At 36.3% G+C, this 72,089-nt stretch overlaps 1 protein-coding gene across 2 annotated transcripts; it reads left to right on the plus strand.

Annotated features, from left to right (window-relative positions):
- Positions 1-9,599: 9,599 nt before the first annotated feature.
- Stx7 (syntaxin 7) lies at positions 9,600-51,655 on the plus strand. 2 transcript variants are annotated; one of them, XM_020164456.2, is made up of 10 exons: positions 9,600-9,736; positions 15,654-15,804; positions 39,692-39,761; positions 41,986-42,079; positions 42,761-42,898; positions 43,816-43,868; positions 44,414-44,510; positions 45,722-45,794; positions 48,981-49,063; positions 50,355-51,655. In XM_020164456.2, the coding sequence occupies exons 2-10, from the start codon at positions 15,720-15,722 to the stop codon at positions 50,445-50,447; spliced, it is 786 nt and encodes a 261-aa protein (XP_020020045.2). In that variant the 5' UTR covers positions 9,600-9,736; positions 15,654-15,719; the 3' UTR covers positions 50,448-51,655. The 2 variants fall into 2 exon arrangements, with proteins under 2 accessions (XP_020020045.2, XP_073930559.1); XM_074074458.1 differs by lacking the exon at positions 9,600-9,736 and adding an exon at positions 9,969-10,189.
- Positions 51,656-72,089: the final 20,434 nt, after the last annotated feature.

Consider the following 72,089-nt stretch of genomic DNA (forward strand, 5'->3'; position numbering starts at 1 on the left):
CCACCCACTTCACCCCCTCCCTCTCCTCCCCCCTCAATACCCAGCAGAATCTATTTTGCCCTTATTTCTAATTTTGTTGTAGAGAGAGTATAAGCTATAATAGGAAGGAACAAGGGTTTTTGCTGGTTGAGATAAGGATAGCTATATAGGGAGTTGATTCACATTGATTTCCTGTGCGTGTGTGTTACCTTCTAGGTTAATTCTTTTTGATCTACCCTTTTCTCTAGTTCCTGGTCCCATTTTCCTATTGGCCTCAGTTGCTTTTAAGGTATCTGCTTTAGTTTCTCTGTGTTAAGGGCAACAAATACTAGCTAGTTTTTTAGGTGTCTTACCTATCCTCACCCCTCCCTTGTGTGCTAAAGCTTTTATCATGTGCTCAAAGTCCAATCCCATTGTTGTGTTTGCCCTTGATCTAATGTCCACATATGAGGGAGAACATATGATTTTTGGTCTTTTGGGCCAGGCTAACCTCACTCAGAATGATGTTCTCCAATTCCATCCATTTACCAGCGAATGATAACATTTCATTCTTCTTCATGGCTGCATAAAATTCCATTGTGTATAAATACCACATTTTCTTAATCCATTCGTCAGTGGTGGGGCATCTTGGCTGTTTCCATAACTTGGCTATTGTGAATAGTGCCGCAATAAACATGGGTGTGCAGGTGCCTCTGGAGTAACAGTCTTTTGGGTATATCCCCAAGAGTGGTATTGCTGGATCAAATGGTAGATCGATGTCCAGCTTTTTAAGTAGCCTCCAAATTTTTTTCCAGAGTGGTTGTACTAGTCTACATTCCCACCAACAGTGTAAGAGGGTTCCTTTTTCCCCCCGCATCCTTGCCAACACCTATTGTTGGTGGTGTTGCTGATGATGGCTATTCTAACAGAGGTGACCAACCTGTTCTTGAATTCACCATCCTCCTGTATTAGCCCCAGGAGTGCTGGGATTGTGGGCATGAAGCAGCACTCCTGGCTGGTGATGAGTACTAAGTTCAATACCAAAAAGTTATTCTTTTTCTTGAAAAGAGAAATGAAATGTCTTGAGAATGAAAAGACAAGCAACAAATTGGGAGAAAATGTTTGCAAATGACATATTTGATAAAACACCAAAAATATGTAAGAAATTGTTAAAACTCAACAAGAGAAAGACAAGTTAAAAAAAATGGGCAAAGGATCTTAATAGATACTTCACTAAAGAAGACATATGGGTTCCAATAAGCACACATAAAGAAAAGTTCAACATCATCATAGAAATGCAATTAAAATACATGTTACTACACACGGATGAGAATAGGTATTTTTTTAAATTCAATAATATTAAAAGCTTATAAAGATATAGAGCAACAGAGATCCTCATTCATTGCTGGCAGGATGAGAAAATGATATAGTCACTTTGGGAAACAATTTGGCAGTTCTTTGTAAAATAAATATACATTTATTTATGCAACTAAACATCCCTATTTATAGATATTTACCAAAGTCAATCGAAACATTACATTTTTACCAAATCTTTATACAGGTATTTATAGAAGTCTTATTCATAGTTGCCCCAAATTGGAAATAACCAACTGGTGAATGGACAAATAAGTCATATTATATCCAAACAATGATATCCAAACTATGCAGCCATTAGAAAGGAACAAACTATTATTCATAAAACAATGTGAATGCAACTTAAATTCATTCTGCTAAATGAATGAAGACTGACTCAAAAGGATACATATTGGATAATTCAATTTATGTACAGGAACAGAAAGAGTAATCTTTACTCAAATTAACAAAGTAAAAGAAAAAGTCCAGTATGTTTGAGGAACTCAGGATGGACTACAGATCCACAGCAAATGAATCTAACTGCAAAACAAACCTGTCGTACATCTTCACTGAAGGAGGTGGGGAAGAAAACTGACCTTGGTAATTCTGGAAAACACTTTTGACTTAATACTGTAAGGGTAAAGACAACAAGAATTATCCATAAGTACTCAAGGTTTTTCCCACAGGGCTATATATTAGTAGTTTTGAAGCTACTTTACACTAGGCAAATGAGTAAATAAATCGTAGGTAAAGGAGTCTAGGTCCCTCCCTGCTGAAAATGAAGTTTAAAATGATGGAGAATGCAGGCTAGAATGAAAGCTGTAATGCTGGATTAGAGTGAGAAAGAACGGTATAAACTCATGTTTGTATATACAAAGAAATCAGGCATGATTACATATGAGTGCATATAGATATAGAGAATACATTTATTCCCTACTTCTGTCTACTGGAAGAGAATAGAGAATACATTTATTCCCTACTTCTGTCTACTGGAAGAGAATAGGAGCCATGATGATCCAGAAATAGAAGTGTAGCACCCAGATCTTCACTTCTGCATACTATTTTCCAATAAAAGGAACATGTCACCATAGTACAACGACCAATTCTAGAGTTGGAGAAAGAAAATAAGATCAGAAAATCATCTTAGAGAATCTTTTTTTAAATTGAACAGATGATTCTTTTTTTAACTGCAGAATGTTAGCAGGCTATATTTTTAAATGATGGAACACTGACATTTTTATCTTATATGCCTTTTAGGTTTTATTCCTTTTTTATAAGCCTTGTTTTACTTTTTTTTACTATTCTTGTACTGAGGGCACATTGTGACATTTACAAAAGATCTTATAATATATCATAGTGAATTCACCCCCTCCATCATTCTCCTTTATTCCCCTTCCCTCCCATTCCTGAAATAGTTTCAACATGTCCCATTTTTCCATTTTCATCCATGTGTACATATTGTTTCTACCATGTTATTTCCTCCTACACCCTTTCCATAATATTTCCTTCTACACCCTTTCCTCATATCCTCCTCTCTCCCACTCATACCACCCCCCCAAACAGGACCTATTTTGTCTTCCTGTTCTCTGTTTTTGAAAAATGACATCTTTGTTTTAAATAGCTATAGAGAATCTTTTTTTTGTATCAACAAAGAGTTATAAGAAACCTGGCAGAAGGACACAGGAACCAACTTGAAAAATTTTTCTAATGATGGAAGAACTGAGACATAAATTAGTAATAACCTAGAGAATAAAGATTCATAAGTCTAAACTAATATAAACAAATGATTGAAAGGTAAAATTGGGAGAAGTGATAAATACTCTTCACAGAGCATTGAAAGAAATAAAAAAATCATGCTTAGAAAAAAACACAACAGTTCTGATGAATACTGTTTAAAATATATTGATGAATGTTAAAATTGGTGGGCAAATACTTAAGGAAAAATAGAATATGTGCATAGTCTCAAAACATCTTTCCCCAAATATTAACTACTATTGTGGTGTTACCAGATCCAGATCACTGAATAGCGCCAGAAGCTTCTTGGTCTCTTCAATGAATTCAAGGACAGACACATAGGAGACTTGGTGGGAGCAGGTTTATTAATGTGAATATAGCAAAGTGAAATACAGTCTCAAGACAGGAGAATGGGCTGAGCAGTGTGGCTCACCCCTATAATTCTAACTACTCAGGTAGAGATAGGGAGGATCATACTTTGAGGCCAAACCAGGCAACAAGCTAGTAAGACCCCATCCCAACAAAACAAGCAGGGTATGGTGGCATATGTCTGTGGTTCCAGCTACATGGGAGGTGTAGGTAGGAGGATCCGGTCTGAAAAATAACTAAAAGTAGGAAAGGACTGGGAATGTGGTTCAAATGTTAGAATGCCTGCCTAGCAAGCACCAGGCCCAGGATTCAAACCCCAGTACCACAAAATAAATAAATAAATAAATAAATAAAGAGGGGGAATTTGGCAGGCTCGAGACATATCCACTACCCCGAGGGTCCCAAGATCTGGAAATTCTATTGGAGGTAGTCACTGCTATCAAACTATTATCTATCACTAACTTCTGAAGAATCAGTTGTGAGTCATTTACTCCAGGGATCACTGGGAACGTTTTTTGGCCTTGGATGTTCCCACCAGGACTGTCATTTTCCACAGGCTTCAGGAACTTCGTATCAGCAAGACCCTGTTGTATATCATGAGTCATCCTGTTAACATCAGCAGCCAGGATGTGATTTTATTTAACTTTTTAAAAAATCAGTATCAAGCCATCCTTTTCAGCCATTTTGTTTCCTAACTCTCTGCCTAACCTCCATGTCAGTGGTTTCAACCTATGCGAATAAATTTTTCATATCCTTCCCTTTCACAGGTGCAGCTTGATTCTCCTCCCTTTGATCACAGATTGGACTTGGTCATGGGAATGGAAAAGCAGTAGGCTTTCTTTGGAGGAAACTCAGAGACACTACTTTAACCAAGTGGATGGGGTTAACACTTGATACTCTTTCAAAAAAGTAAAACCCAGTCTAATCATGAGAACATAGCAGTCAAACTAACTGGAAGGATGTTCTACAAAATGCCTGACTAGTACTTTTAAAAAGTGCAGTCATGATAAGTAAGGAGAGAAGGAAAATTATCCCTAGTGGGAAGAGACAAAGGAAACAGGCCACCAGAGCAGAAAATAGACATTAGCAGAACACTGATGAGGTTTGAATAAAGTTAATTGTTTAAATGATACCACTGTACCTTTGATTGACAAATGGGCCATGATTATATAAGATGTTTACCTTCAGTGAAACTGAAGGAAGTATATATCGGGACTGCACAATTTTTGCAACTCCTCTATAAGTCTAACATTGTTTTGAAATGAAATGCTTGCTTAACAAAGGGGAAGAAATGAGAATATATAATAATGAAAGGAACTACATAAGCAAAGTGCAGAAATAAGAAAAACCCTGGTGTGTGGTTAGGTTGCTGCTGGGAGGGGGGATGGGAGCTAACAGAGATGGAGAAATTCATTAAGCTGGCAAATTCCAAGTCAGATATTTTAATACATGGAAATTCAGGATCCTGACATATGGTCCTTACATATAAGGTGGCCTATATCGTATCATCTGAACCCAGCTACTTTTGAGAATGAATAGGATGCTGGTAGACAAATGCTGAGACAATAAGCATAACCTTAGACTGTCCTAGGCAAACTGATCATGCTCATCCTATTTTACCATGGCAAGGGACTTGGACTTGATTTTGAGGCGGTATTCTCCCATAATCCATACTGCACTTAATATACAAATATTAAGTGTAAAAAGTTCCACAGTCAAATACATTGAATAATAATGGGTCAAAGAAAGTAATGCTGTTTCCTTACTGAACCACTTCTCAGAGCCTTTATTTGTAAATGTGTTCCATGAATCTTCACAAATGTAACACATTTCTGAAACATTTCTTTGTAGACCAATTTCCAGATTGCTTACCCCAACTCACACATATCCCATTCTTTCCTCAACCAAACACTTTTTTTAAGCAGTATATTTTGGGGCATTCTGCAAAAATGGGGATGGTATGAAACCTAGAATCCTGGATTCAGATTCCTGCTTCTGAGCTTAGTAGCAGTTCCCAGGGTGATAAAGTTGAGTAGAATTGGACATACCAGTTTCAGGGCTATTGCAGAGGGTAAGAACAAGGATGAGGAACAAAATGAAGAGGGTTCATGTAAACAAAAATTAGGAGGTCAAATTAGAAACAAATTTCTATGGTTTGAACACATCCCTCAAAATTCATGTGCTAAAACTTAATTCTCCAATTCTCATGTTACTGGTATTTGAAGGTGAGGTCTTTGGGAAGTAATTAGGAGGAGGTCATGATGACACTAGTGACTTTCTAGGAAGCCCTAGCATAGCACAACATGTTTGCTCTGTCTTGCCCTGAGGTACTTTCTGCCACGTGAATGATGCGGTACAAGGTTCTCACCAGATGCTAAGCAAAGCTAGCACAATCCTATTGATTTCCAGTCTTTAGAATCACAGCCATAAGAAACCTCTATTTTCATCAATTTACCAATCTCATATTTTGTTAGAGCAACAGAAAATGGACTAAGACAAACTACTCCAATCACCATGCTGTCTTTGTCCATTTTAAAACTTCTATGGAATGCTTATTACCCTCATGTGTAAAAGTTAGAGCAAAATCTGCTCTGCGCTTAGCATTTGTCTAGGCCCTTGTGTGGCCTAGAAAATGAGCAGACTGTAGAGAGACATGCAAGCTGCTTAAAAACAAGACATAACAAAACCAATTCCTGCCTATTAAATATTCATTTAAGCTGCCTTTTAAGCTAGTACAGATTTCTTACACCAGCTTTTGTTTTCCCATTATATTATCAATCAAAAGCAAGCATTCTAAGGTTCACCTATACCTCTTATTTATCAATAAATTCCTTGTCTTGCTATATTGCTTCTTTGTGTCTTTTACTTCTATGGATTTCTCACAAAACCATACAATAGTCTTTGCAAAAACATTTGTGACTATCAAATGAATAGGCAAGTATTTCCTTCCATCCACTAGAATTTCTATTCTAGACACTGGGACTGTCTTCCATCCTGCAGAGCAGAGGTTATGTAGGAGAGGTTTATAACACCGAGACATCAGCTATGTTGATAACAATTCCCACTCCAGAACTCACTTATGATTGACCCTCAAAATCTTTCCAAGAAGGCCTAACCCCAAAATTACTAGCTCTGAGAAATGCAAGTTATATTCTTTTAGCTATAGGGAACTGAGTTTTGAAAGTGTAAAAGAACTAGTTTTGTTGACTTACTCACTTGCTGATAATTATTGAACCTCACTGGGTTTAAGGTACTTGTCTGGATTTCAATAACTAGCAGGCAAATAATAAAATGGAATATTAGAAATGTCAGCAACTCTCTGGGAACTCATTTATCCTCCGTGTCTCTAAATTTGCAGGATTTCTTAAACTATACTTCTTTTATTTCCATTTGAGTACAAAGGGATGAAATCATACTTAGAGTTTTTCAAAAGGTTAGAAAAAATCTATTTATAATATTTTTAAATAATACAATTTGGAACAAGCCCAGGATCAAGATTAGAACAGAGAGCTTTGGTCCCAGTACATTTGGTAAGCAGTAAGACAGCCTGAAGAGGCCAGCTACCCTCAGGGTCTTTAGGACATTGTATCGTCCCTTTCACAGCTCAGAGTTCTAGCCAAAGAAATGTGAAACAATGTTTGAAAAATGTATTAGACATCACACAGATGTTAGTTCTGTTGCATAATTATGCTTTGGATGGTTGAAATGCCTCTTTCTGAGTTCATCAACCACTTCCTGATTCTCATATCCAATGAATAACTCTCAGTTCTTAAATTACTCGAATCTTCTGTGACAAGCGACATCATAGACCCTTCGTTTCCTAGTTCACCTTTTCCTGGTTTATTTCTTCTTTCTCTGATTACACCCTTTCAGGGTCTTTCCCTGCCCATTTTTTAAACATAGGTAGTCTACAACATTGCACACTTAAGAGTTAGTGGGCTTATCTCTTCCCATAGCTCCAACCAGACTTTATTCTGAGCTTCAGCTCACATTTTCAAGTACCTGGACATTTCAAACATGGATATTTAATATCCCCTAGTGTATCAAAAACAGAACATCCAATGCTAAATTTATTGTCACTTTGTTCCCTCACTTTCCCACCACCCTCAAACTGCAATTGCTTTATTAGTTATCTTAGGTCTAAGAGAGCTATATGATGTTCAGCTCAGTTTTATGAGTCATAACCTTGAAACTTCACCAGAGTATTTGCCTCCGTGTAGTCCTTCAATATCTATGATATGGAGGAGATTCTTTATTGAGGGGTGTTATTACTACAATGGTTTCCTAAGTGGTACATCTGTTTTCATTCTCAGTGTTATTTCCCTTAATTTTTCCTGCTTCTCCAGAGTTTTCTTCATGGCATGGAATTAGGAGAACCTTGTATTCTTGTTTAAAATCCTGTAGGAATTTAATTCCTGTTAGTCACTTAACATGACATAGAGGCTTTTTACTTGCCTTTCGAGTGTCATATCTCATCCATTCATACACCATGATTTTATCTAAATAAACTCATCTAGAGATTCTTAAAAGTTCACATTTGCAGATAGTATAGAATTTCACAGGCTCTTCCTTTAACTGGAATGTCCTTTCCTATCTTGTTGTCCACTGAATACTTGTACATCTTTCAAAAATTCTGTTCATATTTCCTCTTTGCAAGTATTTCTGATTCCAAGGAAGGTACCCCTCTCTGGGCTTCCCCTTTATATGTGCTTTATATGAATCTCTATCATAGCACCCTTTACAGTGCCTGGGAATGATACCACTCTTTGATGGACAATACTATATCCCTGTTCATCTTGTTCTCTATCATGTGAGGTACAGTATGTGGTATGTGGCAGGCACCAAACAATTGTTGAATGAATGATGTGACAAAGAAGTACTCTAGATTCTAAATTAGGGCAGTTGGACCTGTTCTGCTCATAATTATCTGTGTGACTTTGAAGTTTTGGGGTTTCAGATTTTTTAAGCTGTAGAATGAAGAAGTAGAATTAGATTTTCCATAAGGGACTCTCCAGCTTTAATGGCTAACACTACTAATACAAATGCCTATTATAGAGTTTTAAACATATTTTGTCTCTGGTCACAGAATATTTGTTCAAATTAAGAATATTTTTAATGGAGAGATTTCAGATAAAAATCTGAGTTTCTTTACATCTTGGAAAAGATAATTTGACTATAATGGACAACTGTTAATAAAAGTCCACAATGGGGGCTGGGGATGTAGCTCAGTGGTATAGAGTGCTTGCTTAGCAAGCCTGAGGCCTTGCATTTGATCCCCAGCACCTTGAAACAAGAACAAAAGTCCACAATAGCTCTAACTGCCTCTAGATGGATGTGTGTCCTCTAGACAGCATGCCAGTGTTTCTCTATTGTTCCCACTTGGAAAAGGCAGATTGTGACCCTAATCTTAGTCATTTATGTATGTATGTACATAATATGTACATACGAACATAAATGTATATATATAATACCAAACAACCTACAATTTGCTCATGTAATACAATTCCAACGTATTTTTTTTTTTTTGCCTAAGTGCATGTGGGCTTTTGACCCATGTCTTGATGTTCCTTTCAGAAAAGAATTTTGGCTTAATATATGAAAAGGTAAAGCCAATCTACCTTCTAGTTAATTTACTGAGGTATTTCTTTCACCTAAAGCAATTGATGCTTTTCATCTAACAGTTACATTATGTTTGAAGAGTTATCTGCACATTTTCAAGCCCTGTGAAAACTGCACTCCGTCTTTCAAGGATGCTTAGCATGACTGGCATATACTAGGAAATCTTGTTTACCAAGTGAGCACCCGGAGGTGACCCTTCACTTATTCCTTCATGGTTGGTTCTAGGATTGCGTATTTATATTCGCATTTGTAAGTGGAGCTGTATAATTGTACAGTTAAAGACTAAGAAACAAGGAAGGCATGAACAGATGGGTGGTAAAGACAGGAGTCCAGAGAGGGTTGCTTCACCGAATAAAGAAAACAAATACCTTCCATTCCCTCCTCTTCCCTTTAGCATGTAGGCGTTCACCATCTGCAAGTCAAGCTTCAAAGCACAGCTCCCTTCCTTGCATTTTGCTTACACTTCCATTCCCTAGCTTAGAAACACAGGGGGCGGGAAAGGACCGCTGTCACTCAGCGCCACGGGCCAATAAAAGAGGAGTGCGCCCCGCCTCCTCCGCTGAGCTGTGCTGCGAGCATGCGCACCCGGGCTTCCTCGCGCCGCCGCCCATCAGCTGAGAATTGCTGCGGGTTCCGAGGCCCTGTGAGTGACCGTGGCCGGAGGAGGAGGAGCAGGAGGAGAAAGCCAACCGAGGCGGTCGGGGTAAGAGGAGCCTGGACGGCGGGGGTTGGGGGAGGAGGGTGTTCCCTGGCTGGGCGCCCCTGCGCCTGCCGCCCCTCATTTGTGCGCGTCGCCGGCGGCCGCCGCAGCTCCTGAGAGGCCGCGGGCCGGCGCTGCCGGGCTCTGGGCCCCGCACTGCCCACGCCCCGCGGGCGCTGCGTGCGGCGGATTCCGCGATCCCGGCGCGCGCGGCCGAGCCCCGCGGGCGGATCCCACCCGCAAGCGCGCCCACCTCCCGGGCCCCGCGCCCAGCCAGACCCCACCCGTGGACCTGTTCCTCATTTTAACTCGGGATCGAAAAACACGTTAAAGTTCTCCTACAGCGGAACCGAAAAACCTGTGGACACGCACGGTTGCGCATAGGCTCGTGGCATGGTTTTCTCTTGGCCCATTGGTGACTTTGACACACTCGCTTAACTTTCTTTGACCTTCTCGGTACGTGTCTTTAATTGCTTTACCCAAATACACCAAATATTTCTGAATTTCCATCTCCCTCTTGTTTTCTTTAATTTTAGACAAAAGGGGGGTGCCCTTCTGGCTTGATTCCCCCCTCAAATTTCTTACATTTGTATCATGTACATGCATTTATTTTTGATCACTTGTAGTCTGACTATAATTGCATATAATTTAGAAGTTGCCCAGAATCTGGAAGAAAAGGAAGTGATTATGCAAAGCTGTGCTGTTTGCTAATTGTTGCAGGTGGACATTTCTTCTACTCTGGGTGTTCTCTGAGCCGCACCCAGGCAGAAAGCGATAAAAATGTTAAATTGTGTCTTGTGATATGGTTGAGCCTTTGCTTTGCAGGCCGCATTGAGAAACTGGCGTCAGATTTGTTACCAGTTAAGAAATAGGCTGCTATTTCAAAGTGTCTATAGAAGTGAATGGGGTACCATATTTAACTCGCTGGAGTCTACATCATTTTTCTTAAGATATTTTATGCTTCTTCCGATGAACAGAAATCCATCCTAATTTTGGTTGTAATCCCGAATTTTATCCAAGTGTTGGTAGTTGAAGAATAAATTATATAAAATACCTGCTGTAAGTCTGAGTAAAGTTTGCTGTGGTTCCATGTAATTTGAAAGTTAGTATGTGAACGGGTGGTGGAGAAAATCCTTGGTGCTTGAACTAAAACTAAGTGTAGTATACTAGTTCAGGTAATAGAGGGACTGAACTAAAGAATGCACTTTTCCTAGTTTGTGTGGAGAAGTCTCATATTGTAGGCTGAGCACCCTCACATCCACTGAGCATCTGCTGTACTCTGGACTCTTGGTCATTTCCTGCTTGTATTCTGGAAGTAGGGCAGTGTAGTAAGTGGATCATCTTTGAGTGTTGGGAAGCAGTTAAATTAGATTGACAGAGTGGCAACAGTGGTGACTTCTTACAGACCAGGCGTCTCTCTAGCATGTGATAACATCTTGGCGGGAGGAGCCAGTCCCATGGAGATCATGGGATGAGCCTTCTAGACATAGGAAACGGCAATAAGAAAGGCCCAAGGCCACAATAGCTTGGATCATTCAGACCTAAAGAAGGCACTAAAATTCAGTGTCTTAGCAATGGTAATATTTACCTTCAGACCAGGTGTGTGTTCTTAGGAAGTAGTTACACTTATTTATTCATTCTGCAAATATTTATTTGGTGCCTATTATGTAGCCAAGTACTGAGACTAGAACAGGTTCATTATATAGAAAATATCCCCCACCTGTATTTAGGGGACTGGGTAAAGGGAAGCCCAGCATTTTATGCTGGTGTTCATAATGAATAAAGTAAAACTGACCACCTCTTTTGCCCAGACTAGATTCAGAAAACATAAAGTATATGCCTAATGGAAAACTTAAGGATGCATTCAGTAGAAACTGAGGGGTAGTGTTTGAGATTCAAGATTTGGTATTAAAGTTCTCTTCGTTCATTCTTTATTGTTCTTTAGAAGCAGTCTTAAGAAAAGTGTGCTTTGATCCTCCTTTCCCCTTCTTTTCATAGTTCTTATATATCTTCATAGAAAGAATTACTGAGATGTTGAGTTGAACACTTTCCAAAAGAACTTTTTTGCCATGATTGATATGGATTATATGTGAGCTGTCTGGGCTACTGGCTACCAGCCATATAAAATGTCTGAACACTTGGAAGGTGGCCAGTGTGACTTTCATTTAGCTTAATTTTTACTTAAATACTCCATATAAGCAGTGGCAGACAAATTAATATAATTATTATCCTGATCAACAGAAGTACCTGAGTGTATAGCAACTCAGCCTAGGTACTGGAGAGAAATATGGAATTCAGCCTTCCTCCAAAAATCTTAAGCTTTTAAGTCAATTTATAGCTAGTTATTTACATATTCATTCATGTGTATATTTTTTAACAGTAAAGTCAGACATTTGGCTCACCTGTTTCTCATGTCTCATCAGAAAAGCCAACCATTGTTGCCTTTTAGATGTCATTTGTTAGTAGGATAACATAGAAAAGGAGTATGCTATTCAACTGTGTTACCTTGATCAACTCATATAGTTATCTTAAATCTGTTCCCTCATTTTAGGAGTGAGGATAGCAAAACTTCATACAGGCCTGCAGAAATGTGGTAAATTTGATGTTTTTTTTAGTAGAATGGGGTCACCTGTCCTTAGTTTTGCTGTACAGAAAGCAATATGATTTAGTGTTTAAGAAAATATGAGCACTAAGATTTAGTTTCAAATTTTAGTTCTTTTGCTTATCTTAAATAAATTATTCTTATTAAGCATCAGTTTCTTATGTGAAAAATCACAGTCATAGTTATATATGCGTATTGTAAGAATTCACTGAGAAAATAAGTTTTAAAGAGCGCAACACACAGGAAATAGTAAGTCCTTTCTCAAATTGCTTTTTATCTTTCATTCACTGCTGAAGTGGTCACCTCTGTACCCTTTCTGTAAGGAATTTCAGATATTTGAAGAGTAGTAGCTCTTTGGATGTTTAGCCTAATTATCTCACCAGCAGGTACTTTTTCAAATTTGTTTATGAGTGAACATAAGGACTACAGTTTGTGTTTGTGACTGGTTATTTGGAAAGGAAGAGTGGTGCCCTTAAAGAAAATATTGAGAAGATCTGGGCTAGATGACTGAGTTCTGACTGAAGGAATATGCTAAGCATGACTTAACAGGACAGGTGTGCTCTCTGTGGGAGAGTGAGCGGTGTGCTGGTGTAGCTCCAATGCAGACCACGTAAATGTGGGAGCACATCAGACTTTTCCTCTCTCTAGGGTAGAAAAGCATTTGGTCCCTGGCTGTGCATTATGTTATTTTGATCCTGGCAGGAGGCCCAGATGGTGTGTTTTACCCAAGGTAGATATTTCCTGTTGCCAGTTGCACTGGCAGCTGACCAGGCAATTGGTGACTTCTAGTAGCTTCAACATGTAGACATTATAGAGCGAATAGAGTATGACTTTGGAGATGTGGAAGAGAGACTATTTGTGTCAGCAGTTAAAGTGAGGTCAGAAGAGGTTATTTGCAAGTACAACAAAGTATTTTCTCATTCGCAGTGTGTTTGCGTTTGCTATAAACCAGTTTTTCTAGAGATACAGTAAATAAAGGGAAAGGAGGGGAGATTTCATTGAGCCAAAAGAAAATCTTTTAAGGAATGCAGAATTGAGAGATCCAGTTGGTGGTTTATACAATGCTCAAAATGGTGTCAGGGTGATTGAACCTCCAGGTGTGGTCTGTCCTCAGCTGGAGGCCCAAGTCCATCACTGGAAGGAAGTTTATTCCTGCCACCCTGGTGCAGTGGTTTAGCTATCTCAGTTGAGATTTGAATTTGCCCTTTACTGAAATTGTTTTTGAGTTTTTATCTAGGAATTGATTCAGGAACGATAAAGTGGACCTGTGGGACAAAAAGGGAGAATGGAGAGCATCTAAAAGCTCCCAGGACTCTCAGCTGGCCATAAGCATTGTATACACCAGAGTTCCAGGCATGGACCCAATACTGTTATATGAGACTCAACAGTTCAGATGTTACAGTGCTGTCCCTTAGTACAGAGACACAGTCAGTTCTCCATATCCTCAGGTTCTGCACCTGTAAATTCAGTCAACTGTGTATCAAATATTTTTAATTGAACCCATACAGAACACTTACAGAGTTGTTTTTCCTTATCATTATTCCCTGAACAGTAAAATAAAGCAGTTATTTACATAGAATTACATTGCATTAGGCATTAGTAATTTAGAGTTGATTTAAAGTATACAGGAAGGTTCTTGTAGGTTGGTGCAAGTACTACTCCATTTTACAGAAGAGACTTGACCATCTCTGGATTTTGACATGTTTGTGGGCCTCTTTTCCCCTATTGGAAATCACCAGTGGTTCCCTACTGCAATATATTTAAACTAAACCTGGGAACAGGCTCTTTCTCTTCTGTGGCACTTACACTGTATGTTAGCAAGCATGTGTAGTTTTGGAATCTGAGCTGTGGGGTTACATCCACCTCCACCAGTGGGTAGCTTGTGTTACATCACACGGTTACTTCATTTTTATAAGACACAGTTTGCTCATCATTAAAAGAATAATGCTACTACTTTAAGGAGTAAGTTGTAAAAACTAAATTAGATTCATCTATGAAAAATAATTCTCATTTTACAGAGATGTAGTAATTGTTACATCATTTCTTTCCCATTCTATGCTGCCTTCCCCTTATCTCAGCCATGAATCATCTATCTGACCCAGGGCTGACCAGAAACCTTCCCTTCCTTTGGTAATTATGTGTGTCCTTTCCACATATTCTAGGTTTATCTGCCCTGGTCTTCAGGTCCTTGCCTTTTTTTCTCCATATTAGCCATACCCAGTTATCCCTCTGTTTCACAAATACTTTCTACACAAGAACAATAGTGATTTTTTGCTTTCCATCGTCACTGTCACTTTTGCCTAGCACATGACCTTTTATTGTTCTGTATTGGTTTTTCTTGGTTTATAGTATTCTCCTAAATGGTAAGTTTGACTTGAGCAGATAATTTGTTTTTGAGACACGGTCTTGCTTTGTCACCTGGCTTCAGACCCTATATCTTCATGGTTTGTATCTCCTAAGTGCTTCCTTTAAAAGTGGACTTGTAGCATGCTCTTAGTAGAGAGTTGACTTATATATCCATCCCTGAGAACTTTGCAGTATTGCAATACACACTCAGGGGAGACATGGGTATGGAAGTAATTGAAATTTTTTTTGCTGTGAGTAGCCCTACATGCCACAACACCACCCCTTTACAACCTTCTTTCCAAACCCTGAGTGGTGTGATGTAGATTGAAGAATAAAAGCACTTTATCTTCCCTCCCTCCATAAGCAGGACTCCAGCTTTTCCCTTTTGAGGTGCTGGCTGCTGGAGCGGAGTTATTCATTCTCCTTGCTCTATCTTGAAGGTGTGGTGAGCATTTTATAGGACATTCTTTCTTGTCAGTTGTTGGCTCTGTTATTTCAGATTTCACCTTTCCTATGAAAATTGAAGTCTCATTAATCATATGTTCCTGTGTGCTGAATATAATGAAATTTCTTGGGATAGCCAAAGTCTGTGTTCCATTTAATATTTAAGTGTTTTACCTTAAGAGTTGTTTGTAATATGTGAAAAAGATAAATAGTTTGTAGATCCTGTATTTATTTGCTCTCAGTTTAAGGAGAAGAATCTATAAACAATTAGAGTTACACTTAGAAAAGGAACTTAATAAACATCCTTAGATCAAGCAAGTTTGCCAAGGGAATGTACAGTTTGAGTCTTTCTTTATTTGTGAAGCATATTTAACATGGCTCTGTCCATAAGAGTCCCGTTGTTTTGATAGATATGAGAGTGTTGTTACTGGATATGTCACATGGTCAGATTTTAATCATGTAATCTCCAGATTGACAATTTGGAAAATGTAAACTGGTAACTTTAAAAATTGACTTTTATGTTTTTAGGTGACTGCTTAGAAAACCACACAGCCCACCAACATCTGATGAAATTAGTGAATCAGCGAATCAGCCATGTCTTACACTCCCGGGATTGGTGGGGACCCTGCCCAGTTGGCCCAACGCATCTCTTCCAACATCCAGAAGATCACACAGTGTTGTGAGTTGGGTTTCTAATTGATTTCACTATTTGCTTTCAATTCTTAAACTAAACTTGGCAGAGATTCATAGAACTCTAGCAACTGATGGATGGAGGAACATTCCTCTAAGAACAGATTTTACAAGGCTAGAACTCTCCAGAATGAATACAAGAGATGATTATAATAGATAAAAAGACACTTTTCTGTCTTTTTCTGTAGAATGCCAGAGCAGGAGCATAATACAGCATTTCATTTATGAAATAAATATTTAAAAGAATAATAGATACTCATATTTACTCCAAAACCATCTGCTTTGTGAGATTATGATATTTGTTGACTGCCCAATACATTAGGAACTGGTGAGCATGAGCAAGAGCTTAAGGGACATATGTTTATTAAGAATAAAATCTGACTTCATATTGGTTAGGTTAATTTTGTAAAGACACATACAGAAATGGGGAAGAACTAAGTGGGTATCTTAGTCCTTTTTTGTTGCTGTAGCAAAATGTTTTGAGAATGGGCAGGTTATAAAGAAAATATATTACTTAGCTCACGGTTTTGGAAGCCTAGTTACATAGCATGGGCATCTTTTCAGCTTCTGGAGAGGATCTCATGTAGAAGAGCCAATATGGCAAGATAAGCAAGAGTAAACAGAGGAAGCCAAACTCACTTTATAAACCTGCTCTCACAATGACCAATATAGTCCCAGGAGAGCGAGAAAAGCATTAATCCCCCACCCCTACCAATGACCTAGTCACCTCTCAGAGGCTCCTCCAACACTGCCACTTAGAAGATCTAACCTTATCATGAGTTTTGGTGGGGAGAAACCATGTTCAAACTGCAGCAGAAGGAGATGTTATAGAAGATAGTAGCCTGGATTTCCCACAAATTATTCCTTGCTACACTTTTCATAGACAGCATACTAATATACTAATCTAATGTGACATTTTCTTAAATATATATAAACAGGTAAAGGGAATTGTTGCAGTAGATTTGAGCCTACAGATTTTTTTTTTTTAATTCCTAAGTCACAACCATTCCATCACATCCATGCTGTGGATTATCCTAGTCATCTTACTATCAGTGTTTAGCCATTAGGGCATTGCCAGAACTCATTGAGAGAATGTTAACAGTTTTATTTATTTATTTGCAGTACTGAGGTTTGAACTCAGATCCTACACCTTGAGCCACTCTACTAACCCTTTTTTTGTGATGGGTTTTTTTCGAGATAGGGACTTACAAACTGTTTGCCTAGGCTGTCCTTGAACCATGATCCTCCTAATTGCTGCCTCCTGAATAGTTCAGTTAGGGGCGTGAGCCACCCATGCCAGACATATTCTTCAGCCTTCTCAGAATATTAACACACTGCTGAAATATAAAATATTTTTAAATGACCATACTGTATTTATCTAATCATAAACCTTCCAGCAGTTATTATACCTAAATGGTTTAAATGGGATGACAAGTATTTTGGAGCAAAGGGTATGAAGTTAGAATATGAATGGTTCTGGAAAGGTACCTGTGTGTAAAACCATGTGATTTGTTGGAGTAATTCATATTTTCCTTGGCTATTAAAGGAGTAAGCAAATGATTAGCACCAAGTATCATGTTGTTACAGCAAGTGGCATAGGAGTGCTTCATTAAGACAGTTTCAGTTTGTCCCAGGGCACCAGCCTGGGCTCTGCCTTGCTCTTTCAGCTTCAGATCTGTTCTGAAGGTGACCCCAAAGGTGCTTCTCCTTTTTGTGACTCCCTTGCTTCTGGTTAGAAATACTCCTGGTCTGCCTCAGGTGAATCTAGCTTTAAAAAAAAAAGTAAGGGATCTGATAATTTTAACTTATAACTGTGGAAAATAAAGATTTTTGTTCAAGAAAGAAGGCTAAAGGCCCTCCTCCAAAGAATAGGGTAGATCTCCTGCGGTAGCAGTGCTAAATGTTGTCAGAAATTAAAGTAAGAGGATGAGGAATGACTGTACTGTACTGAGATTATAGAAGTAGTGAGCACTAGATAATATGAAAGGTACATGAATTGGAGATTGTGTGTAGACTTGAAGTGGAAGGAAATAATTTGTATCAGGCCATAATTGCTAAGAAAGAAATCAGTTTATCCAGATCGATGAGAAGTGATAGATTGGGCCAGACTTCAACATGCATGGCATAGTTGATAGCTAAGTATACAACCACTTGTGATTCAGGGCAATATTGGTTTGCACAGGAGAATCTCCCAACTATCCTGTCTTTACACATATTAAGCCTGAGACCATTAAGCCTAGAGAAGGCAAGATCACCATCTTCAGATAATTCTGTGAAACATTGTCTTTTTTTTTTTGGTGGGACTGGGGTTTAAACTCAAGGTTTCACACTTGTAAGGCATGCACTTTGTGGCTTGAGCCACTCCCCCAGTCATGTGTGAAACAGAAGCCACGTGTTCTGTAAGAACATAGGGGCTTCCGCACATGTTCAGAAGCCATAGGAAGTCACACTTCAACTTGAGAAGGAGAAAGGCTTTTGAGAATCCAAATTGTTAAGGAATAGCATTGCCTTACACAGGAGGAGTGAGAGCATTGTTACTAAGTGGCCAGAAACATTGGTCAGATACTTATCAGAGTTTCAAACATTGAAATAATGATTCAGTCTAAATGACTTTTAATTTTGATATTTTATCTTGATCCATTCAACAAATGGTTTTTTGAGCAGCTGTTACATGCTAGGTATTATTTTAGACAAGAGGAATCAAGCAGTAAACAAAATCTATATTATCCAGCTCTTAGGTAGTTTACAGTGGAGACAGGAGCAACATATAGTTAAAGAAAATTAATAAGCAACACTATTTCTTATGAAGAAAATACAGTGAGGGTGAGGGTGCTGTGAGAACAAGTAATTGGGCTCAGCTGCCTTTGCTAGATATCCATGAATGAGGGTGAGGAGGGGTTGGCAGTGAGAAGATACAGAGAAAGAGCATTTCAGGTGGAGGGAATGGCTAATGATAAAATCTTACAGCAGCCCAGAGCTTCAACTCTTTAGAAAATGGGGTCAGGGGGACCCACAAAAAACAATGCAGTGAGTATGTTCAGAGTACAGCACTTCAGGCAAGAGTGGCTGGGTGAGCACTTCAGAGAGGAGGCTGGGTGAGTCACCTCAGGCTTTGTATTGTGGGGAGTTCAGATTTCATTCTAAGAGACAGTGGAAGACACTGGAAGCTTTTAAACAGGGAGGAGACACAATCGAATGTGTGCTTTGAAAAGAATACTTTGGCTGCCACTTAAAAAAAATAGACTTTAGGGGAATAATATAGTGGTGGTTGCAGAAGTCTGTTGAGAAAGATGTTGCCTTGTACCAGGGTGATAGCAGTGGGGGCACGGAGAGAAGTGAAGGGTGTGTTTTGGAAACAGAGCCAGCAGGATTTGCCGATGAGTGTGGGTGGAGCTGGGAGAGAAAGTGGGGAGTTTAAGAATGCCCCCATGATTTTTGCATTGAGCAAACGAGTAGATGGTGGCAAATATGTATGAAATGGAAAGGTTGACAATTCAGGACTAGTATGGGAGAGTTGTTTTGGCCAGGTATCTTTTGAACATCTATGTGGAGATACCAAACAAATAATTTAGATATGTGAATTTGGAAAACAGAATGTTGTCAGAGCATAAATGGTATTTAAAAGCATAGATCTGAAATAATCCCAAAAGAGTTCAGAGACAAAGATTGGAGTGTTAAACTGTTGATATCAGGAAGGCAGGGAGAAAGCAGCATAAGGAATCTGATATGGAATGACCAAGGAGGTAAGAACCAAACCAAGATAGGGTAGATAACTAGAACTCAAAGAAAGACTGAAGGATGCATGAGGCATCCTCTGTGTCTAATGATGTTCAGAGACTAAGATGAAAATGGAGAATTGGATTCAGCAAACTGCTAACAATGAAATAATGGTCTTATGTCCATATTCCAAGTGTGGAGGGAGGAGGAGCTGCTTTGTCTATTGAAAAAGATTTCCCAGAATTCTTCTCCTCTTGGCTTATATTACAGACTTCATGGCTAGAGAAAGCTGGAAACCTCCTTTAACTGGATTTCAATGTGTTTCTCTAAATTGAGGATAGCTCCATTTTAAAAAGGATAGGTGAATCAGTATTTAGTAGGCTACTACTAGACTGCCATGGAAGTAGAATGAGAGACAGAGTAGGAGTTTTGTTTTTCTACCAGAAAAGGGAGATTCTAAGGAGAGTATAATGTAAAGGACAGAAGGAAGTAGGAATAAACCCTGAGAGAGAGGCTTGCCTCTCATCCACTGTAGGTGGTGAGGCTGAGTGTGGTATGGAAGGAAACATGGTGGGCAATGATGAGAGACTTCCTGTTTGAATGTCTGTTTTTAAGGAAAACGAGAGGCAAAAGCATCAGATAGAGAATGGGATGGAAAAGTAGTGGAAGTTTATGAAAAGAAGAGAAAGGGAACAGTTCGGACAGTTGAGAGAATGAACATCCCAGGTAAAGTAGAGGAGGGTTTGGCAGGTTGAGTACACATTTGAAATTTGGGGTCTTTAATTTACTGCAACCAGTCACTCTTGTGTATTTTTTTCTAATTCTGAGACTTAACGCCTAAATGAAAGGAAGTTTAGATTTAGATAGAATAAGTTATTATTAAAAATCTAGCCTACCATCCTGATAGGGCTGTGCAGAAATTACATGGAAGTGAAAGCAGAAGTGTGAAATTCAAGTTCGTTTTTGTCCCCATTTGGTAATGCTTTTAATACAAGATGTATTGATAGAATAAAAGGTACTTCGTACCACACTTAGATTCTTTTCTTCACTTTAACCTTTGCATGTTCTGAATTTGTGTCAGTGCAAGTTATCTGATTTTGCAAAAGAATCTAAAGAGAAGATATTGTGTTGTATAAGGTAGTTAGGATGTGGGCATCTGTTCAACCAAGGCTAAGTGCTTCCTGAGTTTATTTTCATATTAGTCTTGATCAGATAAATGAGAGCTTGTAAAATATTGAGTCGTATGGCATAGTTTATACCAAAGAAGAAAATGTCAATCAAAAAGGTTTTTGATTCTTAGAGAAACCCAAAAATAATAATAATAGTAAGGCTGGACTTTTGTTTTATTTTAACAGTATTATATTCTAACAGTTCTGTTTTTTTAAACATTTTTATTAGCATATGATAGTTATACAGGGGATTTCATCGTGACATTTCCATTTGTACATGTATTGTACCCCGATTTGGTTCATCCCCTCTATTACAAAATATTTAAATATTATAAATGTTTATATATGTGATATATATAATGTTTATATATTATAGATGTATACTTTATAAAATAGTATGTCTTTTAATGAAAATTAAATTGGTCTAATAAGCTAGAACTTTATTACTAATTTCTTTATGACTTTCAGTATGGAACATTAAAATGATTAAGCAGATTTTTTTTTATGGGACTGTGGCTCTATAATACAGAGTCAGTAAAATATTTGTGCCACCAGTGCTCCATGCTGTGCTTGTGGTTGGCCTAGCATAGCATCTAGTCATTCATAACCTGGTGTTCAGGAAACCATTCCCAGCAGACCAGAGTTGGCATGCAAACAAAACTGTTTGTTATCCCAGATCTAGAAGATCATCATGCATCTAAGAAATGCTTAGAGTCAGTTCTCAAAATTTGGATGTATGTTTGCAAGTAATATTTTTATAAGCAGTAACTGGAAATGAGATATACACTCATTGGCCTCCTTTATCATCCCTCTGTATATTACTTGAGATGAACAGCTGCATGTGATGTATAGTATAAGGATAAATAAACCTTTGTGGGTGAAAATGTCTGAGCCTGTCTGTCATCTGAGTAAACCAGAGACAGGTATTTTCACAGGGACCGTTCATCCTTGCCCAAACACACACCACCATAGAGAAAAATGTCTTTAGAACACACAGAGAGAACCCGTGTTAAGCAGAAGAAATATTCTAATATCTAAAATACAAGTAAAATCAGATGCTTTATGACTTTTTAAAAATAGAAGTATACATACATACATATATGTATATATTATTAAGTAGTACAGAAATTATTAGTGACTAGTTCAATGAATTATCTATCACAACACCACTCATACCAAGAAATTGAACATTGTGAGCCCCCTGAACACCTCACGCTTTGTACCCACTCCATGTCCTTTAAAGTATTCTGTTAGCATGATTAATTTCCTGGATTTTAAAACTTCATCTAATAGATCAAGTCGTGTTTTATTTTGTGTTGGACTTTGTTCTCTTTATTGTGTTGGTGGGATTCATCCATCTAGCTATATGCCATATTCAAACATACCCAGTTTGTTCTTTCTAATATTAGTGGGCATTTGTAGTATTTCCATTGTTTGTTTTGTTTTTGCATTTTGCTATGATAAATAATGCTTCTAAGAACATTCGTGTATGTTCTTTTATATGTATGTACCTCACAATTGCTGGGTCTAAGTATATGTGTATGGTCATCTTTAATAAATGCAGCAAAACAGTTTCCTAAAGTGGTTTGTTGTACCAAATTATACTTCTCCAGCCAGTTTGTCAGAGTTCATATTGCTCCCAATCCTTGCCAACATTTATAGTCTTTAAAATTTTACCCACTTGTGTTGTGGTTTTATCTCACCGTGGCTTATTTGCAATTCCCTGACTTGAGTAAGATTTTTGAGAATGTAGCTGAGTTACAAAATTCATTGGACAGTAGGAAAATTTCTACTCATGCAAGGTATATGTGCATACATGTGTATTTCCAAAAATCAAATACAAATGGGATGAGCTTCAGTAAGCTGTTTAACTTTCTAGGATATGATTTTCTTAAATATGTTTTCTGTGGGCTAAATTATGCTCTTCTTCAACTTTAACAGGTTAAAATTCTAACCAAAATTTTAGAGTCCTGAAAGCTTTCCTAACATACATGCAGGATTATTCTGGATCCATAATGAATGTTTATAAAATTCCATCATGGAAGTAGACATTCACAAGACAGCTAGAGTTGTACCAGGTTTATTTAATATTTTCTGAGTATTAGGAGATGGGAGTTTGTGGGCACAAAAGTTTCTATTGCAAATCTTGTCAGAATTAACAAACTTACAAGTCAAAGGAAATTGATAAACAGAAATGAGAACAAAGTACTCAAAATAAAACTTTCTCATACATAGTATTATAAGTCTTACCAGTGGTGCTAATGAGAATTCTGGCATTTCATTGAATAAGTATTCTTCTTAAAGAATAATCTAAGGAGGGAAAATGTAAAGTGGTTAGCTATTGGAAAATAAACTAAACAGACTCACTAGTAACATAAAATCTATACATCAGAATTTATGCCTGCAGAAGTTTCTGCTAAAGTAATGCACAATAGATCACATGTGCTTCTCTATATGTGTGTGTTTTCCAGAACATTTAGGAAGGCAGAATTTTCTAGGGAAGCATAAATTATAAAAGTAAGCCCATGTTATAAATGTTAAGAGAAGGCAAGAGGAAAATATTTTTGTTGAATCATTTGCTTCCTTATTTAGCATTTGTCTCCTATGGATTAAAACTATTAATTTTACACAGACTTGTGCAGAATTAAAAAAAAAAGAAAGAAAAAAACTTCTATTAATGTATATGTACTTCTCTTATTTATTAAGAAGAATCAGCGTACAACTCTTGTCTCCATACGGTTCTTAGGACTTTGAGATGAAGTAAAAAGTATATAGAAAATGTGGGTTTTTAAGAATGCACCCTGTTCTAATTATGATCTGGTAAAAGCAACACTTGTTTTTACATCTTAACACATGACTGCACAAAAGGGAAGCTAATATTTTAACTTCTCTTTTTGTGCCAAGGCAAGCTTTTCTTTTAAAAAAGAACTCCAGCTCTGAGAAGTTAGTGAACTGTGTATTTACTCAAGAATGGGGGATGTATGTCCTGCCTGTACCCAGGGTGATATGGTGTGGAATGAGATGGAAGTTTATAGAGGAGAAGGAGTTGAAAACTTGCCCCTTCCCTCTCCTAAAATACTATCTGATGTATGTGTTTTAATGTCACACATCTGAAAATACTTGGTTGAGATTTTTCCCCTTGAGAAAAAAACCAGTAGCTTTGATTTCATTATTGTAATTTTCTGTATTGTTGACATAATACAGAGATAGACATGAAAACTGATTTCTTATCCAAGAAAATTTTAAGAGAGTGACATCTTTTCTTCTCGCCAGTGACTTTTTCTTCATGAGTGCAGCTAATATTGAATATAAGTGAACACTTATTGATTGTTCTATGAACTGAATCTTTAACCCATAGCTCCAGGGTGCTTTAGGGAGCTTTATCTATTGCTGTTTATGTCTGTGAACCATCTACACACTGATAATGGGTGATGACCCACCTCTGCCAATCTAAGTGCCAATCCTCTTGGTTCTGTATGCCAAAGTTAATTCATTTTTCTTAATGTCAACTGTCACTACTCCAGTACAACCTGCTCCTGTTTTGTAGGATACCTACAGCTTCCAAATTGTTCTCCCTGCTTCCATTGCTGCCTGTCTATTGTTCTCCACATAGTAGCCCAGGTGAACTTCCAAGTCTGCAAATCAGACCATATCATCCAACAGCTTACATCTCAACGATGTGTACTTGTAATCAAGTGTGAATCCCCACCATGTCCCCATGACATCCTCCAAGACCTGATCCCTGCCCCACCTGTCGTCTCCTACTACTGCCCACCCCCTTGCCAATGCCATTCTCCAGCAGTGATTCATGCTCACCTCAGGGCCTTTGCACTTGTTTTTTCTCTGTTTCAAACATTTTCCCAGATGGTCATATAACTGACTCCTTCTTGGCATTCAGGTCGCTGCACAAAAGCCACTTCCTTAAAGATGTGTTTCCTGTCCTCTCATTTTGTTTCTTCCAGTTAGTTTCTCATCAGCATGCAGTGTTTATATAATGCCTTTTGTCAGTAAATCAAAGTACTATTACTATTTACTTATTTCCAGTGTTCCCTACTAAAAAATTAGTCATTGAGAGAAATATTTTTGATATGTCTTAATTTTAAATGAAAATAAGGTGATGCTGTATATATTTTTTTGCTGCTTGCTTTTTCCCTCCATATTGACTATATATTTTTCATTGTATGGATATACCGTACATCACTTAACCAATCCTTCGTTAATGGACGTTTTATCCTAAGTTGATACATTTGAAAGTTGAGGAGCTTGCTTTCTATACTTTCTTCACGAAGGAATCCTCTGAGTTCTATATTGATCTAATAAAGAGTGATGCTGATCATATAAGTTCTCATATGTGTATTTCTATACTTTGTTTTTAAAAATTACTATACTTATTACTAGTTTTTTTCACCATAAACATAATCTATTCTCCACAATTGAGTTAGAGGGTAGCTTCTCTTTAAAGAGAAACTTTAAAATATAGTGTGTGGTTAGTTGTGTTATGGCTTCTGCACTGCTCCTAGGTACATTTTGTTGGCTTAGTGTGGAGTCAGACAGCAGAGGTTAGGCTTGACTTAGCTTTGGGTGCCTGAAATGATTTTTGACAGTTCTTGCCTTCATCTCTTTGATTTCTTTTGTTTTTTCCCACCAATTCCTGAGTGGTGTCTTTCATTAGAGTAATTGCCTTTTTGTGCTTATCAACAATTGGTTTATCTATTAATGGCTTTGGAGGAATCCATACCTCATACAGAGTAGTGTTCTGTAAGTCATGGTGCCTTCTTGCTCTAGTGTCATCATCATGATCATTGTTTGAAGAAACCATTAACGCAGTAGTGTACTGTGTGTAGCCACCTATTTCTCTGGCATGGTTCCATTTCCATCCCATATGAAGTCAAAGAGAATGTCCATAGACATCACCAGGGTCTTCTTTAGCCTGTGGAGCGTTACTGTCCTGCTCAGGAGTATGGAACCTTCATCTAAACTCCAACTGAGGCTTGCTTGTTTGTGAACATTCACACCACCACCTCACTGCTGGTTTGCAGTGGGAAGCAGGGCAGGGTGGTTGGGATATATCTGCTGGTTTTAGTTGTATGGTATTGCTTGTATACCCTGCTTTATTCAGCAGTCTTTCTGGAAGGGATCTAAGGTAGAATTTTTTTTAAACTGTATCGAGGTTTGAACTCAGGGCCTCAGGCATGCTACTACTTGAGCCATGTTCCCAGCCCTTTTTTTGCGTTAGTTATTTTTCATATAGGGTCTCCCATTTTTGAATGGAGCTGGTCTTGGACCACCATCTTCCTACCTGTACCTCCCATGTAGCTGGGATTGCAGGCATGCCATCACCATATTGTTGGTTGACATGTCATTAACTTTTTGTTGAGGCTGACCTTAAAACATGAACCTCTCAATCTTTACCTCCCAAGTAGCTGAATTACAGATGTGTGCTGCCACATATATTACACATATTGCAGGTGTGTGTCACACATAAAAGTGTCACCACTGTGACTCAGTGTCTACTACTGGCCTTGAACTTTTAGTCCTATCTTAGGGGCCTCTGGAGTATTGGAATTACAGGAGTGTGCCACCATTTTGGGTGTCTTAACCAGGTGTTTATTCAAGCTGTTTTATTAACTATTTATATTCTTTGTGTATCTTTTTTTTTCCCTTTTGATACATTGTTGTTAGATCTTCCAGTCAACCCTGTCAGATGAGAAAACAGGTTTTGAGTAATTCAGTCCCTTGATCAAAGTTCATAAAATTGTAGGAAGGCTAATATTTGAAGCCATGGCAATCTCATATGCATAATAATGCATTTAGATCATGTCTTATATTGTATAGGGCATTACTTGTATGTCCATCTGTTTATTCCATGAATGTTTATGAAGCACCTGTGATGTGCTAGACAGTTTAGAATCTGGATATATCAGTGAATACATTAAACATAAATACCTGCTTCATGAAGTGAACCTGTAGTGAGAGAAGAGAGATAATATAAGTAAATGTAAGAGTGTGTTAGAATATTTAGTGCTATGAAAATAGCAATAATAAAAACATACCTATATACTGACATTTATGAAGAGGGCACGAGGAGAATCAGATAGGCATTACTGAGAAGGGGATAGTTGGGTAGATGGTTGACAGAAGTAAGGGAATGTGTCCTGTAGTATCTGGAAATAGTATCTGTCTGAAATGGGGAACACCAGGTATGAGGCCCCTTGGGTGAGGGCTCACCAGGAGTGTTAGAACAGTGGTGAGGAGGAGGAAGCCATATGTAGTTGGATACAGCTGTGCAGGCCATTGTGAGGACTTAGATTTTTCCCTGGATAGAAGAAGGTTTTGGTGAGGAGTGACAGTGCAGGTAGAGAGGAAGCATGGGTTTTAGATGTCAGGTGGTTAGCCTGGAAATGTGTGCCAGGGGAGAAGATGTGGTAGCAGACTGTGTAGTTTATTTATTTTCAGTATCCAGAGCCTCACACATGCTAGGCAAGCATTCTATCACCCTTTAATTTTATTTCTATTTTTAAAATTTTTGAGACAGGGTCTCTTTTTGCCTGGGCTGACCTCTGACTCATGATCCCCCTGTCTTGTGTGTCTCCTAAGTAGTGTGCCAGTGGGAGTGAGCTGGGTGCACTGGATTTGTGAGTGATACACATGGAATGAAACCAGGATTATGGAAGTTACAGCTCTCGGTGATGAGAAGGTACTCAGTGTGTTCTTGGGGCATGTGACTGGGATAGGGTAGAGGATGGAGTCAGTTGGGAAGAAGTAGAAGGATCACTGACACATGTATTAAAATCACCAAGATTTAAGACAGGAGTCTTGGTGGACCGGAGGCCTGAAAGCCAGGAGCTACAGCCATGAAAAGGTGAGGGGCATGACCTAGGAATCAGAATGACTAGAACTGCTCTGGGTAGTGGAGATGGTCTGACACTTCTGTGTCTGCTCTCCTTTGCGCCTCACCATTTGGTCTTCGTTTCTGAATTTGTGTTTTCTTTCCTGAGCTCCTCTAGTTTTTTCATCCTTGGTGTTATTATCTGGCCATCTCCTATAGTTCTTCTGTGCTTTTCCTTAAACTGCTTCATAGAATTTTTTCAAGAATAATATTTGGGTATTTTGGGTTATAATTTTCACTTTATCAACTTTGTAGCAACATTTTTTTTTTCTGCTGTATGTTCTTTGTAGGGAGTTTTTCCTATTTTTTGCATTTTTAAAGTATTTTGTGTGGTTGCCATAGCTCCTCTGTTATTCAGTGGAATGATTCTGACCTTATGGCAGGAGATTCCTGGGTGAGAAAGGGATTGCTCAGTTTCCTAGCACAGAGACTCCTCTCTTCAGATCTCTGCTGCCCCCAGGGACTATTTCTCTTCTCCCCTGTCCCTCAGAATCTTGCCTGGTGTAGGAGGGCTTCCCTATCTAGTCCTAATGTTACCCTGTTATTTCAGTGCTCCAAGATACACATCCACCTCTTTCCAATATGTTGCCCTCTGTGTAGAGAAAGGTCAGGTCAGTGAACTGCTAGCCTTCTGGATAGGTCATGCCTCCTTTCTTTACCTGTCCTGGCAGACTTTCCATGACTCACAGCCTGTTCCTACCAGTCCCTCCTCATGGTGGGATCATCTCTCTCTGGTGCAGCTTGAGTATCCCATATCCAAAATGTTTGGGACCATAAGTATTTCAGATTTTTAGATTTTGCATTATGGAATATTTGTATTTATGATGAGACATCTTATGGAGGAGACCCAAGTCTAAATTTGAAATTCGTTTCATATATACCTTATACACACAACCTGATGGTAATTGCATACAATATTTTGTAATAACTTTGTATAAGAAACAAAAGTTTAATAGGTGGAGTTTTCCACTTGTGCCATCATATTGATGCTCAAAAAGTTTTGGATGTGGAGCATTTCTGTTTAGAGTTTTGGATTGGGGATGTTCACCTGTAGTGACATTTGGGAGCTCTGTCTTCTTCCTACTTCTTTCTGCCACTTCCATTATTTGGTGTTCACCCATATCATTTCCTGCCCAGGATCTGCCTTTTCTGTTCCTTTTGAGCATATTTACACATTTTTAAGAATTTTGTTGTAATTTCTCTGACAGTGTAATAAATATAGATTTCCTCCTTCTTTCTTCAGTCTGATATGTCTGGTTCACAGAGGAAAGAAGGGGAAGATTCAGAAATAAGCTTTTACCATGTTCTTATAGGAAGCCAAAATCCATTTTAAGTATGTTAGAAACACCTGGATGCTGATAGCTTGCCAGTGATAACTGATTAGAAATTAGGGCTGAGGTAAGGGTTTGGGGATCATTGAAGTAGACATTGGAGATGGACTGGTAACTGGCTGATCCTCAGCTGCTTTGGGAGCAGAATCCCTCGTGTGTGATAAGGAGGAAGCATTTGGAGTTCTTGGGCAAATGGAGAAGTCAGGAAGGCTAGAAAACTGCTGGGCACAGGACTTCACCAACTGCCAAGTCCTTAACCTGTTTGCTTCCTGCATAGTCACATTTTCCAGAGGACATGTCTTCCACAGGGCCCTTGTTACTTTTGCTTCCAGTTTTCTTCAGGTCAGGCAAATTCAGCAGTTCCTTGCAGTAGAAAGTGAACAATGAATATCTTTGTTAAGAGAGACAGCTTGTAATGTTCTGGCCATTTGGAAATCCGATTGACGCTTACACAGTTTTCAGATGGCTTTGTGCTTTATTGATAAGAACCATGCCTGTAGAGTTAACCCTTTATTATCTATAGTACCATCAAGTCCCTAACTTTCTGCTTTGTTCACCTGTATGCTTTTCTATCTGTGAAGTATCTGGCGAGAAAAACAGTGAGAAACTTTGGCATGTTCTATGTTTGCGATTGCTTTGTAGAAGTAGAATATGTCTGTAGGGACTCTGCTATGGGAAGCAGAGTGCGGTAAATCAGGAATTCTGCCTCTAAAGGCAGTGGCTCCCCTGTGAGCTCTTCTACTCTAGACTCTTCCTTTAGAAGATCCAACCCCACAGCTTACAGTCCTTTTACCCACCAAGAAGACAAGCCTCTTCCTGTTGAAGTCACAATACAGAGAACATTGGAAATAGTCATTGTTATTTTAGTAGCTCTTCAGATTCACCAAGAAGTTTTCCACTTCTGCTAGGCTTTGTAGAATTATACCACACTTTTTGTTCATGTACTAGATTGACCAAGTTCACATGATCTTTTTTTCTTAGAACCTTTTTGTGTTGATGATTTACTTATTTTCAACAAACTGATAAAATTATCTTAAACGATATGTCTTCCTATATACCTTGTGCTCTATAATGAACCTGAGTTCCAAGTCTAAACCTACTATTAATGGCATCTTATATTCTTATATTCTATGCCACTTTCAAAATGTTTTCACAGGTATTATCTTATTTAATGCTCCAAACCACCCTTTAATACAGGTGGAGAGATTGCTAGGTAAGGAAGAGTTTGAATCTAAACCAGTTAGTTCATTTTAACATTTAGGATTTTTTTCTAGTTTAACATTTAGAAACTAACTTTCTAGTTCATGTACTTGTATGCAACTGTCAGATACCTGTCACTCTCAATCACTGACTCTTCCCTCCTGATTATGGAACAGCTATTTTGTTCCAGTTGATATTTACCATTCTCTCTACAGTTCTTATAATATATCATAAATCATTATTGTATTCTCCTAAAGCATGAGTCACAGTAGTTAATTAAAATACATTAATATTGTTTATTTCTGACTTTCATGAAAAAATCATAAACCACCTTTTACTATGAGCTCTCATTTTCTGAGTTCTTATTATGTCCAGTACAAAGTGCGTAACCACATTGTTCTCAAAGTTTATGACAACTGAAGAATAAGTGGTTTCTCTACTTGTAACTGTTGAAACAGCTTGGAAAGATGAGGTAAATTGCCTGAAGTGAGCAGCATGGTGTGAGATCAGATTTCCAAATCATGTTGGCTTTTAAGTTGGCATGATAGTCAGCTTTAAAATGTTTTCTTTCATATGCAGAATCTGTGTACACATACACACACACACACACACACACACAAATGACTGTAATCAAGGAGCTGTCTTAAGGGGGAGAGGAGACAGGAAAAGCAAATGATGGTGGGGATAAGGCTGAAATACATTGTGTCTGTGTATCAAGGTAACAACAAGGCAACTCACTGAAAGCTCTTGAAATGGCAGGGAGGAGAAATAGAAAGACAGCAATGGAGGGGGTCAGTCTCATCAATGTACAATATATGCATGTGTGAGATACAATGGTGTAACCCCTTTGTACAATTAATATACACAAATAAAAATTGTAGCTTCTTAGAAAAAAGTAATTTCAGTTTTAGAAACATGTATTGATTAACTATTGTATACAAAGCATGGGAATGTTGAAACAAAGGATTGTCAAAATTGTTTTTCTCAGTGTGATGAATGTGCAACTGAATTGGAATTTCAAAATTACCTGAAGGTTTTATTAGCCACTTTTATTTTTCTGAGATTGCTAATTATAGCTCAGTTGTTCTTGGATTGATTGGAGATATTTTCTGCTAAAAGAGAAGATAGATAAATTCTTCCTTTGGTTATCTGGAGATAGTTTTTGAAGGTGCTGTGTGAGGCCAAGCCTGTGTTGCCCCTGCAGCCTGCCACTCTCACTGTCAGATGCATCCCTAGGAGCGCCCCTATTTCCTAGTGAGTTCTCACAGGTTATAATATTATGCAACCCCAGACAACAACCTCTCCCTGCAATTTTGTGACAAAATTAAAAAACAAAAGCAAAGAAAAAAACTTTAAAGCAAATCTGTCCACTAGATGGTAGCAGACTCACATGGAACAGAATGAGCCAGACTTGGGACTGTCTTGCTTTTGATGAAATGGTAATGCACTTTTTTGGTTTTGTTTTTTGTTTTTTTCCCTGTCTTTCTTTATATCAATGTATATGAATTATACATTGTGATACTTGCATACATAGTAATGCACCTTTTTTGGGCGTGTCACCTTTCTGTTATGAAACATATTCTTTAAAACCACTTCTCTGGAAGTGAATAATGATGCAACTAGTACAAAATTGTGGATAGTGCAAAAATAATTTATTTGTTCTGTTCTCAAAGAGGTATGTCTTTATTCAATCCTTCTATGTATTAGATAAATTTTTCTACAAGAAATTATTTATAATTGAATAATTCCTTTTATAATTTGAAAATTATTCCTTTTTATGTTTCATGGAGTTTTTAAAAATTACATTTATACCAATTGAAATGGAATATAACTCACAACACCCTAAACTAGGTAATAAATAGAGCCATAAAGACCAGACTTGGGAGAAACTAGGAAGATTGTCAACTTTTCCAGATTACCATCTTGCTTTCCCATCTACCTAGAAACCTGTCTCCTCTCTAAGCCTATTTTTCCCAGACATTTTTTACATGATCAGCTGAGTTGTCACGAAACATCCTCTGAATCACTTATCCTCCTATTCTTACCTTTCAGAAGAAAAAGAACAGAGCAAAACTGTAGAGTAATAAAATAGAGTGGTAATACAACAAGTATTCTACAAAAATGTTCAACTAATAAAATGGGTAGTAACTGTAATTCTGTTTACAAATTAATATGAGCAACAGGTAAACTACTCAGCCAGCACCTATGATGTAATAGGAATTCAACTCAGTATACATGCAAATTCAGTGAAAATCTTGGAACATTGGTAAGTATTTTGCCAGATAGACTTAATACAATGAATATGTTATTCTAAGAGAATATGTTATAATGAGTATGTTATTCTTAGAGTATAGTCTAAGTGCTGAGTTGAACTTACAAAGTTCAGTAATTTAGGGAAAGAACCAGCCACCTTTTTCTGTCAAGGGTCAGAGGCTTTGCAGACCATATGTGGTCTCTTGCATGTTCTTCATTTTGTTATATTATTGCTTGGGGTTGTTGTTGTTAACTGTTTAAATGTACCACCCATTCTTAGCTTGGAGGACTGTACAAAACCAGATTCTAGGTTCCTTGGGCTATAATTTGCTGACCTTGGTGTAGGAGGGTGATTCTATTCGCATATAAAATGATGTCTCTAGAATCTTGCCAGTTCATAAAACCTGAAGAAAAAGCAGGCATTTTGGTCTTTCCAGTACTATTGTATAGTTGTTATAATACTAAATATTCATTCAGTATCAACAATATGGTAAATTCTGGAAACACAAAATGAATAAAATCTAGTCCTGGTGCTTTTCTTTAAAGAGTTCATTTTCTGGTTGTGGAGACTAGTAGATAATCTGGTAATTTTACTTCATGTGTAAGTAAGGAATAAAACATTTAAATCACCAAACTAGAGATTTCTTTCTTTCTTTTTTTAAACCAGTACAAATGTCACTTCCATTGAGGCTTTTTGGATTGTCCTCTGGTAGGACACCTGTATTTTTGGTGCTTGTTTGAAGCATTTTTCTATCATTTATTGCTGTTTCTTCTGTTTATATGATAAACTTTTCCTTTTCTAGATTGTGTGCTTGCAGCAAGAATGTGTGGAGTTCTTTCTTCCATTTGTATTCATAAGATGCATCTAGCACTAATTAATTAAATGCATTCTATTAGACAATAAGATAATGGTTGTATTCCTAGAAAACTTCATCTTATGAGACACTGTGTTATGAAATAGTTACTTTAGAGTGAAAAGGAGATTGTTAGCCAAAATATTTGATTTGTAAGGAGTTTTAGTTCCTATAAAACCTAAATTGCTCTGACTAAATCTAACTTTTGATTATAACTAGCTTGTGTAAGAGTCTGGTATTTGTTTTTGTGGTACCTACTAGTATTCTTATTATTAATCACTGAATTGCTCATAGTGAAGGTAAGCAAAGCTCAGAGACTCTTAAAAACAATATTCTTGCTTCAACAATTAGGTTTTTTTCCTCTTTAAAGACTGGTTCTGTAGTACTACTTCTCATTGTTCATGATATAAGCAACCAAGAAGATCCCAATATAATAAGAATTTTGTGTTTTAAATAGCCAACTATTTCCATTACAGTTCATCCATTTTGTTTCCCACAATGAGCATTTTTTCTTTTTTTATATACTTAAAAATAAAGAATCCCTGCATAGCATACTGCTGCTTTCTCTTATACAACTAGAAGTCCTCTCCTCTTTCCACAAAAGCCATAAACTGAGTTCCATTTGTTTCCTGTGTCCAGTGCAAAGTGTAGTGGGTGATTGTTAGCTCATTCTTCCCTTCTTAGAACAAGACTGAATAGCAGTCTTCTTCACCCTGTAGATCAAAGTCTCTAATAAAACCACTAGAAACACACCCTATATAAAAGAGTGGAAGAAAGAGAGAGGGAAGAAGGCAACTAGTTAAAATATCTAAATATGTACATTGCTCAGCAAGAAAGAAAATATTGACAGGTGCTGTTGTTGCCACTATACAGTTGTCACAGGCTTCAATTTGTATTATTTCATCTTATAGAAGCCATCCCATGTTCTTTAAACACAACTGTTTGGGATGACTCAAACTTCCAATCCTGGATTCTTATTCCTCCTGCTCACATACTGTGTGGTTTTAACTTTTATGATTGAAGATTGTCAGGTTCCCTTCCTCCCCTTCATCTGCTGATATCTGTTTGTACCTCTCCTTCTACTTTTGTATTGACATACACTTACTTTCCCTTAATTACCTCAGTAGAGTACTTTTCCCCAAATGGCCAGGTGCAGTCTCAGCTTGTCCTTTGGTGGAAATATGGTTGTATTCCTCACTTGGCTATTGTCTCCAAACCACTTTGAGGGATGGAAGAAATTTAGCAAATGTGTAGGTGTAATTGTGAAATATTTTACTTTACTTTCACCCCTTAGTTCTCAAGTCTGTTTCTTTGTAGCTGTAGGTGAAAACAGTACCTCTGAGCAGATTGTTCTTTGAGACCTTAAAGATCTTGTTGAGAGTACTTTAGCTGCCCAAGATTTTGTCTCCCAGGAGAAACCATAATCAAGTCTTCAAAAGGCCACTAAAACATTCTAGCAATCTCGCAGCTTCTAGATAGTGGAGTTTGTGCAGACCAATGAATCCATTATCTTTTGAATATCCACTGATTTTTTTTTTCTCTGTAAAGTAATTTCTTGATCAGGGCACTGATGTGTGGAGTACTATGATTATGACTACCACATGGGTTAGTGGTCTGGTAGAAGCACTGGGGGAGGGAGGTAAAGGAAGCATAACAAAATGTATCGTTTCAGTGAATATAAAATTCTTCCTCCTCTAAGATAGAAAGTATGTGATTATCTTGCTATTAACCAGCTGTCTGATACCCCCAAGAATGGCACCATATTAGTAGTTTACTTTTTTTGTTTGTCTGTTTTGAGATAGGATATCACTATTTAGCCCAGGCTGGCCTCAAACTTGCTATGTAACCCAGATTGGCCTTGAACTCCGTATCCTTTTGCCTCAGTCCCTCAAGTGCTAGGATTTCAGGTGTGTACTTCCACCCTCACCTAGCAGTTTGCTTTTGATTGCCATTATTACAAATTGGTATGTGGAAGTATTAGTGGTTATCTTTTCTGAATGAGGGAAAGTCCATGTTGGAGAATCTGTGTGTGGCTTTTATTCCCATAATCATTGTTAAGTTTATATCCTACTGAGCAAATGCTGTGGGAGTTGTTGAAGCAGACTAACATATATAGAATAAAATGTAGAAAGAGATAACAGAACACCCAATTCCTGGTGGATAGCTCAGATCACTTGGTTACCTGGTATACCATTGTTTATTGTATCCAGGATTTGGCAGCATGACTATAACTAGTCCTCAGAGGGATAACATTGATTTGTCAAGGAGAACCTGGTTTTGTGCAAAGATTCTAAGGGACTCATGTTTTTCCCATTGGGACTGCCGCCCATTTTAATACAATATTCTGATAGTACGCAGGCTATCATTGGATCAACTGGGTCAAGGCCAAGTGATAGAGTGGCTTATACCACTTGAATTAGTTAAGTAGCTTTTTGTTTTGAGAGGTTGAAGCCAAAGCTGTTAACTTTGGGGGATATTCAGTAAAAGGAACAGTGTAAAAAGTCTTATCAAGCACTGTTCTCCATTTGTACTTGGGGCTGCAAAGAAAAGCATTTTGCTGGAGAGTATCAGCAGTCTATATAGATTAATGGGTCAGAGATTCTTCACTGTAGAATCTGGACCCTTCATTTTCATGGAATTTATCTTATTTTTGCTGGCACAATTATATCTTTCCAAAGCACCTAAGAATACATGATACTTCCTGCTTTCTTTTTATTAGTGTAAATTAACTGTACAATGGGGTTTGTATATTTCCATAGATGCATACAATGTACTTTGATCAAATTCACTCCCTCTATTATATTCACTTAGCCTCCCTTGTTTTTATCCCCCTTTTCAAACAGTATTTAGTGGGTTTCCTTATGATATCCTCAGGGGCTCCCAAGGATCTCTTCCTTCTCATAAGGACCCTTTCTCAGTGAGTATGGGTGAGAAGTGGGAATGCAGAGTATATCTGTCTTGCAGAAACTGAGGAAGTTACCACTTGGTGCATTTAGGGAGTGCTCCCACTAATTTAACCTACCAGAAGTAGTTCTCTTTGATTCTTAAAGGCTGAGTAATTTTATAGGTTGTTTAACTCCTAATAGTTTCTTATTTTTTCTAAGATTAATATGATTTTCAGTCTTTTAGCTCTTCAGTTTACTTATAAGCATTATTAAAGTTCCATTTTCTCCTGGATTATTTTCAGTCACTGAGTTCTTCATACACCAGAATGATGTATTCCTTATAAGTTATATAGTCTTTGCTTTTTATTTGTAAGGCCTTTGATTGTAACGACAATCATACCCTCTTATTGTCCTTAATTTTTACCAATCTGATACTTGAAAATTGATTATGAATGAAATCAAAATTCTCTGAAAGAGACAAAATGTGCCTTTTTAAAATTTTTAGGGGGATTGAACAATTTAATTGAAACATGGCATTTCAACTTTTAAAAAAATTTTTATACTTTTTTTTTTATTGTTGTGCTGGGTGGGGGTACTTTGTAGCATTTACAAAGGTTCTTACAATGTATCAAGTATATCATAATTGAATTCTCCCCTTCCACTGCTTTCTTTCATTCCCGCTGCCCTGATTCCTAGGACAGTTTGAGCAAGTATCATTTTTGCATTTACATCCATATGTATATGTTATTTGCACCATATTTATCCTCCTACCCCTTTCCCCACCACCTCCCCCCTCCCTCTGATGCCAACTCCCCTCTACCCCCTTTGTGCCCTCCTGTTCTCAGAATTTGTAGAGGAAAAAACATAAAAGATAATAGAAACATGGCATTGTTGCTAGTTTGAGATAAAGATAGCTACATAGGGAGACTCCTTGTTTCCATGCATATATGTATTACAACCCCAATTGGTCCATCTCTACCAGTTCTCTTCGGTCCTCTCTAGTTCACTTCCCATGGTGGCCCCAGCCAGTTTAAGATTTCTGTATTCATTCCTGTACAGTGAGCACATCAACCACATTTAAGATTTTGATTTCCTGGCCTCCCCATATGTGACCCGTGTGCCATATTGCCTTTTTTAAGTTATAAAATTATAACCTTCATCCGTTTTTTTGTTGGACTGTTTTTCTGTTACCAATTTGTAAGAGCTTTTCTTTTTTGTATTAGTGATACTAATTCCTTTCCTCCTTGTATCCTGCAGTTATTTTCTCACAGGTATACATACTCACACTATACCTATTATTCATAGTAACACTTAAAATTGTATAGCTAAATTTATCAGTATTTCCCTCCATAGCTTTCGTCTTATATCATCCTTAGCTAATATTTTATCTCTCACTCCAAGGTCATATACTAGATCATTTAATAAGTATATATTTTCATGATCATGTAATATCTTAATGTTTTCACTTTTTAATATTGAAATTAATTTATTGCAAATTTATTTTGCCATATATCAGGTAGGGCTCTGTATTTCTCTAAAAATAGTAAATTTTTCTTGTGTCATTTATTGAGTAGTCTATTTGATGATCCCTCTAGAATTAAATATATGCAGATAAATATTTGCTTCTATTCTATAAAGGCCCACATGACAGTTTATATTATCAACATAGCAACATTTTAAAAACAAAAGACAAAAGAAAAAGCTTTAAAGGTCCTACAAGGTAGGCCAAGCAATTCTTTTGCACTTGAGAGGAAATGTATAATTAAATGTAAGCAACTTTAAATTAGAAATAGCGAACAAAACCACTCCATCCTAGCAAAGAAAAATTGACCCCCTCCCCCCAAAAGGAAAAAATTCTTTGGAAACTACCTGAATAGTAACTGTTGCTGTGTGATTCCTCTTGAATATTCTTATTTCTCAGCTTTAACTTAAGTCTGTTTATTACATCATCCTCAGTGAACAAAAGTTGTCCTACATTTTGAGATATTTATCATTCCCTTGATCCCATAAATAAATATTTTAAAAGCATTTAAGCTGTAGCTCAGGCGTTGATGGCTCACACTTATAATCCTAGCTGCTTGAGAGGCTGAGTTTGGGAGGATTACAGTGTGAGGCCAGCTGGGCAAATAGTTTGCAAGACCCCATCTCCAAAAATAACCAGAAGAAAATGGACTGGAGGTGTGACACGGGCAATAGAGAGCCTGCTTCATGAGTGAAATCCTAAGTTCAAAACCCCAGTCCCACCAAAATTAAACCACCACTTATTTTAAATAAAAAGAATGGCAAGTTGGATTGTTTTTCTCTAGTTCTTGGAAATGGGAAACCGTTGAGATGGATTTTCATCTTATATCTACTTGACATTTTATTTATGTACATGTGTGCATGGAATTATAGGCCTTGTTTTGTGAAGGGACATTTTTTTAAATTGTGGTGGCCATAGATTTCTGGATTATGAGTTTAGCATGAAATTGAAATTTCTGAATTTATCTTAAATTGTGTAAATATTCTAAACCTACAGAAAGATAGAATTATAGAACAATGAACCTCTTCACCTGAGTCCAACAATTGTTGACAGTTTTCTCTCTGTGTGTGTGTATATATTTATGTATATATGTTTATTTGTACATTATATATTATATATACATTGTATATATTTTATGTACTTATATATTTCAATTTCTTTAATTGGTCCCATTTTTTATATTCTTTCTTGATTCAAAATCCAGTTTTGTTTTGTTTGTTTGTTTTTAAAAAAATCCATATAGTTCTTTTTGGGTGCTTTGGCTCTCTAAAAACTCTCCTGTTTTTGTTGTCTTGTTTTTCTTTCCCTTTTCTTTTTCCTTCTGTAATACTGACATTTTTAAAAAGGCAAGCAAGTTGTTTTGTGAATTACCTACCATCTAGATTGGTTTAATTTCTTCCTAATGATTAGATTCAGCTTAAACATTTTGGCAAGAAAATATCCCAAATCCGATTGTGACTTTTTCATTGTATCATGTTAGGAAGTCAGAGTGTCCCATTGTTGATGCTGAATTTGATCATATGTTTTAAACAACAGCTTTATCTATGATAGTTATCTTCTGAATGTCAGCTGTTGGTGACATTGTTCAGGTTGTGTGAATGTCCTATGATTTAGCAGCTTTTAATGACCTGACAAGCAAATAATTGGAAAATGATTTTTTTTAAATTTTACTATACCTTCCTGATTTGTTAACTATAATTTGTTCATTTTATATTATAATAAAGTATAATTGTCACCGTTATTTTACCCATGATTTTTAATGCTGGTAGAGTTAAGTAAAAATCTGTATGCTGGTATTTTATTTGCTATCCTGATGGAATAGGGATGATTATATTTTTGAATAATTGCAGTTTTACATGTTAATGTTCCATATTAATCTGTTTTTGTAACTAGTTAGATTGAAACCATTTACTTTTTCTTTTTTCTCAGTGTTCTCTGTTGTTATCTTTGTTTTCCTATCCTTTGTAAATGTCTAATTATCTAATTGCTTCTAACTTAATTATGTCTGTGACCCTAACATTTCTAACAATTATACATTAATTTTCCATTATAATAGCTGTGGAAATACAAAGGACTCTGAATCAACTTGGAACACCTCAAGATTCACCTGAATTGAGGCAACAGCTGTAAGTATCTAAACAAACAAACAAAAATAGAAAAGAAAACCTATTGCTATTATTATGTTATTTTTGTAGACTGTGTTTACCAGAGAAAACAATGGAAGATTAACAAGGTTTTTCTACTACTTTATCAAATGGCTGTATCCAGTTTTTTTTGTAACTTTTGCCTGCCCAGAGTAGGTAGGTGTTCTTTATTTTAAAGATTTGGCTTACTCTATCAAAGCAAAACTTCTTCAGTTGGCATTTCTTGTACTTTTAAAACAGGTAGTTCATGGCAGATTTTGAAAAATTGGAGTCTAACCTTCTCATTTCATGTGATTTACTTCCCATAGTTAAAAATATCTGTAGTGGCCAGATTTTTACTTAGTTTAGAGACAGTATATATCCAGTTAGTATGAACTGTTCCCCAAAAAGTTTATACTTGCATGCTTTATTTCAGAAAGTATTAACTTGTATAAGAAAAAAGTTATGATGAAGTTATGATACATGTCCCACTAAATTATTCTGTTGTTAGAAAAACAGTAATAGTACTTTGTCTATAGTACGTTACAGATTTTGCAGTAGTTTTAGATATCTTCTCATCTGAAACTTACAAAGTCAGAGTGAGATAGATCAAAGAACTATTTCTAGTTTGCTCATAAGGAATAAATATCTCTTGGGGGTTTGATTTCCCCAACATCATTTCGAACATAAACTGTCAGTGCTGTAATAGCTACAGATCCCAAGTACTATATATGTGATAAGTGATATCACCAAACATTAGCTCTAGAAGGAAATTGCAAAGAAGAAAATCAAAGATAAGTGATAGCAATTCATTTTTATTTGGAAGGGGCATACTAGGGTTTGAACTCAGGACCTCATGGTTGTTAGGTAGCACTTTACCACCTGAGCTACTCTACCAGCCCAGCAATTCATATTTTTAAGAAGTACAATTTGAAGCATTTGCACTTGTCCATAACATATTTTATTTTCCTGCAGTGGATAGATATCAGGATCATAAAAGTGCCCCAGGTCTAATAATCATCACTTATTAAAATAAACTAAAATGGAAATATGTAATTCTTAATAGTTATGCTATTTTGGTAGAGCTGATAATGGGAATTCTGAATATATAGACATAATCATTAAGGTCTTTTTAGAACTTCAAATGTACTATTTCCAAAGATTTTAAAAAGCATATCAAGATAGGGAATTAGGTAAATAGAGATATAACTTGGTTGTAATTCTTCTTTATTTCTTCAATACAGATATCTATGCTTAAGCAACTTCTTATAGTATCTATTGTAGTCAGTCCATGTTTAAAATAAGAAGCAATTTATATGAGAAGTACTGATGTTTATAAAGCACCACCTTAATATAAGCTTATTTTATTCAGTATCAGGGTTTTTTAGTTAAAAATCTAACTTTTTACAAGATAGCTGGGAATACAAGTATAGATATAATTTACTTCTTTTTTGGTATTCTGTTCTCTTTACAAGGGAATGCTATTATTTTTTTCTACATTATGTATAAATAATAGCAAGTTTGAAGCCAGTCATGGTGGCTCAAACTTGTGATCCTGAAATTTGAGAGGCTGAGGCAGGAAGATATGAGGCCAGTCTAGGCTACAGAGTGAGACCCTATCTCATAAAATGAAAAAAAAAAAATAGTAACCTTGTACTATCATCATGTCTTCTCCTCCTGATCTTTTAAGTATCTGCAGGACATAAATGTCCACATAGGAGACATCAGATACACCTAAGACCTGGGAACTGGGCCAAGTAGGGGGTAAAAAAAATCTTTACTTGTTCAACTGACCTCCCAGGAGTGGACCACAGATAAAATGCTCCCACACTTCCTAGATTTCAAACATAAAGGACTAGACCAGCAACAATCTCTCATTTAACCATAATTAAGTCAAATTCCCTTCTGGCTTGAATCACCTGCGTTTTAAATGGCTGCTGATACTTATTTCTACAAGCTTGGTTACCCTGGGTGAATGAAGACCCTTGTATGTCATACTTGCTTAATATTTATCAAAAAATAGTATATGAAGGTTTTAGATTGATAGAGGAAATTTAGAGCTAGTTTGTAAAAACTACAGGTAGTTTTATAATTTACAGCTGAGAACTATGAATACTTTTATAAAATGATTTTTCTAAAACTTTGTCAGGTTTGATTCAAGTGGCAGAGTTGTAGCTTTAGGAAATATATTAGTTCTTTGGCTGTAATGTGTGTTTTCTCACTTTAGGCAACAGAAGCAGCAGTATACTAACCAACTTGCCAAAGAAACAGATAAGTACATTAAAGAGTTTGGATCTCTGCCCACCACCCCCAGTGAACAGGTATCAAGCTTTAAGACACATGGCTGATGTACTGAATGTGAAAAATTCAAATGCATTGTAGGATCTTTGATCTGTGAGGCTAGAAGGGAAATTAGGGGATGAAAAAAATTGTATTTGAGATTAGTTCCCAGAATACAAAACTATGTTTAGCTGCTCAGGTAGTATCCTGTGGTTCAGTAACACAAAAATTATTTCCATGAAGTTACCCTGAACCATAATTAAGTGCTGAGAAAAATGCTTCCGAGTTACTACTTCCTGGCCTTCTAGGGCTGTGACTCCACAAAACATACACACTCAGTCAAGATGTGCCTAGGGGACATGTATTTATCTCCTTGCTTACTTAATGGAGGTTATTTTTACTTAATGGAAGTTATTAGTGAGGTAAGAGTATATGGGTTTTTTGCCAAAAAAAAAAGAACAACTGCTTTAACCTCAAAATCATGACCTAAAAGAAAGTTTGAGGTGAGAAATTCTGCATGATGGACCTTTTGCTTCAGGATAAACATACAGTGTTTCAACGTATCGTCAAAAATTGAGATTTAATCAATAAGTCCCTCTAATTGAGGAGTAAGTGAAAATTTCAAGATTAAATAAAGAGCCAGCCAGTAGTAGAAATGGCTATTGCAAATCTTACTGAATTCATAGCTTGATTCTAGTAGGTGTTTTTTCCCTTTCCTCTAGCGTCAAAGGAAAATACAGAAGGATCGTTTAGTGGCTGAATTCACAACATCACTGACAAACTTTCAGAAAGTCCAGAGACAAGCTGCTGAGAGAGAGAAAGAGTTTGTTGCTCGAGTAAGAGCCAGTTCCAGAGTATCTGTAAGTATGTTAAATGGTGTAAATATAAACCTGGTATTCTTTAAGGGTCTCTTAGAAGTCTACATTAGCATGATTTTGTAAGTCATAGAAACCTGTGACTAGCTTGGAAATCCTGTTGAATCTTTATTTTTAGGTTTTTCTCAATTTTTAAAAGGATGGTGGTTATATATTATTGTACTTATTTTGTCCATGTTATAGGACAGCAGATCACAGATTATATAAAAATATAGAAACCTATTTTGTCAAAAAAAAGATGAAAGGTCAAATCCTGGTAGTCTTCTCACAGTGGCTTGGTGCTGAGGCTTTCCACCTTTATGCATGCTAGTATAGATAGCACCTTACACATGGATTGTACAAAGATGATAGAGATGAACTGAGTGAGTATGTCATAGGCATATTGAGAATGAATGTGAGCTAGAGAAAATAAAGGATGATTTAAAGTGGAATTTTGAGTTAATCTAATTTTAAATTCCCTTTAATGTAGAGGTTTCACAACTACATTAAATTTTAGCCAAGTAATATTTATTACTTGCCTTTGCAAATATTTAATGAAATCCTTTCTTGTCAGCTTTGGATATAAGTTTGCTGTTACTTGAAGCAGTTGACCTAGGTAAATAGAACAAGTACTTTTCTCTCTGTTCTCTCCTCTCCCTCTCCTTCTCTCTCTCCCTCTCCTTCTCTCTCTCCCTCTTCTCTCCTCTTCTCTCCCTCTCCTGGTTTTCTCTTGTTCCTCCCTCCCTCCTTCCTTCCCAGCCCTCTACACACACACACACACACACACACACACACACAAACACACACACACACACATCACACACATAAGTAAATTTAGATTATTGAAGGGAAAATATGAATATTTTTTCTTGTTTTTGCTTCCTTTGCTACTTCTAAATCCATTGTGTTACTAAATTATTCAGGGCAGTTTTCCTGAGGACAGCTCAAAAGAAAGGAATCTTGTATCCTGGGAAAGGTAAGAAATATAAGACCTAGATCAAAAGATAATTTTTCAAATTATATTTCAAGTAACAAATATCCTAAATTACTTATATAAATTAAAAACATGTAAATTTTGGAAGTTTTCAAGATACTTTATAAAATATTTATTATAAAATATATAAGTAAATTATCCAAATAAATATTGTCTTAATTTCTAATATAGATTATTCTGTTATGAGGTTTAAGTCAGATAAGAAGAAACCCAGTTGGCATATACACTTTTCAGTAATTAAATAGTCTAAACCCATGTAAGATAAAATAATATGTATAGAATGAAAATTGAATAAAATTTTGGTAGTATGTCGGTTATATTCTTAGCATTTTTTAAATGAGCAATTCTCTGACTTTGAAGAACTAAATATTCCTTTTTTTTTGGATGGTGGTACTGCAGTTTGAACTCAGGGCTCACGCTTGCTTAGCAGGCACTCTACCATTTGAACCACTCCACCAGCCTAAATATTCTATTTAGTAGGTTTGTCTTCAATAGGAAATAAATCTTTTTTTCACATTTTTTATTAGTCAAACACAACCTCAGGTGCAGGTGCAGGATGAAGAAATTACAGAGGATGACCTCCGCCTCATTCATGAAAGAGAGTCTTCTATCAGGCAACTTGAAGTAAGCCTCACATCATAAGAGTTGGGCTGCTGCTCAGTCCTTAGTGAGTTTGGGCTCACATTGCTTAGATAATTCTGAGAAAGGGGTGGAAAAGAAAACTAGGTAAATGTTTCAGTTTGGCAGTGTTCCTACTATATAAATTGGAATAATTTCTTTTTTAAAAATAATAGCATTGGTGCTATGATGAAAGAACATACTTTCCCCTCCCCCAAGTGTTTTTTTAATTCTGTTAAGTCATGTATAGGTCACTTAGCATTGAGAAAATACAGATAAATGTTTTTCTAGAGAATCTGGATGACATCCCAAGGCACATAATACACATCTTACCCTCATGAGTAAGACTTTTTACAATGACTTTAAAAGTATTTTATTTCTCCTTAGTATGTTTGTGACACAGGGCACCCTAAGGATTTGCTAAGTCATAATTCTTTGGAACCCCCTAGTCCCTAGAAGGTGGAATAATAATGACTGCAATCTGTTGATTGTGTCTTGTTCCAGACACAGTGTTCTTTATGTTCATTACTTCACGTAGTTCTTGTAAAAACTCTGAACTGTTAACTGTTATATCGTCACCATTTTACAGATGGGGAAACTAAGGCCCATGATGACTATGTAAATTTCCCTACCAACCTGAGTAAAATATTTAAACTTTACTCTTTGATTGGAAAAAATAATTGTTATATATTAAATAAAAGTAAATTTATAATTTCTTTATCTAGTAGTGAAATTAACAATGCATAGCACCAATACATTTTACATTCAGCTTTATTAATGTAGTACTTAAAATTTATACCTGATGTTGTAGTCTTTTAAATTGTCAAATGTGTAAATTTTTACTAGAAATATGTCATAAGAATGTTTACACTCTTGTAAACATGTTTCTTATGATGACAAAACCATCAGATTGCATAAAATAAATTCAGTAATGTATGACCCTGCTCTGTTATAGATCCTTCATTTCTATCCTACTCACTTAGTATTTTTATTGTCACAAAATTATTTTAGAGTACAAGTAGCTATTGTCCAAAGGCTCTTTAGTTAGGACTGATTACTATAAAATACTTTCTTATTATTTCCAAAATTTGTGTATTGTAAATGTGAGTGGATGGTGGTTTTTTGGGGTTATTTTTGTTTTTGATTTTTTTTTTAATTTTTCTTTTCTGTGGAGTGGGAACTGAATTTCTAGTGTAATATGTATCCTTTTCTTTTAGGCTGATATTATGGATATTAATGAAATATTTAAAGACTTGGGAATGATGATACATGAACAAGGAGATGTGATTGGTAAGTCCTGCTGATTTAGATTTCATGAAATGAGAGCAAGTTACATGCAGTTTACCCACAGCAGCCTTCTCAAGCAAGAGTATCTGCTTCCTTTCTCACTCTTTGGGTTCCTCTGAATTCAAAAGCCTAGTCTCTACAACAGACTAAGTGTCACCTTGGGCATTATCAAAAACAGAACTGACTTTTGGCTCTTACTGGTTGAAATGACCAGCTTCATTCATCTCAGAAGCCCCAAATGTAATCATGGCCTACTGCTGATGAGACCATAGAAGGCTCCATGTAACATCTCTCCAGTTTATTCCTGGGGCATCTGGTTTCTGTCTCATTCCAATTTAATTCTCACCACTCCAAGGGCTTTGGGGCAACTTTTGGTATTTGTAATTGTGCTTGTTATCCTGCTTATGATTATAGGGAATAGGTAGCTATTTTTTGATCATTCATTCTAATAGTTTTTTTGACAGATTAATTTAGTAGATTTTTCAGATGCTAGGAATTTTTTTAATAATTATTTTTTTTTAAGTTAAAAATCCTTCTAAAATTTAAATATCATAGTTCTTCAATTAAAGTGTAATTATCACCTAATTACCATTTAGAAGCATGGTGGACATGAATATCTGTGTCTAAAACTACATTTACTATATTTTCTGAATTTAGTCCATTTGGAATGCTTACACCTTTAGTTTAACTATTATTTGTATTCATTCATACCCCACTTTGTAACCCTCATAGATCACAGGGTAAAAATTTTTCCCCCTACAGGGTAAAATTTTTAAAAACCAATTTATTCATTCAGCTAACAAAAGGTTATTGAGTACTATATCCTAGCACAAATGTAAGCATTAAAGATTTACCTGGCATTAAACACTAGATAAAAGATCTAGTCTTCATGGATCTTATAAATTGAGGTAGAGACAATTTCTAAAAAAGAAAGAAAATAAGTAAATGGCTATAAATACTATGGAGAAAATAAGGCCAGGTAGGGTTTGGGACTGCTAGGGTGGAAAATGTTGCTCCTTTGTATAGAATAAAGTTGCCAGATGACATCTTAGTGAAGCCTTCATGGCAGTTAGAGAGCAAGTCAGAGGAAGTGTTCTAGGCAGTGGAACAGCAAGGGTGAAGGCCATAAGCAGGGTGCACAGCTACATTTTTGGTGAGTGAAAAGAGCAAGAGGAGGACGATAGTCATGTTTGAGGTCACAGAGATAGCATAATATAGGAGCCTGAGCCATTGTAAGGACTTATATCATTAATGATGAGTGGAAAACCGTAAGAGAATCAAACAGTGGAGTATTATTGTTACCAGTGTAGGTTTTCGAAGACGCCTTTGGCTACTGAAAGGAGAGCCCTTATAAGGGTATAACAGTCATTCAGGTAAGCAGTTGGTCATATTGGCTTGGATCAGGATGGAAGCAGACATGTGGTGAGAAGTTGTGGAATTCTGAATATTTTAAAAATATACAGCCAGAAGTTTCACTGACTGGCTGGGTATGGATATGAATTCAGAAGTGACACTGAGACTGGCTTGACCCACTAACATGGTGGAGTTGCTCTTTTCTGAGATGGACAAATATATAATGGGAACAGGTTTGGAGGCATATAAATAATTCTTGGATATGTTACATTTGATGAAAAGTGAAAGAGGAAGACTGCTGGACTAAGGTCTTTGAATTATACAAAATGGAATAAAATGCTAAATTGCGGGGAATGGGCTCTTGCTAGAAACGTGGACAGGAGACAGATCAGAATACAGATCCTGTAAGTAGTTTGTAGATAGAGTCATGGCAGAACGTAGAAATGCCTTCTGATTGTTTCTGTCATCAGGGTCCCTGGATGATTGTGATAGTGCCTGAGGAGGCATAAAAGTTTTAAGGAGAGAAAGTATGACATAGTCTTCTAGAAGTTGGAGAAATGAGGTAGACTCACTTGGAGCCATGACTTTTAAAGTGGCATAGTCAACGTTAGGTTATTCTTTTTGCATCCATGTTTACCTGACTGGGTACTGCTTGGGTTTTGTCATGCCAGTATAACCTAAAGCCAAGGCCAAGGGAACTGAGGATGAAAGTATGAAAATGATGCTAGGGATTGCCCATGGAATCTAAGGTAGGTAAAAAGGGAAGTGAACACATGGTGGGATAATTGTTGGGTCAAAGTGTTAGAAGTAGTAAGCTGTAAAAACAGTTGGCACTGAGCAAAGAATGAGAAACTTGGAATTGCAATTGGTAATGACAGAGTTTAGGATGTAATCATGGAAGTGGGTAGCAGGAGTAGCAGGCAAAGTTTTTGAAAAAAGTGTGGTCAAGAAGTAGAGAGGCCAGGTTCACCTATTGGATAGTGAAATCATTAATTTGTACCATAAGAGAAGAGTTGAAAAGAATATCAGTGAGTCAAGCTAAAGTACTCAAGGAATGAAAAGACCATGAGATCTGTGAATGTCTGCAACTTAGGAGGATTGGATGAGTTTGACAGCATGAGCAGAAACCAACCGAGAGTTGGTAGGAAGGAGGAAGCGACAGTCTTTCATGCTGCAAAGCAATACCTGTTCCTCCTCCATGTTCTAAGAGGATGAGAAGGAAGCTGCCACCATTGAGAAGACTCTGTGGGCCCTTGGTGAGGAATAGGTTTCAGTATAGAAGTAGGTTGATGATGGCTACAAAGCAAATGACAGTTTTCAGACTCTGTACCCTAGTTATTAGACGCTTAGTACTAAGTTGGCCATCATAAAATGCAAACTGTTTAGAACACAGGTAATGTTTAAATCATTTGATTTAATGTGACCTACTTTAAAGTTACTTTCTCCTGTGTGGTAATGAAAATCTTTGCTATGGAAAAAAGAGGTTTTAAGATGGAAGGAGCTATGGAGTGACAGACCAAGAGCAGCTCTTGCGTTGGCACTAATTTGGTAATTGCATGGTGACAGTACTTTTGCGGAGTTTCCATTGGAACTGGAGTTGCGTTGTGATGAAAATGATCAAGGTCCTTTCCTTAAATGTTTATGTTTAATCTCTTGGATTACCTGAGAATAATATAGGAAGAAATTAGCCATCTTAAAGAATCACTGTACCACTGAAAAAAATACTAATAACCTTTGAATAATAAAGCTTATGTACCCATACCTTAAATGATACGGATTTATTATGGGAGTGTCAATTTGTTTTTAAAAGTTTTGTGTGTGTGTTTTATTTTAAAGATAGCATAGAAGCAAATGTAGAAAGTGCAGAGGTACACGTTCAACAGGCAAATCAGCAGTTGTCGAGAGCAGCAGATTATCAGGTAATGTTAACTGTAATAAATTTTCACACAACTTAAAGTTTTAACTTAAAGCATGTTTGTGTGTGATCAATTTAAAGTGGTTACATAGATTAATCTTGAAGTCCCATGGAAGATGAGTCAGAAATATGCCAGTCAATTTAAAATTGGTTTTAGAATGTATAGTCTCGGGTTGATCCAGTGGTATCATGGCCCCAGAGATAGGAAGTTTAGTGTCTTGGGTCCTGAGGATCACTGTTGACAACTCTGAACTTTTATGATGGTGGTCTCTGATGACTAAGAAGGGGACATTAGGTATTTGTCTGTGGTAACCAAGTGGGATCCAGGAGAAATATTTATGCATTGATGATAACTGAAACCCCCCCAAAATTGTGTTAATACATAAGGAATGATCAGTTGAAAAGCTAAATGAAATTATTTGTAGTTTTCAGGATAATTTTAGAATATGGTATATATCTATAATTTTTTTATTAATTGTATTTGACGTAAGGTAAATTTACAAATGTTTCTACTTTGTAAGAAAAAGGATTCCTGAATGTTGCTATAAGATATGATATACAGAAACCTACAAATGAGATAGGACTGAAGAATAGAACAAAATTCTTTATATTTTCAATGACAGTTTTGTTATTTTGTTAACTCTTTGGTTTTCTTTTGTATATTAAGATTTTGAGTTCAGTTTCCATTAATATTAAAGAATGGAAACAATTTTGGAAACTGAAATATTTATTATAGGAAAAAATGCCAGGACAAAAGGTTTGGCTCATTGGCAGAGCACATGCTTTGCAACTGTGAAGCCCTGAATTCAAAACCCCAGCCCCCCAAAAAATTTTTTTAAAACACCAAACATTTATACTTGCTGATGTTTCTGAACAACTCATTTTTAAGAGCAACTTTTTGATAAAAGTTTTAAAATGTGTAGGCTTTTAAGTTGTCTTTGTTTTCATTCATAGGCAACCTAAGTCTATCACTTTTTTTTCCTCTGTCATCTTTTTTTTTTTCACTGAGCTGTATATCCCTAACCCTATCTCTTCTGTAACCCAACCACACCCCCAGAAAAGTTACCAGCATTTAAAATTGACTTCTGAATTACAGCATTCATTCATGAAGAGTATTTTTGAAAGAATAAGTGCCATGTATATTGTAGAGATTTTTGAGAAGCAGAACCTGGCCAAAAATTTGAGGGCAATAAACTGTTATTTACTTCACTCTTGAAATGAACAAATTATTTTTAGCTGTTATGGAGATACTTCACTAAATCTGTAATCTTGGTTTTTTTTTTTTGCATCTGCAGCGCAAATCCAGAAAAACCCTCTGCATCATCATTTTTATCCTTGTCATTGGAATTGGAATTATCGGACTCATCATCTGGAGATTAAAAGGCTAAGGTCATAAGGAAGCGTACCATTGCACTACAGTTTCCTAAATTATGTACGACGATTCCTGTAATCATGTTTTTACTGTTATTTTAAAGCTGTTGCATAAAGGATGGTTCCCATATTTTGTTATTTTTATTGGGGGGGTTCTTTGGGTTAAATATGATATTTTCTAATACTGAACATTTTTCTAAATACCAGTGCTGGCATAACTTCCATGCTTTATGATTTAATAACTGTTAAGTTTTTGCCCACATCGTTTATGCCTTCATCTATAATTTATTTACCTCATTTCACTTAGTTTTTGAAATTAGTAAATTTAAAGTTGTGTGTGTTCTGCATATCACTCTGTCCCTGTGTAACATGCCCCCAGACTTCTGTTATTTTAATTAAAAATCTTTAATTTTGCTTTGGCCAGCAGAGAAAATATTCTCAATAACTTAAATAAGTTAACATATCTGTGTGTTTTCTCTGGTTCTCTGCAGCACAGATTATTTCATCTATATTGTTGGATTTCTTTGAAGACCATTGTTTTCTCTAAATAAAGTCAGTGAATAATTTCTTAGTGTACCTCATGCACCTGATGTGTACATACTAAGCATTTGCTGTAGATTGCCTGGTAAAAACGCTAGGAAGGGTAGATTGCTTTTGTATATGTCTACTTAAGTCTGATGTTTATGAGGGAAACTGGTTACTATGAATGTTTAAGGTAATTTGGAGAAAGAGTATGAAAAATCCATACCAATATCTGTTTGGATTCTAAGGATTGCAACTTGCTCGTCTACTAAACTTTCTTAACAATACTGGTTTTGTGGCTTGTTCTTTACTTTCCCTTGTGTCCTGTAGAATAATGGTTATATGAGTCTGACTTACTTTAAGGAAATAACTTTCCCAAAGTTACATTTTTTGAGCACCTAACACTTAAAACTTAGTGTTTATGCTGAGTGCCATTTCGTACCATCCTGCGTTGGAAAAGGAATTGGATGTTTGCCAGTTAACCCACTTGCCTTTTTAAATCAATGTTGTTTTAGTGCACTAATCTGAATTCAGTAAATTTATCATAGTTAACGGTTTGTATATTGTAATGTTCTTACATAGCAGTTTGATAATGAAGGCAGTGTTTATCATGGCAAGCTCTGAGACTTAAAATGGAAACAAATGAAATATTAACTAAGTAATTGATGTCCTTGAAACTAAAATAAAGATGATTTGAAAGGTGTCTGGATAGGTCTGTTTAATGAAGACTCTTCTTTTGAGGGACCAAAGCTTTCCTCACACTTTGGAACATCTGCTACCTGAAATCTCAGCACTGGAGATGTAACCACATGGACTATGACCATACGCTCTACATCTTTTTGGATCACTAGTTCACTCAAAGTTTTTGTTTTGGAAATCTTGAACAATTTTGTCACTAATTATGCCAGCAAAACTTAAATTTTTTTTCCATAATAGGGACAACAGCAAACTTTATTGTAAGTGATAGGAACATTGAAATTTTGTGTTGCCAGAATCAGACTGCTTTAGAGAACATCATGAGTTATGCAGGAGAGGGATGCTACTTTGAGGTCAGTGCAAGCCCACCTGGCCTACTCTAGCATAGTCTTTTTCTACAGTGGTACCTGCTGTCCTGTGCATGCAGTACTATCCTATGGCTGCATAAAAGTTCTAGCGGTGTCCACAAGTCAATTTTATTCTCATAGGGCCAAGTGCATTTACTTACTGCTCACCAAACAGTCAATTCCCAATAACAAAAGCACTTAAAAATTTTTTTAGCAAGACTTTAGTAACTTTACTTAAAATATAATTATTTATAAATAATTGGACACTAATCTGATTTAACACAGGAACTTTAGTGGCTTGCATTTTTTAAAAAGTTAACTTTGAAAAATTTTACACAGTTATTTAGAAAAGAAAAAATAGTCTTGGAAAAGTTAAATGAAACACAATTTTTTTTTAAGTTTTTCTTCAGGTGGGATTTAGATGCTTTGAAAGGTTAGAATTGCACTGCAGAACACAAAATTAGATGTTTTCATGACTGACAGCATGTCTGATTCTTTTTTATTCAAACTGAAGTTTTCTCATCAAATAACACATTCATTGCGGTGTGCTCAAAAGACATCTTCAGACATAGATTGAGATTAATCCACCTATTGAATGACAGTATGGCATGCATTGTATTGGTCACTAAATGTTATTAAGGTGTTTTGATTTCACAAAATGATTGATGGTAAAAGAATAACCATTGCCATTTGATATATGCAGTGTTTTCTAGTAGCCATGGAATCCTCTGTTTTTAAAAATAGTGTAGATACAGGCACAGGTGGAGCCCCGGTCTAGCACAGCAAACCACGGAAGCCATGTCTGGAGTTGAGCCTACTGAGCACATCAGGTGTCCCAGCAGAATTTGCATTGAGTACCAAGAACGCTACACCTTGAAGAGGTTGCCACTGGGTCGATCATTCAGTGTCTTCACCACTTTTGTTAAAAATGGTCAAATTTTGTGTGAAAAACAGTTGTGTTTGAATACCAGTTTTTTAGACAAATCTATAGTGAAAATAAACCTGACTTTGAAGGCTTTCAATTCATGAAACAGATCTATGGTTTAGAAAGGAAAATACAGAAGAGTTTTTGTAGTTGGTGTAATTTTTATTCTTACAGAAAAATGAACATCATGAAAAATAAAACCAGTATAAAAAAACATGTCCACATTATTAACTATGAGCAGTTTTTAAGGGTATCAATTATTACTTGAAAATCAAGATTGAAAGTACTTCTTACATGTGGCCAGATTGCTGCAATATAAATAAAGTTTCAGAAGAAGATGAAGTATGTTGATTTGGGAAGTTCTGAGTTGACCAATATTTCAGTTCATATAAATGTTACAGGAATTCCTCATTAGTGGTAAAGAATGCCAGTCGTCTTTCCTAAAAACAAACAAAAAAACAAATTGTATATTTTCACAATTCATTTATTAAACAAAAAACTAACCTGTTCATTCCAGACCTCTTTATTCTACCATAAGATTTGAGCAGCTTGACCTCTTAGCAAGGAAATATACTTAAATTTATACCAACAGAAGCCTGAATGTGTTACAGTGTACCACTTTGACAAAATTCATGACACCTCTGCTTAGGTACTCTGACATAATTCATGGATCAGTGACAATAAAACCATTTTCCCACATACTTAGAAATTTGTATCCTCAAAACAGTGTGACACAGGAGGTAGGAAAGAAATTAGATGCTAAACACACAGGGTGGTTTTCCTCCAACTGGATTTTCCAGTAAGGAGAGTCCAGAAGCAGTATCTCATTCACCAAGTTAACAAGATAGGTAGGAAACTCTTTTCATCTTTAAGGCTAATTTTAGCTATTTCCTGACTTTGCATTCAAGAAGACAAAATTCCACCTGGATGCATGGGAAGCATAAAGGCTTTTAACATAGGAAATTAGAAGCTTCCAGTATTCGAAGTGTGGGAAGAAAAGTGTCTGCAGCACTTTAGTGAGTTAATCAGGAGGCTCAGCCCAGGAGCTTCTATGAACCTTCAGAACATCTGGAAGCTCTTCCTGTCTGGGCCTGCTGCACTGATATATCAGTCTCAAGGAGCTGTCATCAGCTGTCTCTTAAAGAGCACCAAAGCAGGTAACTGCAAAAGGTTTTAAAACTGCTATGAAACTTCTGTCCACTGCTTACCCTCACTTGCACCTGCAATATTCTCTAAGGAAAGATGGCTTCTCATTTCCTCTGCCTTCCAAATATGGGAATACCTATTATGGTCAACTCTCACTGAACGCAGGAAACCAAAGGACATTCTGGGAAATGTGTGTGTGTGTTATCTCTGTACTGCAGAGAACACTGTAGAAGGGAACAGTGATGTTGAGGTGACAGCCAATCTTAATAAAATGAAACACTGATACACAAGACAAATCACATGAAGTAGAAAGTCAGAAATTTCTTTTTCTTTAGAGATTCTTCAATGAAAAATTTTAACAGCACTGCTTTTAGATGGTATATAAGTCAGTTTAACCAGAAGAAAATGCGTAAACATTAAGATTGGGGTCCCAGCACCTAGCAGTTTCTACCTTCTTTCTTCCCCTTCCTCCCTTAGATACTTGAATTAATTCCCCCACACATACACTTTTTTTTTGGCCAGCTTTTTGTAAGGCTGCTACATGTCTAGGCAGAGTTTATGAGTAAACCAAGAGTGTGACCCTTGCTCTCAGGGAGTTTCTAATTTGGTGTTTGGCATAGAAAAAGCACTTGACATATTAAAAGAAAGAAAATGCTGAGTAGAAAAGAAAAAGACAAGAAAGGGAATGTGTGAGGATGAATTCATCACTCTTGGGACCATGACACTTAAACAACTGGGCCACCATTCACTCTTGAATGATTGTGTAGATTGTCTCCAAGAGGAGACATTGTCCTGGTGGCAGCACCTGGATTCAGAACTAGGGTATCCTGATATAGTCAGGTCTGTTGTTTATTAGACATTCTCAAATTATTGCTTCTTCAATAGAGGACAGAACACTGGAAAGCAGGGAGTAAGATAATGGGGAATTTGAAATTTATTTCATCAGAATACATGTTCTTTATGAACTATACCTTAAAATGCTTTTAAGTGTACCCCATCCCCTTAGCAAATCTTTTTATTAAATGAAAAAAAATAAAGAAAATCCCTCTTAATGGCTTATGCTTGTACAGTTTTCCATAATTCAAATACTGTATCAATATTTCAAGTTTAATCCTTTGTTTTGGTAATCATCTGGTTAACGTGAAAAGTAATACTTTTCTCTAAATCCTAATTTTAAATGCAGAAATAGAACTAAATAACATACTAACTAGGTTTTTATAGACACAGTTGCTTCTGGCAAGTTTTTAAGAGGTCGGTCACTTAATTACTCAGAGTGGGATTCCTGTAAGTTTGTGTAGTGATGGCATTTCTGTTTAAAATGTAAGTGGCAGAAGGCGAAACCAGATTTCCTGTGTCATCATCACATGCACAACGCCCCTGCTTGTTTTAGAGGGAGTCTTCTCGCACCGAGCTGAGTCTTTAAATAAACTTGAAAGGGAATTAATTCCTACTTTGGCCAACCCAAAGTACAAATTTTTAAGTGTTTACTGTAAGTTGAGTTAGACAGTAGTTGCTGATTCCAAAACCTATTAGCATTGGTGGAAGTTAGAGATGTAGTTATTTAGCCTCAGCTAAGACTTACTGATAATCTAGTTTTACTCTCTAAGGCCTACTGAAAGTTTTATATCAGCTGTTTAATGATAGAGCTGAAATACTGAACTCAGACCAGAAAAAAGAGTTGTCTAGAAATTAGGTATTTAACCTGAGGAAGGTACAAGCTCTTGCTTTTTTCACTAAAGACTTGGTGAAAAACTTTCAGATCAAAGCTGTCAGTAGTGATTCTGCAAACAAAATCAAATGTTAGTGCATTTTTTCCACACCTAGGTCCTATAGTCATTTTGAGTTCATTTCAATATGTTTTAAGTATACCTGTCCACAACTGACCTCTTTCCTGTGCCAAATTTAATGTTTTAACCTCTCTAAAGGTTACCATGGTTTTAATATTTAATTACTATTTTCCATGGGGCATATAATGAGATTTAATAGGATAACCTTAATGATGTGTTCATATTCTGTCTTGGATGAATTAGGATAATTTTTGTTCAAAATTAAGATGCTCCTGTTATTCTTTCCCTGACTTGTAATCAAACATTTTTCTTAGTAATTTAGAAATTTTCTATTTGGTATTAAACTTTTCTTAAGCCTGGAATAGAGGCAAGTGACCAGAACTTTCCTTTGGAATAGTATGCACACTTGAAACAAAGAGCCCATTCTCCATAATGTATAAAATATACTTACTGCTGATATTTTCAATTAATCTTTTGAGAAAACTAGATACATACACAATTGTAAGAAATGATATGGAGATTTCTCTTACATACCATTCACCCAACTTTCTCCAAAATGAGTATCTTGGAAAACTATAGTACAATGTCAGGATCAGAGTATTAACCTCAGTACAGTCATGAGAAAGAATTTTTCCAAACTGAACTTTTTCTATCACAGAGGTCCCTCCTGTTACCTTTTATACCCATCCCTGCTCCCATCCCTACCTCTTCTTCAAATTTGACAACCATAATCTGTTCTCCATTTTTTCATTTCAACAATGTTATAGACTAGAATCACAATTGTACATAGCCTTTTGTTACTGACTTCCTTTCAGTTCTCAAACGATTCATCACAGCAGTTGTTTGTATGAAGTCTATCAATATATCCTTTTGACTTTAACCAAAGTATGGATGAATGAACCACAGTTGAACTGTTCACCTGTTGAGAGACATTTATTCAGTGTTTAGCTATTATGAATAAATTTTTTATAAACACATAAAAGCACAGAAGTTTTATGTTGATATAGAACTTTCTCTGGGATAAATGCCCAGCAGTGCCTAAGTCAGGTCCTATGGTAGTTGAATATTTCGTTTTTAAGAAATTTTCAAAGTTACTAGTTGCCAGAGAAGCTGTACCATTTTATATCCCCACCCCCCGCCCTGTGATCCAATTTCTTTGTGTCCTTGTTAGCATTTGGTGGGGTCATTTTTTATTTTAGTCATTCTGATAGGTGTGTAAGTGGTAACTGTGATTTTGGTTTGCATTTCACATTTACATTTCACTAATGGTTAATGATTTGAACATATTGTTTCATATGCTTATTTGCCACCTATATTTCTTCAGCAACTTATTTCTTCATAACTTTCTCCACTTTTTGTAATTGAATTTTGTTCCGTTGTTGAGTTTTGAATTGTTGGTTGTTAAAACATACATTTCCAGTACTAGTCCTTGTTGGACATACGATTCACATGTATTTTCTGCCCATCAGTGGCATATCTTTTTATCCCCTCAACTGACCCGAGTCTGTTGTAAAGCAAACATTTTAAAATTTTTGATGAAGTCCCATTTATCAATTTTTTCTTTTATGGTCCATGTTTCTGGTGTCAAGAACTTTTTTTTTTTTTTTTGCCTAATACTACATACCAAAGGTTATCTCTTTTATGGTCTGAAATTATTACAGCTTTATATTATTTTAAATCCAGGTGCATTTTGACTCAATTTTGCATGAAATGTGAGACTTAGGTATAGATTAATTTCTTTGCCTATGGATGTCCAATTGCTCCAACACCATATTTGTGGAAAAGGCCATCTTCCCTCCACTGAGTTGTTTTTGCTCCTCTTAAAAATAAGTTGGACAGAAATGAGGAAATGGAAAAGATCAATTGGACCTGTTTGTGTGGGACTGTCTCTGGGTTTTCTGTTGTGCACCAAGACCACAGTCTTGACTATTATCCTTACCAAGTCTTAAAATCCAATAGAATGCTCCCACTTTATCCTTTTTCAAAATTGTTTTGGCTACCTTATTTAGTAACCCTTATCTTTTCATATAAATTTTAGAATTATCTTGTCTATGTCTATAAAAATGCCTTGCTGGAATTTTGACAGCAATTTATGTTAAACTTGTGTATCAGTTTGGGGAGATTTGACATGTTTTCTATGTTGAGTCTTCCAATCTATGATCATAAGATCTTTGTTAGATCTTTGTTTTCTTTCATCAGTATTATGTAGTTTTCAGCATACAAATTGTATACATTTTGTTCAGTTTATACTTAAGCATTTCATGTTTTTGAGATTATAAATTACATTATATGTTTTTTCATATGTGCATACATTGTTTGGGTCATTTCTCCCCTCTGCCCCGCTCCCCCACTCTGTCCCCCACTCCCTCACTTCCAGGCAGAACCTGTTCTGCCCTTATCTCTGATTTTGTTGAAGAGAAGACATAAGCATTAATAAGAAAGACAAAGCATTTTTGCTAGTTGAGTTAAGGATATCTATACAGAGAGATTCCTAGCATTGCTTCCACGTACAGATGTGTTACAACCCATGTTGATTCATCTCTAACTGATCTTTAAACTGGTTCCTGATCCCCTTCTCTTGTTAACCTCTGTCGCTTTAAGGTTTCTGTATTAGTTGCTCTGGAGTGGGGACATCAAATGCTTTCATGTTTTGGGTTTTCTACCTATTCCTATATCTCCTGTATGTGCTCTACCCTTGTCATGTGACCCAAGACCAACCACATTGCTGCATTTGCCCTAGATCTATAGTCCACATATGAGGGAGAACATACGATTTTTTGTCTTCTGGGCCTGGCTAACCTCGCTGATGATGATGTTCTCCAGTTCCATCCCTTTACCTGCAAATGACCATGTTCGAATGTAAATACATTGGAAGATAATTTTGGTATGTTTATCTTATATCCTAAGACTTTCCTTAGTTCACTTTTGTAAGTTTTAGGTTTTTGTTGATTCCTTGGTAGTTTTTACATAGATAATCGATCTGTTTTCTTGCTTTTCTATGGGTTACTTGAACATTTTTTAGAATTCCACTGTAATTCATCTATTCTTATTTTAGTGTATCATTTCGTATGTCATTTTAATGGTTCTAGGTAATACGCTATAAATACGTAATTTAGGACATCTATGGTGTCCTCACATTACCAGTTCTAGCCAAGTATGGAAATCTTACCTCCCTTTACGTCTCTATCCCTCCTATTTGTAATTATCATGAATGTTTCTTCTGCATTTGTAACCACATTACTGTAATCAACTTTGCTTCAACCATCTAACATAGTTTAAAGTCTCGAGAAGAGAAGGAAAGCCTATTGTATTTACCCATATTTCTGCTCACTGGGTTGATTCTTCCTGATATTCCAAACTCCATTTATCATTTCCTTTCTATTTAGAGAAGTTCTTTTATTTTATTTTTTCTTTTTTTAGTGTTCTCTGACACAGTTACTTATCTTTTTTTTTATTGTTTTATTATTCATATGTGCATACAAGGCTTGGGTCATTTCTCCCCCCTGTCCCCACCCCCTCCCTTACCACCCACTCCGCCCCATCCCTCTCCCCTCACCCCCTCAATACCCAGCAGAAACTATTTTGCCCTTATTTCTAATCTTGTTGTAGAGAGAGTATAAGCAATAATAGGAAGGAACAAGGGGTTTTGCTGGTTGAGATAAGGATAGCTATACAGGGCATTGACTCACATTGATTTTCTGTGTGTGGGTGTTACCTTCTAGGTTAATTCTTTTTGATCTAACCTTTTCTCTAGTTCCTGGTCCCCTTTTCCTATTGGCCTCAGTTGCTTTTAAGGTATCTGCTTTAGTTTCTCTGCGTTAAGGGCAACAAATGCTAGCTAATTTTTTAGGTGTCTTATCTATCCTCACCCCTCCCTTGTGTGCTCTCGCTTTTATCATGTGCTCAAAGTCCAATCCCCTTGTTGTGTTTGCCCTTGATCTAATGTCCACATATGAGGGAGAACATACTTGGTTTTGATTTGCATTTCCTTAATGGGCAGGGATGTGAGCTTTTTTTCATGTGTTTTTTGGCCATTTGGATTTCTTTCTTTGAAAAAGTTCTGTTTAGTTCAGTTGTCCCTTTTTTTATTGGGTCATTGATTTTTGGGGTGTTTAGTTTTTTAAGCTCCCTATATATATTGGTTATCAGTCGCTTGTCTGATGTATTGCTAGCAAAGATTTTCTCTCATTCTGTTTGTGTTCTCTTCGGTTTAGGGACCATTTCTTTTGTTGTGCAGAAGCTTTTTAATTTCATTTGTCCTATTTGTCAATCATTTCCTTTAGTTGCTGAGCCACTGGAGTTCTACTGAGGAAGTCCTAGCCTATGCCTATTGCTTCCAGTGTATTCCCTACTCTTTACTCTACTAGCTTCAAGGTTTCAGGTCTGATATTAAGGTCGTTAATCCACTTTGAGTTGATACTAGTACAGGGTGACAGGCATGGATCTAGTTTCAGTTTTCTGCAGTCAGATAACCACTTTTCCCAGCAATATTTGTTGAAGAGGTTGTCTTTTCTCCATTGTATGTTTTTGGCACCTTTGTCAAAAATTACTTGAGCATACCTGCATGGCTTCATATCTTGTTTCTCTATTCTGTTCTGGTGGTCTTCACATGTTTTTGTGCCAGTACCATGCTGTTTTTATTGCTATGACTCTGTAGTATAGTTTGAAGTCAGGTATTGTGATACCTCCAGTGTTACTCTTTTTGCTCAATATTGCCTTAGCTATTCATGGTCTTTTGTGTTTCCAAATGAACTTTACAGTAGATTTTTCAATCTCTGTGATGAACGTCATTGGGATTTTGATGGAAATTGCTTTTGAACTTTTGGTAGTATAAGCATTTTTACTATGTTGATTCTGTCGATCCTTGAGCCTGGGAGATCTTTCCACCTTCTGTAGTCTTCTTCAATTTCTTTCTTCAATGGTTTGTAGTTCTTTTTCTAGAGGTCATTTATAGCCTTTCTTAAGTTTATACCTAGGTATTTGATTGTTTATGAAGCTATTGTAAATGGAATTGTTTTCCTGTATTCTTCCTCAGTCTGCTCATTTTTGGTGTATAGGAAGGCTACTGATTTTTGTAAATTGATTTTGTTTCCTGCTACTTTGCTGACACTGTTAATGGTATTGAGGAGTTTTGTGGTAGAGTTTTTTGGGTCTTTAAGGTATAAAATCATGTCAACTGTGAGTAGGGATAGTTTGACTACATGTTTACTTATTTGTATTCCTTTTATTTTCTCTTCTTGCTTTATTGTTCTATCTAGGAATTCCAAGACTATGTTGAATAGGAGTGGGGAGAGTGGGCACCCTTGATTCATTCCTTACTTTAGGGGAAATGTTTCCAGTTTTTCCCTCATTAAATATGATGTTGGCTATATATTTGTCATATATAACCTTTAAAATGTTGAGGTACATTCCTTCTATTTCTTGTTTCTTCAGAGCTTTTATCATGGAATGGTGTTGAATCTTATCAAAGGCTTTTTCTGTGTCTATGGAGATTATTAAGTGGTCTTTGCTTCTGTTAATGTGCTGTATTACATTTAATGATTTGCATATGTTGAACCATCCCTAAATCCTTGGGATGAAGCTGACTTGGTTATGATCTTTCCTACATGTTGTTGAATTTGGTTTGCCATTATTTCATTGAGGATTTTTGCATCAATGCCCATTAAGGAGATTGGCCTGTAGTTCTCCTTTTTGGATATGTCCTTGTCCGGTTTTGGGATGAGTGTAATAATGACTTCATAAAATGAGTTAAGCAGTGTTTCTTCCCTTTCTATTTCATGAAAAAGTTTAGAGTGTTGGTATCAGCTCTTCTTTAAAGGTCTGGTAGAATTCAGCAGAGAATCTGTCAGGTCCTGGTTCTTTTTGGGAGACTTCTTATTGCTGTTTCAATTTCATTGGGTGTTATAGATCTGTTTAGGTTATTAACATCCTCTTTGTTCAGTTTTAGCTCAACATATAATGGATATGCTTATCCATTTCTTCTAGGTTTTCCAATTTATTTGAATATAGGTTCTCAAAGTAGTTCCTGATGATCCCCTGAATTTCCTTGGTGTTTGTGTTATCTCTCCTATTTCATACTGATTACCAATTTGGGTCATTTCCCTCCTTGTTTTAGTCAGATTTGCCATGGACTTGTCATCTTGTTTATTTTTTCCAAGAGCCAGCTTTTTGTTTTGTTGAGTCTTTGTATTTTTTTTTTTTTTTTTTTGGTCTCTATATCATTGATTTCAGCCCTTATTTTTATTATTTCTCTCCTTCTGTTTGTTTTGGATTTAGCTTGTTCTTATTTTTCTAGGTGTTTCAGACATGGCATTGGGTTATTAATTTGAGATCTTACTGTGTTTTAATATATGCACTCATGGCTACAAACTTTCCTTTTAAGACTGCCTTTGCTGTATCCCATAGGTCTAATAGGTTATGTTTTCATTTTCATTAAATTCCAGGAACTTTTTGATGTCCTCCCTTATTTCTTCTATGACCACTGATTGTTGAGCAATGTGTTGTTCAATGTCCAACTATGTGCATTTTTTCTGCTGCTGCTTTTGTTGTTGAGTTCTAGTTTTATTGCATTGTGATCAGATAGTATGCAACAAATCTTATATTTGTTGAGATTTGCTTCATGCACTAAGATATGGTTTATTTTATAGAAAGTTCCATGAGCTTCTGAGAAGAATGTATATTGTGCTGTTGCAGGGTGAAATATTCTGTAGACATCTGTTAGGTCCATTTGATAATATGGTATCATTTAATTATAGGATTTCTTTAATGATTTTTTTTGTCTCGATGACCTATGTATTGGTGAAAGAGGGCTATTAAAGTCTCCCACTACTGCTGTGTTGGGGTCCGTATGTGATTTTTAGTCCTTTAGTGTATGTTAATTGAAGTTGGGTGCAATGACATTGGGTGTATATAAGTTAATAATTGTTATTGCCTCTTGATGTATTTCCCCTTTTATTAGTATGAAGTGACCTTCTTTGTTTCATTTGACTTATGTAAGTTTGAATTCTACTTTGTCTAATATAAGTATTGCTACTTCGGCCTGTTTGGGGGGGCCATTAGCTTGGTCAATCTTCTTCTAGCCTTTTACTCTAAACCACTGTTTACTTCTATCAATAAGGTGGGTCTCTTGAAAACAACAGATTGTCAGATCTTCCTTTTTAATCCAGTTTGCCAAATGGTGTCTTTTCATGGGGAAGTTGAGTCCATTGACATTCAATGTCAGTAGTGATAGGTATGTGGTGACTCCTGCCATTTAGTTGTTTTTGTTTAGTTGTTTTAAGGATTTGAGTGTGTGTAGCTGATTCAGTGCTACTCTCTGATTTCTTGTCTTTTCTACTCCTGCAGTTTAATACTTCGCATCTTCTCATGGTTTTGTTTGCTTTTGTCTTCTGTGTGTAGTATTCCTCACAGAATCTTCTGTAGTCGTGGGTTGGTGATTATATATTGTTTTAGTTTCTGTTTATTGTGTAAGGCTTTTATTCTTCCATCAATTTTGAGTGATAGTATTGCTGGGTAGAGTATCCTAGAACTGAAATTGTTTTCTTTCAGTGCTTGAAATACCTCACTCCATGCCTTTCTTGCTTCTAAGGTTTCTATTGAGAAATCTGCTGTTATTTTGATGGGTTTACCTTTATACGTTATTTGTTTTTTTCTCTCACAGACTTCAGTATTCTTTCTTTGTGCTAGTTGTTTTAACAATAATATGCTGCAGAAAGGTTCTATTTTAATCAAGTCTGTTTGGTGTCCTGGAGGCTTCCTGTACCTGAATGGACAACTCTTTCTCAAGATTTGGGAAATTTTCTGCTATTATTTCATTGAATATATTACGTATCCCTTTGGCTTGCATTTTTCCTTCTTCAATGCCCAGGATTCTCTGGTTTGGTCTTTTGATGGAGTTGCTGAGTTCTTGCATATTCTTTTCACAGCTCTTGAGTTGTTTGAGTAAGAGTTCTTCTGTTTTTACTTTAATATCTATGTTATCTTCAAGCTCTGAGATTCTGTCTTCAACTTGTTCTAGTCTGCTAGAGTGGTCTTCCACTGTAATTTTTATTTGATTAAGGGGACTTTTTTTATTTCCAGGATTTCTGTATGATTCTTCTTTCTGAGGTTTTTTGATATCTTTGCTCAACTTCTCTTTCGTATCTTGTGTTGTCTTCTTTATGTCATATCTCTCTTTTTTTATGGTCTCCTGTGTTCCATTTTGGTGTTTGTTGAAGTCCTCTCTGAGTTCATTTAGTTGTTTCTGTGTCTTCCCAAGTTATTAATTTGTGGTGTTGTGATATTTCTTGAGTTCATCTTGTAATTTCTCTTTAACCATGTCTCATAGCTTCTCCATGAGTTTCTCAATGACCTTCTCCATGATTTCCTCTTTGAGAAATTTTTTTATGGATGTCACTGAGCTCATTGGTGATATTTATCATTGTTCTGTTGGGGTCAGGAACTGGGTATTCATTTTCTTCATTTCCCACTAATTCCTCTTTGGAATAGTACCTGTCTTTTATTGGTTAACAGAAACCTTAAATGGAATATCATAGATGGAATCGACATGATCCTAACTGCAGATATGGTGAACACTACTTTACATAAACTGATCACCCTAATCATATTTCTTTTGCTTTGGATATTGGTTCAGAAATGGACAAAATCCAGTCTAAGTGGTCAGCTCTTGACTTTCCTCTAAACTGTAATCCAATTCAGGCCAAATGAAAATGGGCTACTCTGAAAGTGAAGCAAGACCCTAATGAAACATTTTAATCTTATGAGGGAAGACAGATCTTCAGGACACATACAGAAGGGTGTGTGGGGTCATTCACTCAATAAGTATTTACTGAGTGCTTAATAAATGTTGGGCCCTGAGAGAAGTCAAAATCTTAAACTTAGCAAAATCTGACACTGGCAACAATAAAATAGTTAATAGCTTTCATACTTAATTAGAGACAAAGACTATGTCTTAATATCTGACCCATGTCTGTAGGAAGACTTGTGTTGTCCCCAATCAGGAATTTTAGTTCCAGAAAAAGGATAAGACAATGAAAACATTGTACAAAAAGTTTCTTTTAAACTTTTTTCAGTCTACAGTTTTTTTCATCCCAATCATCATGATGCTGAGAGGCCTCAGAAACAAATGACTCTGTGTTCAGCCCCAAGTACTTGGCCCCAGGAAGATGAATGATCAAACCTACTCACCATATGATTATAAGGGTCAGGTAGTTTAAAAAGAAATTACAATCTGAATTGAACCAAGGATGAACAGTGTTGCTTTTGAGCTACAAATCCCAGCTAATAAGCATAACCTTATAAAGAGAGGTTAATGTTTGGGAAACTGCATGCTCTTGCAAAAGCTTTTGCATTATAAATAGTTATAAGGGTACTAGTTTTCATCTTTGATGCCTTAACTCTGTATTTAGAGTTTTTGTGTACAGGGCTGGATTGAGAATTTTATATGTTCTGAATGCTGAAAAGATGATGACAGACCCAATTTTCTTTTCAGAAGAAAATGTATTTTTTTCAAAAATGTAAAACTTACATGAATACCTAAATATGACTTTTTTTTCACATTTCCTTGCTTCAAAATGCTGAATAAATTCACCAAAGTTAAGCTATTCTTAGTCATTTCTGATTCCTCTGTTTTACAGGAACCCTTAATGCTTACTTACCCAGCATTGATTGCATTACAAGCATCTACTAACTTTTCTGTAATTTTCCAAAATACACACAGAGAGAATGTTAGAGAGATATTTAATCACTTGTAGCAAACTGTTTGCTTTGATTTGGGGTCCCCTAGGCTAATTTTCTTCTTGAATAGGTCTAGTAAGGAGTACCCCTCAATCCTAAATATATTCTTCTTTTACATAATGACAAAGTAATGTTAGAAAAATAACACAGGTGTGTAAGTCAGCTTTCCATCACTGTTACAAAATATCTGAGATAAATGAACTAAAGAAGAAAAGGTTTATTTTAGCTCATGGTTTCAGAAGTTTCAATCTGTTGTTGCTTGGCCCTGTCACTTTGGGTCTGAGAAAAGACCAAAGGAGCAGAGCATATGCGGGAGCAAATCTGCATACATCATGTGATTGGGAAGCAAAAAAGAGCAAAAGAAGGAGCCAGATTCCAATGTATTCTTCAAGGGCACACCCTCCTGTGACCTATTTCTTCCAACTGTAAGCCCCACCTCCTAAAAATTTCCACTACCAGGAAGTTATCAGCTGGGGACTAAGACTTCAACATATGAACTTTAGGAGAACATTTAAGATCTGAACTATAATAGCATGTCTAACTTCACACTATAGAATGGTTTGGTTAGATTAAACAAGATTGGAGGAAGCACTTAGGTGGGTAAAGGGAATCAAAAGGCCAGGTCTCTTGCTCTGCTACACTTTAATTTTCAACACTTGATAGAATGTGCCTCAGAGAAGGAGTGTGAGTCTGAGCCAGTCATTTTTGATTAAACAAAGAATTCTTGAAGGTCTGCTTTTTGCTCATCCTCAAAGCTGTTTGTGATTTCTGAAAGTTTGTTTTCTTTCTTTCATTTGTGTTTTGTCCTTTTTTTTTTTTTCTGGATCATGGTATTAAGAGCAAATTAAAAGACCTGAACAGCTCCTGCTTGATGATTCAAATCTGACATTTGATTTTTATATTTTTAATATGAAAACCTCCTTGAGTGCTCTGGAACAGAGCAAAGAGGTGTTGGTTTTTTTATGATGATTCATTAACTGGAAAACATTTGTCATATGAAGATCTTAAAACAAGTACAAATATTACCCTCACTGAGGGAACAAAAATATCTGTTCCTTACCTTGTATTTATTTCAGTACTTTTTATCTAATTTTTGTTTCTCTTCTTAGGATTGTTTCTGAATTATCTAAATTTAATAGCATAATATGTAATGATATGCTTAGACATCATGATTCTTTTTCACTGAAACACAAATTCATTTTTAAGAAATAAAGGCACATGCAAACAGGCAAACACTATCATGGTACAATTTATGTGATAAATCACATTTAAATCAGTTTAATATATAGTGCTTTTGCAAACAAAGGATTAATTATATTAAGTTCTCTCAGATTCTTGGCTTCTTTCCCCTGGTAATTTCTTTATAACTATTGATGGCTATTGTTGTGGGAAAGCAATTTATAGATAAAGGACAAATACTCATTTAAAGCAGTCTTTTAAAGGGACAACGTCTACTATAATAGTCAAATAAAAGACCTCAGAAGGAACTGCAATAATTATCAGTTTTTATCAACACTATCACCCATTTCCTATGTCCTTCCCTTTTAATCAGCAAAATGATATTTTACTTATATGAAGACTCTTTCCAATGGGCATTGACTTCAGTTACTCAATGAAAGCAACTAGAGGTAGACTGTGCTTCTTTCTCTTTCTGGTAACTGTTACAATTTAAGAAAAATTGTACTGTAAGGGTTAGATTGGCAAAGAAGACTTTATTCAAGACTAGTGCAGTTGGGGAAAGATTGAACTCAACTGTGCTGGAACAAAAGGTGGAATATTTTGAAAGCATTGCTGAGAGCTAATGGAAAAGTCCCAGAGGACATCAGTGGGGAGCTTGTTGAATGTGACCAGGCCATCTATATTTGCTTATTGGGGATCACTGAAATTAGGTTTCTTCCTTCTTAGAGAGACTAAGAGAAAGGATATTATCTTTCTTGATGACTACATTTCAAAGGGATGGCTCTTAAGTCTTGGAGAAAGACATTCCTGGGTTGTAGAAGATTTACCTCTCAGATGGTAGAGAAATAATTTACAATTGCTTTTCTGAAGTAAATTACTTAAGAGAAACTATACCCATAGCAAGAAGAGATCTGCTTAAAGTTTAGTCAAGCTGAGAGGAATTATTAAAGTTATCTTAGTCAATAATTGGTACAATTTTATTGAGATCTTCACGTCAGATGCTGGGCTGCAGGTTGTACTTACATTTGTTAACAATCTTTGTAACAACTCTTTCAGGTAAGTTGCACTGTTGCCCCATTTTACAGAAAGGTTTTACGAATGAAAAATTCAAGATTGGAAGGGTTTAGGTAACTTATCTAAAGTCACACAGCAAGTATTTACTACAGTCAGAATTTGAACCGAGGAATCCTGTCTGTCTGCAGAGACCATACTTTTTTATAACCAGACCATCCCACTTCATCTGTACTTCTATTGAATCTTCAGAGAAGTGGCAAACATTGCTAAATTTTACAAGAGGTACCCATAAAAGGTACACTGTTGTCATGTCATTTGGGGATTAATGTTCTTTTTTTTTTCCTCATTGTACCATTTATTTATCTTCTAGAGTGAAATTTAAAAAGGCAGTCAAGAGATCTACTTTAAGAATGAGCCACTAATAGTTATGATATATTTATAACTTTTAAAATACTTCCTTCAGGTTATTTAATTTATGGAGAATTCCATTTAAATTACTTTGCATTAAGCTTTTCATAAGGCATGGATTCATTGGCACTTTTTTTTTTGACAGATGGGAATTTGAACTCAGGGATTTGTGTTTCCTAAGCAGGTGCTCTACCAGTGAGACACAACACCACCCCGTAAGACACAATGTTTACCTACTTGGACTCTACAAAGCATTTGCCTCCATCTCAATTTTGAAGGATCCCCAGTTGATATAGCTCTGTATTTGCTCATAAAGAGTAATTCTAAATGGAAAAAGTGAGTAAAGAGTAAGTATACCATTAAAAACACAATGTAAATATGCAAGTTTGAGCTGAGTATGGTTGCATACACCTCTAACCTATTTCTCAAGAGGCTGAGGCAGGAAGATTGTGAATTTGAGACCACCCTGGTCTACTTAAGCATATTTTAGTCCAGCTTTGGCTGAATATTAAGATCCTGTCTCATACAACATACCAACAAAAACAACAACAACAAAAATCAAGGTTTTTCTAACATCTAAAAGGCAATTGATGTAATGATACCATTTAAATAAAATAAGCAAAAATCTTCATGATCCAGAAATGCATTTGACAAAATTCAGTATCAATTTGTGATAAAACATTCAACAAACTAGGAAGAAAAGGAAATTTCTTCAACCTGATAAAGAGCATTTTCAAAAAGCTCAAAGCAAACACCATACATAATAGTAAAAGACTGAATGCTTTGCCTATGAGGTTGAGAATGAGAAAAAGACAAATATGACTGTTCTCACCAGTTGCATTTAATATCACATTGGGAATTTCAGCCTTTGCAATATGGCAAGAAAAAGAAACCAAGGGCTTCCAGATGGGAAATGAAGAAATAAAGCTCTCATTACTTGTAGATAACATGCATTTATGCAGAAAATCAGATAGAATCTTTAGAAAAGAAGCTACTAGAACTAATGAGTTTGCAAAGTTGTAGGATATAAAGTCTATATATAAAAATAAACTATTTCTACATACAGTTTATGTATGAACACTCTACATGAGAAATTAAAAAATAATTTCATATACGATATCATCAAAAGGAGTATAATACTTAGGAATAAATTTAACAAAACAAATATAAGACTCAGACACTGAAAATTATAAAATACTGCTAAGAGAAATGAAAAGATAGCAAGATAAACGGATATGTATTTTGTCCTTATTGATTGAAAACTCAATGTGGTCAAAATGACAAATATTTACAAATGAGTCTGTAAATTCAATGCAATTTCCATCAAAATTCCAGTAAGAATTTTTGTAGACATTGACAAGCTAATCCTAAAAATATTTTTTTATTGGTACTGGGGTTTGAACTCAGGACCTCACACTTGTTAGGCAACGTGCTCTACCACTTGAACCACTCTGTCAACCCCATCCTAAAATTTTTGTGGAAATTCAAAAGAATTTTTAAAAGCGCATTGGTTGACTTATAGTACTTAATTTCAAATTTTACTGTGGAACCAGAGTAATAAAGACCGTGTGCTATTGACAGTCTGGTATTGACATAGGAATAGCATTATAGATCAATGGAAGATATTTGAGAGTCTTGATATATTTATGATCAATTCATTTAATTAATTTGTACTTCATAATAACTAAAACAGTTTTGCTTTCTATACTTGTCCCTACAGGATCAGAATTCAGTTAAGTAACAGCTTATGTGAGAGCTAGGCAATATCTTATGTTGGGCAAACCAGAGCCATGTACAGTCTCTTCTTTAAGAAAAACAGCGCACAGTTATGAATTATTAGCTACAAAAGTGTGTGTTTAGAATGAATAAATACATTAACAATTAGTGTTTTTTTTTAAAAAAAAGAAGACAAGTAGCACAAACACCAAGAAATCCAGAAAATAGCACTGTTATTATTAACTAACTGCTTAACACCTTTATCACAATCTTTTCCTACATTTTTTGGCTTCTAACACTTTTTCTTCTTATATTAAAATTTTTAAACATTTTCTCTAGGGAGAATAGAAACAATACTCCATTTTTCCTCTAGCATGATTGATGGACATTGAGAGTTCAGAGCTTTCATGAGGTTTCATCATTTTTTAAAAAATTTTTTAAGTTATATTATTTGTGCTGGTGGCTCATACCTGCAATCCTAGCTACTCAGGAGTCAGAGATCAGGAGGATAGTGGTTCAAATAGTTCATGAGACCCTACCTTGAAAAAAAAAAATCACAAGAAAGGACTGGTGGAGTTGCTCAAGGTATAGGCCCTGAGATTAAACCCCAGTACTGCAAAAAAAAAAAAAAAGTCATATTATTGTTGTACTAGGGGTACATTGTACATTTACAAAATTTCTTATAATATATCATAGTTGAATTCACCCCTCCATCATTCTCCTTTATTCTCTACTCCTCTCATTCCTAGAATACTTTCAACACGTCTCATTTTTCCATTTCCATACATGAGTGCACAATATTTCCAGCACATTCACCCTCCTTCACTCTTTCCTTATATCCTCTCCCCTCTTACTGGTACCAACCCCCACACAGAACCTGTTTCATATTTTCTTATTCTCTGTGTTTGAAAAAAAGGCATTTTTGTTTGTTTAAGATAGCTATACAGAGAGTTTCATTGTGACATTTCTACATTTCTATGTATATATGTGTTATATTCCCAAAATTGTTCACCTCCTCTATTTTTCTCCATTCAGCCTTAGTCACCTTCTTATGGTGATTTCAACAGGTTTAAAAATTCTATATTCATTCTTGTATAGAAAGTACATCAACCATAGTCACCTTCACCATTTATTTCTGTTCATTCCACATCCACGTTTCATGCTCAGGAAATGACCAAAAAGTTATGGGAAGACTTTGATCCTTTGACATTTCTGATTAGGTGTCCTCATGACTTGCCACATCAGATGGTCAGCTCTTGTTTAGTTTTGCTGCTCTCTGTTACCACTGAGCAGTACCTGAGTGAAGTGAGAAGGACCTCAATTCAAGAAAATTTTCTAGAATCTTGGGTTATAATAGCTCCCAAACAGGTAGACCATCACTTTGGTTCTTCTCCTAAGGTCAAAGGTTGGGTCCTAAAGTTTAAAGTCTTGTCTGAAGGTTCAGGTTGATAAAGGTACGATGGAAGCCTGCTAGCCCCACTGCAATACCACTCAAAGATTATAGAGGGTAGTGCCCATTACTGGACAGTGGTACTGCATGCCTCGGCCCATCTCTGGAACCAGTGCTTCTTCCTTGGTTATCCAGATCACACACTAAGTCTCAGAATAGGCAAGTGCAAGTGAAAGGCTTCAGTAACAACCTAATAATTGTTAATCCACCTCTAACCACAGCCAATATACCTATGGAAGATGTCTTGTGTACATTGGAAACAACATTCCAAGCTTTCCTGTCACAGAATCTTAGAAGGCAATTAGCCACATGCTTTCATTAGCATGACATCCTAACAAAAAACTTTGCAATCAGTGCAGAGTTTGCATTTGGTCCGGTGGAGGCATGCCAAGGGACAGATTGAATAGGGTGAGAAGAATGTGGAGTATAGACATGAAGGAAGACATACAGGGAATGCAACAGGGTCTTTTGGGGGAAAATCTCTAGTCATATTTAAACTGATAGCCTGTCATCAGTGTTTAAGTTTAAGGAGAGAACAAAGGCTCATTTTACAATGTGAGGTTGCCTAAGGAAGGAAAGAGAAGAGAAGAGTGAATTTCCATTTAGATGATTTAGCTGCTGTGAGAACTTTCCTTCAAAAGACTGGACACAAGGGACAAAGGACAAGGGATCAGCACTAGGCATATTGCAGCTAAGATCTCAGACAGGAGGTAGCAGAATGAGTGTGAGACAGG

The sequence above is a fragment of the Castor canadensis genome, chromosome 1 (assembly GCF_047511655.1).
Source record: "Castor canadensis chromosome 1, mCasCan1.hap1v2, whole genome shotgun sequence".
Lineage (NCBI taxonomy): Eukaryota > Metazoa > Chordata > Mammalia > Rodentia > Castoridae > Castor > Castor canadensis.

Coding starts and splice junctions, on each gene's coding strand:
- Stx7 (XM_020164456.2), top strand. CDS start 15,720: ATGTCTTACACTCCCGGGATTGGTGGGGACCCTGCCCAGTTGGCCCAA. Junction 15,805..39,691: donor CCAGAAGATCACACAGTGTT/GTGAGTTGGGTT, acceptor CCATTATAATAG/CTGTGGAAATACAAAGGACT. Junction 39,762..41,985: donor CCTGAATTGAGGCAACAGCT/GTAAGTATCTAA, acceptor TTCTCACTTTAG/GCAACAGAAGCAGCAGTATA.